General features: G+C 51.7%; 5 long non-coding RNA genes across 6 annotated transcripts in view; 2 read left to right on the forward strand and 3 right to left on the reverse strand.

The window, feature by feature from the left end:
• Positions 1-22,384: 22,384 nt before the first annotated feature.
• On the forward strand, positions 22,385-46,252 carry LOC148664612 (uncharacterized). Its single transcript, XR_015936517.1, has 4 exons — positions 22,385-22,462; positions 24,729-24,802; positions 25,773-25,843; positions 38,735-46,252. It is a non-coding gene; the product is annotated as an uncharacterized LOC148664612 (long non-coding RNA).
• Positions 35,966-38,782, reverse strand: LOC148664613 (uncharacterized). Its single transcript, XR_015936518.1, has 2 exons — positions 38,698-38,782; positions 35,966-36,429 (listed from the first exon to the last, which is right to left on the reverse strand). It is a non-coding gene; the product is annotated as an uncharacterized LOC148664613 (long non-coding RNA).
• Positions 46,253-53,063: 6,811 nt separating the features above from the next.
• LOC148664614 (uncharacterized) lies at positions 53,064-60,770 on the reverse strand. The gene is made up of 4 exons (XR_015936514.1): positions 60,673-60,770; positions 58,352-58,425; positions 57,428-57,498; positions 53,064-53,309 (listed from the first exon to the last, which is right to left on the reverse strand). It is a non-coding gene; the product is annotated as an uncharacterized LOC148664614 (long non-coding RNA).
• On the forward strand, positions 53,368-54,705 carry LOC148664615 (uncharacterized). The gene is made up of 2 exons (XR_015936520.1): positions 53,368-53,704; positions 53,876-54,705. It is a non-coding gene; the product is annotated as an uncharacterized LOC148664615 (long non-coding RNA).
• Positions 60,771-64,667: 3,897 nt separating the features above from the next.
• The window catches only part of LOC148664616 (uncharacterized), a 10,958-nt gene continuing 4,665 nt past the window's right edge, over positions 64,668-70,960 (reverse strand). For both annotated transcript variants that reach the window (XR_015936504.1, XR_015936505.1), the window contains exons 4-6: positions 66,190-66,259; positions 65,322-65,390; positions 64,668-64,755 (exon numbers count right to left, since the gene is read on the reverse strand). This is a non-coding gene — a long non-coding RNA (uncharacterized LOC148664616). The remainder of the gene's footprint in view (positions 64,756-65,321; positions 65,391-66,189; positions 66,260-70,960) is intronic.

The following is a 70,960-nucleotide window of genomic DNA, read 5'->3' on the forward strand; positions in this document are numbered from 1 at the left end:
ACGGGGGACACTGGACTGTAAACAGGCGCCGTCCTTCGGATGAGACGTCAAACCAACTCTCTGTGCTCGTTAACAATCCCGGGGTGTCTCTGGAGAAGAGTAGGGGTGTTACCCCAGTGTCCTGGCCTGATTCCCCCCCTGGTCTTGACCCATCATGGCCTCCTAATCACCCCCCCTCTCTGAACTGGCTCCATCCCTCTGCTCTCCTCCCCACTGAGAGCTGCTGTGTGCTGAGCGGACTGGAGCATCATCCAGGTGGGGGCTGCACACTGGGGGGACTGGAGGGGATCCCCCTGACCTGGGAAGAGCTCTGAGGGGAGGGTCCAGACTTATTAATTATTATTATTATTGGTGCTGCACTGGGCTTCAGTCCTGGCAGTGAGAGGGGGACTCTGTGATCAGGACAGATACTTATGACTGTATAATAACACACGATAGAAATGGAAAACAGGGTAGCGCTGTTGTCTCTTCGAAACGTTTTGAACTGCCAGAAGAAGTTTTCACAACCCGGACTCGTGAAGGTACAGGTCTTCTCCCTTCGTCCGGAGCAAGGTGTATCGTGTCCTGGTGATTTCTCCCGTTTCGAACGGAGTCTAATGTCGCGTTTCTACTTTATTAGAGAGAGGCACTGAACATCCTATGATGGACTGGTGTCCTGTCCAGGGTGTGTGAGTGTGTGTGTGTCCTGTGATGGACTGGTGTTCTATCCAGAGTGTGTGTGTCCTGTGCTGGACTGATGTCCTGTCCAGGGTGTTTGAGTGTGTGTGTGTCCTGTGATGGACTGGTGTCCTGTCCAGGGTGTGTGAGTGTGTGTGTCCTGTGATGGACTGCTGTCCTGTCCAGTGTTTGTATGTGTGTCCTTTGATGGACTGGTGTCCTGTCCAGGGTGTGTGTGTCCTGTGATGGACTGGTGTTCTATCCAGGGTGTGTGTGTCCTGTGATGGACTGGTGTCCTGTCCAGGATGTGTGAGTGTGTGTGTCCTGTGATGGACTGGTGTCCTGTCCAGGGTGTGTGAGTGTGTGTGTGTCCTGTGATGGACTGCTGTCCTGTCCAGGGTTTGTATGTGTGTCCTTTGATGGACTGGTGTTCTGTCTAGGGTGTGTGTGTCCTTTGATGGACTGGTGTTCTGTCCAGGGTGTGTGTGTCCTGTGATGGACTGGTATCCTGTGAAGGACTGGTGTCCTGTCCAGGGTGTGTGTGTACTGTGATGGACTGGTATCCTGTGAAGGACTGGTGTCCTGTCCAGGGTGTGTGTGTGTGTCCTGTGATGGACTGGTGTCCTGTCCAGGGTGTGTGTGTGTCCTGTGATGGACTGGTGTCCTGTCCAGGGTGTGTGTGTGTCCTGTGATGGACTGGTATCCTGTGAAAGACTGGTGTCCTGTCCAGGGTGTGTGTGTGTCCTGTGATGGACTGGTGGATCACAATATTAATTCTCCTCCTTGATTCCCTCCTTCATCGCCAGAGTGAAAGCGGGACACGGCAGTAAAAGCTCAGCCCTGCAGGTGGTGGTCCTCTCGGCCACACGGGGGCACTGTGTCCCCTACGGGGGGGTTATGTTCAAGTCCCGCTTGGAATCGCACCGACGCAGCGGAGTTCGTGAACGTCCCCGACAACAAGAAAACGAGAGAGAGAAAAAAGGTCGTTTTCGGGGTTCAAGAAGCAACCCCGAGATTCAGGGAGTTTCCCCGCTGAGCTTACTCTGCCGAAAACACGCAGGTTTTATTTTTTTCCCGTGTCCCCCCCCCCACACACACAGCCCGTTTCTGTAGCGTGAAGTTGTGTTTTTTTGCGCGGCGGTCGGTGAGGGGCGACATTTTATTTATTTATTTTTTTTCCCACGGTCTGAAACAGAAACGGCCGGGTGGTGTTGTAGAGAGGTCGACGTGCCTGGGTTTCCTCGTCTACCGAAGCCCGTTTTTTTTTGGGGGGGGGTCGTGAGGTCCCACGCAGCGCTCGGAAAAGAAAATGGCGTCTCTTTTCCCCGCAGGACGGGGGGGACCCGTGTTTTTTGGACGTGGCGTGGCCCGAAATCTCCGCCCTTGGGCGCTAGAGGGGGGTGGAGGTTGGTCTTTCTTCGACTTGGGGGTCGGGGGGGTGCTACTTTCACTTAACCCCACCCCACGGAAACCCGTGTTGGACGTGGGGGTGCTGAATGCGCCCTCGACGTGATTTTGTCTTTAAATTCAAGTGCAGCTTTTGTCACCCTTGGGCCGGAAACAGCTGGACCCGTTTCCCCTGCCTGTCCGAGGTGGCGACTACCGGGGTCGTACAGGGACACCCGGCTGGCCGCCGAGAGTTGGAAAAATAAAATGTCCGCCCCCCCAAAAAAAAACAACCGCGAAAAATGGCGGCCATTTTTGTTTCGCGGCCGAGCCGTGAGCGCGTCGGGGGCTGACGTCACGGGGGCGTCACAATGAGCCGCCTGACGTCACAGAGCGGCGGATTCTAGCGGGGGGCGGCGCCGGAGCCCCGTGAGCTCAGAGGAGTGAAGAGAGAGGAGGAGGAAAGAACTATATAGCGCTTAATAAACAGAATCGCTCTTCAGTATCCCCGTGAAATCGGTAAGTCAGTCAAAAGCGCCGCTGGCAAGAACTAACAAAGTAAGTGGAGAAATAAGTTGTTTTTTTTTTACCGTTACTCCACTCTTATGGGTGTGATCGTGCTGTAAAAAGATATTGAGAGGAGGTGCACCTCTACACAGAGGGTGGTGGGGGTGGGGAACAGGCCGCCCAGTCCGTGTGGTTGAAGCCGATACCCTGGCTCCTCTCCAGACACAGCTGGGTGAGCTCCTCCAGTCAGGACAGGGGGCTCTTCTGTACACAGAGGGGGGCGGGGGTGGGGAACAAGCCGCCCAGCGGTGTGGCTCCGCCCCCTCCCCTCCCCTCTGTGACTCTGCTTGTCTCGGCAGGACGATGGACCGACAGAGATGCCGCACGGCCGTGCGCGGTCGCAGCAGGACCCGGGCCCGGCGAGGCGTCGTAAGTCCTCCCCTCCCGCCCGCCGTCCAGCGTCCAGTGTCCAGCCCTCCTCCGACTGGCCTCTCCGCCCCCAGCAGCGCTCGCTGTATTATAATAATAATAATAATAATAAACTTCACTGATAGAGCACCTTTCACACACATAGCAGCGCAAAGCGCTTGACAGACCAGGTCTCACGGTAGCACCTCCAGACGAGGAGAGACACTTCCAGTGGTGATCTTGACTGAGGACACGCCTCGGCTCAAGAGACAGGGTCGCGGGTCCGAGGAACACCAAGCTGCAGGTCCATTATGGCCTTCTGAGAGCACAGATTGCCTCTGGACGTCCCAGACTCTTCCTGGACACACTGGACACACTCACCTGTCCAGACTCTTCCTGGACACACTGTAGAGACTCACCTGTCCAGACTTTCACTGGACACACTGTACACACTCACCTGTCATGACTCTCACTGGACACACTGTACACACTCACCTGTCCAGACTCTCACTGGACACACTGCACACACTCGCCTGTCCAGACTCTTACTGGACACACTGTACACACTCACCTGTCCAGACTCTCACTGGACACACTGGACACACTCACCTGTCCAGACTCTCACTGGACACACTGGACACACTCGCCTGTCCAGACTCTTACTGGACACACTGTACACACTCACCTGTCCAGACTCTCACTGGACACACTCACCTGTCCAGACTCTCACTGGACACACTGGACACACTCACCTGTCCAGACTCTCACTGGACACACTGTAGAGACTCACCTGTCCAGACTCTTACTGGACACACTGGACACACTCGCCTGTCCAGACTCTCACTGGACACACTGGACACACTCACCTGTCCAGACTCTCACTGGACACACTGTAGAGACTCACCTGTCCAGACTCTCACTGGACACACTGTACACACTCACCTGTCCAGACTCTTACTGGACACACTGTAGAGACACACTCATCTGTCCAGACTCTCACTGGACACACTGTACACACTCACCTGTCCACACTCTCACTGGACACACTGTACACACTCACCTGTCCACACTCTCACTGGACACACTGTAGAGACTGCCCAAGGCCCCTAGTCTCGACACGACTGGGCTGGGCTGTGTGGTTAGAGCTGTCTCAGAGATGGGCTGTCTGGCGTCTTCACAGGTCACACCGGTCAGGCCGAACCCGGACTGGCAGCGGGAGAGGTCCCGGCCCAAGTCCCGGTGCTTTTCCGTAAGTCTGACCCGGTCGCCTTCCGCGAGACTGGACCGGCCGCCCTGTGGTGGGCCCGGTGCCCCACATCTACCCTACAGCTCCCCACACTGACCCCTAAACTCCCGATACCCCACAGCTCCCCACACTGACCCCTAAACTCCCGATACCCTACAGCTCCCCACACTGACCCCTAAACTCCCGATACCCTACAGCTCCCCACACTGACCCCTAAACTCCCGATACCCTACAGCTCCCCACTCTGACCCCTAAACTCCCGATACCCTACAGCTCCCCACACTGACCCCTAAACTCCCGATACCCTACAGCTCCCCACTCTGACCCCTAAACTCCCGATACCCTACAGCTCCCCACACTGACCCCTAAACTCCCGATACCCTACAGCTCCCCACACTGACCCCCACAGTCCTGATGGCCGAGAGGTCTCTGCTTGCTGTAGTGATTGAGTGAGCTCTGTGGACCTGACCTCTGTCTTGTGTCCTCGTTTCCAGCGTCTCCTAGTGGTCCGGCATTTCAGCAGGCCTGAAGGTGAGATCTGGGGAGGAGACAGAGCACCCCCTAACACCCCTGAGCTGGGTTACAGGGTAAGACAGCTTCTTACTGTTGGACACACCTGTCCACACTCTTACTGGACACACTGGACACACTCGCCTCTCCAGACTCTTAATGGACACACTGGACACACTCGCCTGTCCAGACTCTTACTGGACACACTGTAGAGACACACCCACCTGTCCAGACTCTTACTGGACACACTGTACACACTCACCTGTCCAGACTCTCACTGGACACACTGTCCACACTCACCTGTCCAGACTCTCACTGGACACACTGTCCACACTCACCTGTCCAGACTCTCACTGGACACACTGTCCACACTCACCTGTCCACACTCTCACTGTCCACACTCACCTGTCCAGGCGTAGTCTCATCCCCCCTGCGTTGTGTCTCCCCCTCTCCCCGCTGGACAGAATCCCGAGGTGTCTTCGTGTCTCCCCGAGCTCGTCCAGAAGCTGGAGAGGGCGGCCGAGCTGCAGCTGGAGCTCCCGGGGTCGCCCGGCTCGTCCCGCTCGGGCTCGCCCGGCTCATTCCGCTCGGTGTCCCCCCCCTCCTCGCCCGAGAGCCCCCTCCGCCCCCCGCCCCCGGCCCCCCCCTCCGTCCCCCTCCGGCCCCTGACCGCCCCGCCCCGCCGCCCCCCCTTCCTCGCCGCCATGCCCCTCGAGCCCCCCCTGCTGCCCGGGGCGGTGCCCCTGCCCCTGCCCCCGCCCGTCCTGCCCCCCATCGCCCGCCCGGCCCCGCCAGGCCCCGCCTGGGGCTCCCCGGTGCGGAGGGCAAGGAGAGAGGCGGAGATGTCTGACGAGGCAAGTGGGGCAGAGTCTGTCCGTCTGTCTGTCTGTCTGTCTGTCCGTCCATCTGTCTGTCCGTTTGTCTGTCTGTCTGTCTGTCCGTCTGTCCGTCTGTCCATCTGTCTGTCTGTCTGTCTGTCTGTCTGTCCATCTGTCTGTCTGTCTGTCCGTCTGTCTGTCTGTCCGTCTGTCTGTCTGTCTGTCTGTCCTTCTGTCCATCTGTCCTGCTGTCCTTTTCTCTGTCCATCTTTCCTTCTGTCCATCTGTCCCTTTCACTGTCCTTCTGTCTTTCTGTTCTTTTCTCTGTCCATCTGTCCTTCTGACTTTCTGTTCTTTTCTCTGTCCATCTGTCCGTCTGTCTTTCTGTTCTTTTCTCTGTCCATCTGTCCGTCTGTCTTTCTGTCTGTCTGTCCTTCTATCCTTCTATCTTTCTATCCATCTGTCCTTCTGTCCTTTTCTCTGTCCATCTTTCCTTCTGTCCATCTGTCCCTTTCACTGTCCTTCTGTCTTTCTGTTCTTTTCTCTTTCCATCTGTCCTTCTGACTTTCTGTTCTTTTCTCTGTCCATCTGTCCTTCTGTCCATCTGTCTTTCTGTCCGTCTGTCCGTCTATCCTTCTATCTTTCTATCCATCTGTCCTTCTGTCCTTTTCTCTGTCCATCTTTCCTTCTGTCCATCTGTCCCTTTCACTGTCCTTCTGTCTTTCTGTTCTTTTCTTTTTCCATCTGTCCTTCTGACTTTCTGTTCTTTTCTCTGTCCATCTGTCTGTCCGTCCATCTGTCTGTCTGTCCATCTGTCCCTCTGTCCTTCTGTCCTTTTCTCTGTCCATCTTTCCTTCTGTCCATCTGTCCCTTTCACTGTCCTTCTGTCTTTCTGTTCTTTTCTCTGTCCATCTGTCCTTCTGACTTTCTGTTCTTTTCTCTGTCCATCTGTCCTTCAGTCCATCTGTCTTTCTGTCCTTTTCTCTCTTTCTGTCCATCAGTCCATCTGTCCTTTTCTCTGTCTTTTTGTCCGTCTGTACTTCTCTCTTTCTGTCTTTCTGTCCTTCTGTCTGAGTCTCTGTGTTTGTCCCTCTCTCCCTGTCTCTCTCCCTGTGTCTCTCCGTGTGTCTCCCTGCTCTCTGTCTGTCCTGCGTTGTCCCAGCTGGGTCTCCCTCCCTGTGTCTCCCTGCTCTCTGTCTGTCCTGCGTTGTCCCAGCTGGGCCTGTCTCCACGGCTCTCTGCCTTCAGCTCTGTTCGCCGATGTCCCGCCAGCCCGTCTCTCTCTCAGCCTGTCTCTTGACTTGCAGGAGGAAGAGGAGGTGGAGACAGCTCCTCCGGCAGGAGAGAGGAAGGAGGTCAGTGCTGGTCCCACCCTGCCCCCTGTCCTGTCTGTGGTGGAGTTTCGCCGTCTTGTCTGTCCCTGGGTCTCAGTGTCTCTCTCTCTTTCAGCCCTGTCTGTCAGTGTCTCTCTCTCGGCCTGCTGTCTGTCTGTCCCTGCCTCTCTGTCTCTCTCTCTTTCAGCCCTGTCTGTCAGTGTCTCTCTCGGCCTGCTGTCTGCCTGTCCCTGCCTCTCTGTCTCTCTCTCTTTCAGCCCTGTCTGTCAGTGTCTCTCTCGGCCTGCTGTCTGCCTGTCCCTGCCTCTCTGTCTCTCTCTCTTTCAGCCCTGTCTGTCAGTGTCTCTCTCCTCCTCCTCTCTGTCCTCAGTGTGTCTCTCTCCTCCTCCTCTCTGTCCTGTGGTGTCCAGGCAGTGTGTCTCTCTCCTCCTCCTCCTCTCTGTCCTGTGGTGTCCAGGCAGTGTGTCTCTCTCCTCCTCCTCCTCTCTGTCCTGTGGTGTCCAGTGGGTCGGTATTAGTGGGCTACACCCAGGCTCACTCCCTGCGAGTGTGATCTCAGCAGAGTCTCTGTACTCTTGGGACACTTGACTCACCTGTCTCTGTCTTTCTCTCCCTGTGCTGTCCCTCTCCTGCCCCCTCTCTCCCTCCTCGGACTCCAGCTGGAGGAGGTCCAATCACCACCTCCTGTGAGACAGAAGAAAAATAAGGTGGGTGATGCTCTGATCCTCTCTTTACTCCTGTCCAGTGTCCAGTGTCTGTATGAACCCTTCTCTCTCTCTCAGTGCAGTGTTCATGTCCTGGAGTGTCCAGTCGGTGTGTCTGTATGAACCCCTCTCTCTCTCAGTGCAGTGTTCATGTCCTGGAGTGTCCAGTCAGTGTGTCTGTATGAACCCCTCTCTCTCTCAGTGCAGTGTTCATGTCCTGGAGTGTCCAGTCAGTGTGTCTGTATGAACCCCTCTCTCTCTCAGTGCAGTGTTCATGTCCTGGAGTGTCCAGTCAGTGTGTCTGTATGAACCCCTCTCTCTCTCTCTCAGTGCAGTGTTCATGTACTGGAGTGTCCAGTCAGTGTGTCTGTATGAACCCCTCTCTCTCTCTCAGTGCAGTGTTCATGTCCTGGAGTGTCCAGTCAGTGTGTGTGTATGAATCCCTCTTTCTCTCAGTGCAGTGTTCATGTACTGGAGTGTCCAGTCAGTGTGTCTGTGTGAACCCCTCTCTCTCTCTCTCAGTGCAGTGTTCATGTACTGGAGTGTCCAGTCAGTGTGTCTGTGTGAACCCCTCTCTCTCTCAGTGCAGTGTTCATGTCCTGGAGTGTCCAGTCAGTGTGTCTGTGTGAACCCCTCTCTCTCTCTCTCAGTGCAGTGTTCATGTACTGGAGTGTCCAGTCAGTGTGTGTGTATGAGCCCCTCTCTCTCTCAGTGCAGTGTTCATGTACTGGAGTGTCCAGTCAGTGTGTCTGTATGAACCCCTCTCTCTCTCAGTGCAGTGTTCATGTACTGGAGTGTCCAGTCAGTCAGTGTGTCTGTGTGAACCCCTCTCTCTCAGTGCAGTGTTCATGTACTGGAGTGTCCAGTCAGTGTGTCTGTATGAACCCCTCTCTCTCTCAGTGCAGTGTTCATGTACTGGAGTGTCCAGTCAGTGTGTCTGTATGAACCCCTCTCTCTCTCTCTCAGTGCAGTGTTCATGTCCTGGAGTGTCCAGTCAGTGTGTCTGTATGAACCCCTCTCAATTCAATTCAATTCAATTCAAGGTGCTTTATTAGCATGACCGATGGGTACAATCAGTGTTGCCAAAGCAAATAAAAATAATAAAATTAACATAGAACAAAACAAAAAATAGAAGTAAAATAAAATCTACAGACATGTTACAGACATTTACAACAAAGACATATTATATAATATTGACATACTGTAGGCAGCTGGAGCATTATTGGGAGACGGACTCCCTGTTCCTCAGGCTGTGACAGGAGATCACATACTGGGCTGCCAGATCAACTGAGTTCCCTCCTCCCTCTCCCAGTAGGATTGGGACCTGTTGTGGTTTTGGCAGGTGTGGGAACTCTGGGATTAGATTTCTGAATTTCGGGAAGAATGTTTCTCTAATCCCAGAGTATCTGTCACAGTGCAGTAGGAAGTGCACCTCTGTCTCTATTTCTCCCTGCTGGCAGTGGGAGCACAGCCTGTCCTCTCTGGGCAGCCAGGTCTGCCTGTGTCGCCCAGTTTCTATGGCCAGGTTGTGGTCACTGAGCCTGTACTTCGTCAGGGTCTGTTTCTGTTTGTTATTTTTTATTTTGGTCAAATATTCAGCTAGTGTGTATTGTCTGTTTAAGGTTCTGTAGCATTCCAGTTTATGTTGTGTTTGTGTGTGTGTGTCCCAGTGTGTGAGATATTGCTGTTTGATCTGTGCTGTGATGTGGTTGAGTCTGGGTTGTGGTGCTCTAGCAGTGCTGTCCTGAGGCTGGTTAGTGTTGGTGTGGCTCAGGTCGGTGAGCCTCAGGACCAGCTGGCTCAGGGGGCTCTGTTTTGGGCTCAGCTCTTGGCTCAGCAGGGCTTTGTGGTGGTAGGAATTTTGGTCGCTGTTTTTTAGGTGTAGCCAATACTTTAATATTCTTTTCTGTATGTTTATCAATAGTGGGTACTGGCCTAATTCGGCCCTGCACCCGTTGTTAGGAGTTTTTCTCTGCACACGGAGGATGATTCTACAGATCTCCATGTGCAGAGTTTCTGTGGGGTGTTTGTTTCATTGGGTGTAATCCTGGTCTGTGAGGGGACCCCAAACTTCACTGCCGTATAGGGCAATGGGTTGGATTACACTTTCAAATATTTGGAGCCAGATTCTTGTTGGTGGGTTGATGTTGAAGAGCCTCCTTCTTATTGCGTAGAAAGCTCTGAGTGCCTTCTCCCTCAGTGCCTTCACTGCCAGGTCAAAACTCCCGGAAGAGCTGATGGTGAGACCGAGATATGTGTAGCTGGATGTGTGCTCCAATGTGTTCTTGTTCAGTGTGAATTTGTACCTGTTTCCCTGAGGTCTGGCTTTCTTCTGGAAAACCATAACTCTGGTCTTGTCCAGATTGACTGTCAGTGCCCAGGTCTGACAGTACTGCTCCAGCAGTGCCAGGTTCTGCTGCAGCCCCTGTTCTGTGGGCGACAGCAGGACCAGGTCATCTGCGTAGAGCAGGAACTTGATTTCTGTGTCGTGTAGTGTAAGACCAGGAGCTGCAGACTGCTCCAACATTCCTGCTAATTCATTGATATAGATATTGAACAGTGTTGGGCTCAGGCTGCAGCCCTGTCTCACCCCGCGGCCTTGGGTGAAGAATTTAGTCCTTTTGTTTCCAATTTTCACTGCACATTTGCTCTCTGAATACATTGATTTAATGATGTCGTACACCCCCTCTCTCTCTCTCAGTGCAGTGTTCATGTCCTGGAGTGTCCAGTCAGTGTGTCTGTGTGAACCCCTCTCTCTCTCTCTGTGCAGTGTTAATGTACTGGAGTGTCCAGTCAGTGTGTCTGTATGAACCCCTCTCTCTCTCAGTGCAGTGTTCATGTCCTGGACTGTCCAGTCAGTGTGTCTGTATGAACCCCTCTCTCTCTCAGTGCAGTGTTCATGTACTGGAGTGTCCAGTCCGACTCTTAACGTGACTCTCCTGTCTCTGCTTCAGAAGCGCTGGTGCGCCCTTCTTAACTCCCTGAGCTGCGTGTCGGTGGAGCCAGAAGACCAGGACGAGCCGATGGAGACCGTAGCTCAGGAGAGGAAGAGCGAGGGAGAGGAGGAGCTGGCTGCCGGGAAGGACAAGAGGAGGAAGAGGAGGTGCAGGTGAGCAGACAGGGGGGCGCCGCCTGGTCGTGTCTGTGATTCAAGGAGGAGTCTCCTCTTGCTGTTTGATGTCATGGTGACGTCTGTGTCTGTGTCCCTCACACCTGCAATAACAATATTCTTTCCAGGTTCCTTTCCTGGTTCTGTGCCGGCTAAGATCTGGACTGGACTGGACTGGACTGGACTGGACTGGACTGGACTGGAGCTGAGGGACACCAGACGGGACTGGACAGGAGCCTAGGGACACCAGACTGGACTGGACCGGAGCTGAGAGACACCAGACTGGACTGGATTGGAGCTGAGGGACCCCAGACTGTGCTGGACCGAAGCTGAGGGACCCCAGTCTGGACTGAAGCTGAGAGACACCAGACTGTGCTGGACCGAAGCTGAGGGACCCCAGTCTGTGCTGGACCGAAGCTGAGGGACCCCAGACTGTGCTGGACCGAAGCTGAGGGACCCCAGTCTGGACCGAAGCTGAGGGACACCAGACTGTGCTGGACCGAAGCTGAGGGACCCCAGTCTGTGCTGGACCGAAGCTGAGGGACCCCAGACTGGACTGGACTGGAGCTGAGGGACACCAGACTGGACTGGACTGGAGCTGAGGGGCCCCAGACTGGACTGGACTGGAGCTGAGGGGCCCCAGACTGGACTGGACTGGAGCTGAGGGACCCCAGACTGTGCTGGACCGAAGCTGAGGGACCCCAGTCTGGACTGCACTGGAGCTGAGGGACACCAGACTGGACTGGAGCTGAGAGACACCAGACTGGACTGGACTGAAGCTTGTAATTTTTATTCTTTTGTTAAGGATCAATAAAAAAAAAATAAAAAAAAATCTGTTTAGCTTTTGGTTTTTTCCCTCCCCCCCCCCCCAAGGCTGCTGCTGGGAGAGGTGTGAGTGGGGCCAGCAGGGGGCGCTCTCACCCTGCGGTCTGTGGGGGTCCTGATGCCCCAGTATAGTGACGGGGGACACTGGACTGTAAACAGGCGCTGTCCTTCGGATGAGACGTCAAACCGAGGTCCTGACTCTCTGTGCTCATTAACAATCCCGGGGTGTCTCTGGAGAAGAGTAGGGGTGTTACCCCAGTGTCCTGGCCTGATTCCCCCCCTGGTCTTGACCCATCATGGCCTCCTAATCACCCCCCCTCTCTGAACTGGCTCCATCCCTCTGCTCTCCTCCCCACTGAGAGCTGCTGTGTGCTGAGCGGACTGGAGCATCATCCAGGTGGGGGCTGCACACTGGGGGGGCTGGAGGGGATCCCCCTGACCTGGGAAGAGCTCTGAGTGGAGGGTCCAGACTTATTAATTATTATTATTATTGGTGCTGCACTGGGCTTCAGTCCTGGCAGTGAGAGGGGGACTCTGTGATCAGGACAGATACTTATGACTGTATAATAACACACGATAGAAATGGAAAACAGGGTAGCGCTGTTGTCTCTTCGAAACGTTTTGAACTGCCAGAAGAAGTTTTCACAACCCGGACTCGTGAAGGTACAGGTCTTCTCCCTTCGTCCGGAGCAAGGTGTATCGTGTCCTGGTGATTTCTCCCGTTTCGAACGGAGTCTAATGTCGCGTTTCTACTTTATTAGAGAGAGGCACTGAACATCCTATGATGGACTGGTGTCCTGTCCAGGGTGTGTGAGTGTGTGTGTGTCCTGTGATGGACTGGTGTTCTATCCAGAGTGTGTGTGTCCTGTGCTGGACTGGTGTCCTGTCCAGGGTGTTTGAGTGTGTGTGTGTCCTGTGATGGACTGGTGTCCTGTCCAGGGTGTGTGAGTGTGTGTGTCCTGTGATGGACTGCTGTCCTGTCCAGTGTTTGTATGTGTGTCCTTTGATGGACTGGTGTCCTGTCCAGGGTGTGTGTGTCCTGTGATGGACTGGTGTTCTATCCAGGGTGTGTGTGTCCTGTGATGGACTGGTGTCCTGTCCAGGATGTGTGAGTGTGTGTGTCCTGTGATGGACTGGTGTCCTGTCCAGGGTGTGTGAGTGTGTGTGTGTCCTGTGATGGACTGCTGTCCTGTCCAGGGTTTGTATGTGTGTCCTTTGATGGACTGGTGTTCTGTCTAGGGTGTGTGTGTCCTTTGATGGACTGGTGTTCTGTCCAGGGTGTGTGTGTCCTGTGATGGACTGGTATCCTGTGAAGGACTGGTGTCCTGTCCAGGGTGTGTGTGTACTGTGATGGACTGGTATCCTGTGAAGGACTGGTGTCCTGTCCAGGGTGTGTGTGTGTGTCCTGTGATGGACTGGTGTCCTGTCCAGGGTGTGTGTGTGTCCTGTGATGGACTGGTGTCCTGTCCAGGGTGTGTGTGTGTCCTGTGATGGACTGGTATCCTGTGAAAGACTGGTGTCCTATCCAGGGTGTGTGTGTGTCCTGTGATGGACTGGTGGATCACAATATTAATTCTCCTCCTTGATTCCCTCCTTCATCGCCAGACTGAAAGCGGGACACGGCAGTAAAAGCTCAGCCCTGCGGGTGGTGGTCCTCTCGGCCACACGGGGGCGCTGTGGCCCCACGGGGGGGGTTATGTTCAAGTCCCGCTGGGAATCGCACTGACGCGGCGGAGTTCGTGAACGTCCCAGACAACAAGAAAACGAGAGAGAGAGAGAGAGAAAAGGTCGTTTTCGGGGTTCAAGAAGCAACCCCGAGATTCAGGGAGTTTCCCCGCTGAGCTTACTCTGCCGAAAACACGCAGGTTTTATTTTTTTCCCGTGTCCCCCCCCCCACACACACAGGCCGTTTCTGTAGCGTGAAGTTGTGTTTTTTTGCGCGGCGGTCGGTGAGGGGCGAAATTTTATTTATTTATTTTTTTCCCACGGTCTGAAACAGAAACGGCCGGGTGGTGTTGTAGAGAGGTCGACGTGCCTGGGTTTCCTCGTCTGCGAAGCCCGTTTTTTTTTGGGGGGGGGGGGTCGTGAGGTCCCACGCAGGGCTCGGAAAAGAAAATGGCGTCTCTTTTCCCCGCAGGACGGGGGGGACCCGTGTTTTTTGGACGTGGCGTGGCCCGAAATGTCCGCCCTTGGGCGCTAGAGGGGGGTGGAGGTTGGTCTTTCTTCGACTTGGGGGTCGGGGGGGGTGCTACTTTCACTGAACCCCACCCCACGGAAACCCGTGTTGGACGTGGGGGTGCTGAATGCGCCCTCGACGTGATTTTGTCTTTAAATTCAAGTGCAGCTTTTGTCACCCTTGGGCCGGAAACAGCTGGACCCGTTTCCCCTGCCTGTCCGAGGTGGCGACTACCGGGGTCGTACAGGGACACCCGGCTGGCCGCCGAGAGTTGGAAAAATAAAATGTCCGCCCCCCCAAAAAAAACAACCGCGAAAAATGGCGGCCATTTTTGTTTCGCGGCCGAGCCGTGAGCGCGTCGGGGGCTGACGTCACGGGGGCGTCACAATGAGCCGCCTGACGTCACAGAGCGGCGGATTCTAGCGGGGGGCGGCGCCGGAGCCCCGTGAGCTCAGAGGAGTGAAGAGAGAGGAGGAGGAAAGAACTATATAGCGCTTAATAAACAGAATCGCTCTTCAGTATCCCCGTGAAATCGGTAAGTCAGTCAAAAGCGCCGCTGGCAAGAACTAACAAAGTAAGTGGAGAAATAAGTTGTTTTTTTTTTACCGTTACTCCACTCTTATGGGTGTGATCGTGCTGTAAAAAGATATTGAGAGGAGGTGCACCTCTACACAGAGGGTGGTGGGGGTGGGGAACAGGCCGCCCAGTCCGTGTGGTTGAAGCCGATACCCTGGCTCCTCTCCAGACACAGCTGGGTGAGCTCCTCCAGTCAGGACAGGTGGCTCTACTGTACACAGAGGGGGGTGGGGGTGGGGAACAAAGCCGATACCCTGGCTTCTCTCCAGACACAGCTGGGTGAGATTCTCCAGTCAGGACAGGAGGCTCTACTGTACACAGAGGGGGGTGGGGGTGGGGAACAAAGCCGATACCCTGGCTCCTCTCCAGACACAGCTGGGTGAGCTCCTCCAGTCAGGACAGGAGGCTCTACTGTACACAGAGGGTGGTGGGGGTGGGGAACAAAGCCGATACCCTGGCTTCTCTCCAGACACAGCTGGGTGAGCTCCTCCAGTCAGGACAGGAGGCTCTTCTGTACACAGAGGGTGGCGGGGGTGGGGAACAAGCTGCCCAGCCCTGTGGTTGAAGCCGATACCTTGGCTTCTCTCCAGCCACAGCTGTGTGAGCTCCTCCAGTCAGGACAGGAGGCTCTACTGTACACAAAGAGTGGCGGGGGTGTGGAACAAAGCTGATACCCCGGCTTCTCTCCAGACACAGCTGGGTGAGGTCCTCCAGTTAGGACAGGAGGCTCTTCTATACACAGAGGGGGGCGGGGGTGGGGAACAAGCCGCCCAGCGGTGTGGCTCCGCCCCCTCCCCTCCGCTCTGTGACTCTGCTTGTCTCGAAAGGGCGATGGACCGACAGAGATGCCGCACGGCCGTGCGCGGTCGCAGCAGGACCCGGGCCCGGCGAGGCGTCGTAAGTCCACCCCTCCCGCCCGCCGTCCAGCGTCCAGCGTCCAGCCCTTCTCCGACTGGCCTCTCCGCCCCCAGCAGCGCTCGCTGTATTATAATAATAATAATAAACTTCACTGATAGAGCACCTTTCACACACATAGCAGCGCAAAGCGCTTGACAGACCAGGTCTCACGGTAACACCTCCAGACGAGGAGAGACACTTCCAGTGGTGATCTTGACTGAGGACACGCCTCGGCTCAAGAGACAGGGTCGCAGGTCCATTATAGCCTTCTGAGAGCACAGATTGCCTCTGAACGTCCCAGACTCTTACTGGACACACTGTACACACTCACCTGTCCAGACTCTCACTGGACACACTGTACACACTCACCTGTCCACACTCTTACTGGACACACTGGACACACTCACCTGTCCAGACTCTCACTGGACACACTGTACACCCTCACCTGTCCACACTCTCACTGGACACACTGTAAACACTCACCTGTCCACACTCTCACTGGACACACTGTAGAGACTGCCCAAGGCCCCTAGTCGCGACACGACTGGGCTGGGCTATGTGGTCAGAGCTGTCTCGGAGATGGGCTGTTTGGCGTCTTCACAGGTCACACCGGTCAGGCCGAACCCGGACTGGCAGCGGGAGAGGTCCCGGCCCAAGTCCCGGTGCTTTTCCGTAAGTCTCACCTGGTCGCCTTCCGCGAGACTGGACCGGCCGCCCTGTGGTGGGCCCGGTGCCCCACATCTACCCTACAGCTCCCCACACTGACCCCTAAACTCCCGATACCCTACAGCTCCCCACACTGACCCCTAAACTCCCGATACCCTACAGCTCCCCACACTGACCCCTAAACTCCCGATACCCTACAGCTCCCCACACTGAACCCTAAACTCCCGATACCCTACAGCTCCCCACACTGACCCCTAAACTCCCGATACCCTACAGCTCCCCACTCTGACCCCCACAGTCCTGATGGCCGAGAGGTCTCTGCTTGTTGTAGTGATTGAGTGAGCTCTGTGGACCTGACCTTTGTCTTGTGTCCTCGTTTCCAGCGTCTCCTAGTGGTCCGGCATTTCACACGACCTGAAGGTGAGATCTGGGGAGGAGACAGAGCACCCCCTAACACCCCTGAGCTGGGTTACAGGGTAAGACAGCTTCTTACTGTTGGACACACCTGTCCACACTCTTACTGGACACACTGGACACACTCGCCTGTCTGGACTCTTACTGGACACACTGGACACACTCACCTGTCCACATTCTCACTGGACACACTGTACATACTCACCTGTCCACACTCTCACTGGACACACTGTACACACTCACCTGTCCACACTCTCAATGGACACAGTGTACACACTCACCTGTCCAGGCGTAGTCTGTGCTCCTCATCCCCCCTGCGTTGTGTCTCCCCCTCTCCCCGCTGGACAGAATCCTGTGGTGTCTTCGTGTCTCCCCGAGCTCGTCCAGAAGCTGGAGAGGGCGGCCGAGCTGCAGCTGGAGCTCCCGGGGTCGCCCGGCTCGTCCCGCTCGGGCTCGCCTGGCTCGTTCCGCTCGGTGTCCCCCCCGTCCTCGCCCGAGAGCCCCCTCCGCTCCCCGCCCCCGGCCCCCCCCTCCGGCCCCCTCAGGCCCCTGACCGCCCCGCCCCGCCGCCCCCCCTTCCTCGCCGCCATGCCCCTCGAGCCCCCCCTGCTGCCCGGGGCGGTGCCCCTGCCCCTGCCCCCGCCCGTCCTGCCCCCCATCGCCCGCCCGGCCCCGCCAGGCCCCTCCTGGGGCTCCCCGGTGCAGAGGGCAAGGAGAGAGGCTGAGATGTCTGACGAGGCAAGTGGGGCAGAGTCTGTCCGTCTGTCCGTCTGTCCGTCCATCTGTCCGTCTGTCCATCTATCCTTCTGTCCATCTGTCCTTTTCTCTGTCCTGTCCTTCTGTCCTTTTCTCTGTCCTTCTGTCTTTCTGTTCTTTTCTGTGTCCATCTGTCTTTCTGTCCTTTTCTGTCTTTCTGTCTTTTTCTGTCTTTCTATCCATCACTCTATCTATCCTTTTCTCTGTCCATCTGTCCTTCTGTCCATCCGTCTTTCTGTCCTTTTCTGTCTTTCTGTCCTTTTCTCTGTCTTTTTGTCCATCTGTACTTCTCTCTTTCTGTCTTTCTGTCCTTCTGTCTGAGTCTCTCTTTTTCTCTGTGTCTGTCCCTCTCTCCCTGTCTCTCTCCCTGTGTCTTTCCATGTCTCCCTGCTCTCTGTCTGTCCTGCGTTGTCCCAGCTGGGTCTGTCTCCCTGTGTCTCTCCGTGTGTCCCCCTGCTCTCTGTCTGTCCTGCGTTGTCCCAGCCGGGTCTCTCTCCCTGTGTCTCTCCGTGTGTCTCCCTGCCTGTCTCTCTGTCTGTCCTGCGTTGTCCCAGCTAGGTCTCCTTCCCTCCTCTCTCTCTCCGTGTGTCTCCCTGCTCTCTGTCTGTCCTGCGTTGTCCCAGCTGGGTCTCTCTCCCTGTGTCTCTCCGTGTGTCTCCCTGCTCTCTGTCTGTCCTGCGTTGTCCCAGCTGGGCCTCTCTCCCTGTGTCTCTCCGTGTGTCTCCCTGCTCTCTGTCTGTCCTGCGTTGTCCCAGCCAGGTCTCTCTCCCTGTGTCTCTCCGTGTGTCTCCCTGCCTGTCTCTCTGTCTGTCCTGCGTTGTCCCAGCTAGGTCTCCCTCCCTCCTCTCTCTCTCCGTGTGTCTCCCTGCTCTCTGTATGTCCTGCGTTGTCCCAGCTGGGTCTCTCTCCTTGTGTCTCTCCGTGTGTCTCCCTGTCTGTCTCTCTGTCTGTCCTGCGTTGTCCCAGCTGGGCCTGTCTCCTCTGCTCTCTGACTTCAGCTCTGTTCGCCGATGTCCCGCCAGCCCGTCTCTCTCTCAGCCTGTCTCTTGACTTGCAGGATGAAGAGGAGGTGGAGACAGCTCTTCCGGCAGGAGAGAGGAAGGAGGTCAGTGCTGGTCCCACCCTGCCCCCTGTCCTGTCTGTGGTGGAGTTTTGCCGTCTTGTCTGTCCCTGGGTCTCAGTGTCTCTCTCTCTTTCAGCCCTGTCTGTCAGTGTCTCTCTCGTCCTGCTGTCTGCCTGTCCCTGCCTCTCTGTCTCTCTCTCTTTCAGCCCTGTCTGTCAGTGTCTCTCTCCTCCTCCTCTCTGTCCTCAGTGTGTCTCTCTCCTCCTCTCTGTCCTGTGGTTTCCAGTGGGTCAGTATTAGTGGGCTACACCCAGGCTCACTCACTGCAAGTGTGATCTCAGCAGAGTCTCTGTGCTCTTGGGACACTTGACTCACCTGTCTCTCTCTTTCTCTCCCTGTGCTGTCCCTCTCCTGCCCCCTCTCTCCCTCTTTGGACTCCAGCTGGAGGAGGTCCAATCACCACCTCCTGTGAGACAGAAGAAAAAGAAGGTGGGTGATGCTCTGATCCTCTCTTTACTCCTGTCTAGTGTCCAGTCAGTGTGTCTGTATGAACCCCTCTCTCTCTCAGTGCAGTGTTCATGTACTGGAGTGTCCAGTCAGTGTGTGTGTATGAACCCCTCTCTCTCTCAGTGCAGTGTTCATGTACTGGAGTGTCCAGTCAGTGTGTCTGTATGAACCCCTCTCTCTCTCAGTGCAGTGTTCATGTCCTAGAGTGTCCAGTCAGTGTGTCTGTATGAACCCCTCTCTCTCTCAGTGCAGTGTTCATGTACTGGAGTGTCCAGTCCGACTCTTAACGTGACTCTCCTGTCTCTGCTTCAGAAGCGCCGATGCGTCTTTTTGATGTCCCTGAGCTGCGTGTCGGTGGAGACAGAAGATCAGGACGAGCCGATGGAGGTGGCGGAGACCGTAGCTCAGGAGAGGAAGAGCGAGGGAGAGGAGGAGCAGGCTGCCGGGAAGGACAAGAAGAGGAAGAGGAGGGGCGGGTGAGCAGACAGGGGGGTGCCGCCCGGTCATGTCTGTGATTCAAGGAGGAGTCTCCTCTTGCTGTTTGATGTCATGGTGACGTCTGTGTCTATGTCCCTCACACCTGCAATAACAATATTCTTTCCAGGTTCCTTTCCTGGTTCTGTGCCTGCTAAGATCTGGACTGGACTGGACTGGACTGGACTGGACTGGACTGGACTGGACTGGACTGGAGCTGAGGGACACCAGACTGGACTGGACCGGAGCTGAGAGGCACTAGACTGGACTGGAGCTGAGGGACACCAGACTGTGCTGGACCGAAGCTGAGGGACCCCAGTCTGGACTGAAGCTGAGGGACCCCAGACTGTGCTGGACCGAAGCTGAGGGACCCCAGTCTGTGCTGGACCGAAGCTGAGGGACCCCAGTCTGTGCTGGACTGAAGCTGAGAGACCCCAGACTGTGCTGGTCTGAAGCTGAGGGACTGCAGACTGGACTGCACTGGAGCTGAGGGACACCAGACTGGACTGGACTGGAGCTGAGGGGCCCCAGACTGCACTGGACTGGAGCTGAGAGGCCCCAGACTGGACTGGACCAAAGCTGAGGGACCTCAGGCTGTGCTGTACCGAAGCTGAGGGACCCCAGACTGTGCTGGACCGAAGCTTAGGGACCCCAGTCTGGACCGAAGCTGAGGGACCCCAGTCTGTGCTGGACCGAAGCTGAGGGACCCCAGACTGGACCGAAGCTGAGGGACCCCAGTCTGTGCTGGACCGATGCTGAGGGACCCCAGTCTGGACTGAAGCTGAGGGACCCCAGACTGCACTGGACTGAAGCTGAGGGGTCCCAGACTGGACTGATGACCTTTTGTTAAGCATCAATAAATTTTTTCAAAAAAATATCTGTTTAGCTTTTGGTTTTTTCCCTGCCCCCCCCCCCCCTAAGATTGCTGCTGGGAGAGGTGTGAGTGGGGCCAGCAGGGGGCGCTCTCACCCTGCGGTCTGTGTGGGTCCTGATGCCCCAGTATAGTGAGGGGGGACACTGGACTGTAAACAGGCGCTGTCCTTCGGATGAGACGTCAAACCGAGGTCCTGACTCTCTGTGCTCATTAACAATCCCGGGGTGTCTCTGGAGAAGAGTAGGGGTGTTACCCCAGTGTCCTGGCCTGATTCCCCCCCTGGTCTTGTCCCATCATGGCCTCCTTATCACCCCCCTCTCTGAACTGGCTCCATCCCTCTGCTCTCCTCCCCACTGAGAGCTGCTGTGTGCTGAGCGGACTGGAGCATCATCCAGGGGGGGCTGGAGGGGATCCCCCTGACCTGGGAGGAGCTCTGAGTGGAGAGTCCAGACTTATTAATTATTAATATAAGAAGTTTTCACAACCCGGACTCGTGAAGGTACAGGCTCCCTTAATCCAAATGGGAATAGGAGTTCTTTTTTTCTTTCTTTTCCGGACGTCAGTTGTATCGTGTCCTGGTGATTTCTCCCGTTTCGAACGGAGTTTAATGTCGCGTTTTTACTTTATTAGAGAGAGGCACTGAACTTTGGGGAACGTGACATCCACCCAGTATTACTAGTACGTTGATAAATATAAATGTTATTTTTCCCCCCGTATTATACCTCGCGAAATATAACGATGGCCAACTCCTTAAGTCGAAATTTAAACCCTTATCAGCTACAAGACAGTCCGTCAACATCGCCGCGGCCCGAAGCGCGACCTTCGGTATGACGTTGGCCGAAGCGGGTAGGGTAAGTACGTCACAGCCGGGGGAAGCCCCTATCACGTGAGAGGGGTGCGGCGGGCGACGAGCCCCCGGGAGCGAAGAGAAGCTGATTTGCGTGGGGTGTGGAAACACTACACGATCGGGCAAGCGAGCCGTTTTTTTTTGTTTGTTTTTTTCCAGAACATCAGAACAACTGCAGAGATGACCATCGATCCACTCCGGACGTTTCCTTTTTTGTCCTCTTTGGCCTCCAAAATAAAAAAAAAAAACTGGGATCCATCGTGGCGTTGCCAAATTAAAACGTCGACCACTTTTCGGGCTTTCGTGGTGTCCATGATGAAACCGTCATGGTTGTGTAAGGATACGTTACGTCACAGACCGGCGGCGCTCGGACGTGAGGAGTGTCGTTACGTTTTTGAAACCCAAACCTGTAAGATTCAATTTCAATTCAGTTTTTTTTATATAGCGCCTTTCACAACAAGAATGCCCCAAGGCCCCGAACAAAGGAGTTGTTCCACACCCCCGCCACCCTCTGTGTACAGTAGAGCCCCCTGTCCTGACTGGAGGAGCTCACCCAGCTGTGTCTGGAGAGAAGCCAGGGTATCGGCTTCAACCACAGGGCTGGGCGGCTTGTTCCCCACCCCCACCCCCTTCTGTGTACAGAAGAGCCTCCTGTCCTGACTGGAGTGACAGTAGAGACGGGGTTCATGGGTTATCTGGAGGGGGACTTCGCTCCAACAAAACGCCCAGCCCTGCTGCTCCTACCTCGGACGGAAGACACTTTCTCCAGCTGCTTCATCGTCTTCTCCCTGCGGGAGACCGGCCGCCTGCCGGATCGGGGGGCGCTGTCGCCGGGGCGGGCCGCGGCCCCCACGTCGAGGGGCTTTCGGGGGGGGGGGCTCCCCGCTCGTCGTCGGCACCGGCGCCGCGTTCTCTGCCGCCGCCACCACCGCCACCACCGGCGTCGGGCTGCGGGCCTCACCTGGAGACAACACACCGGCTTCTTTTAACAGATCACCTCGGGAATCGGGAACAACAGAGCTGTGTGCGGCCGTCTGTACGGAGGGGTTCAGCGCGGGGGGGCTCCGTGCTCGGGTCTTGACCCGGGGGGGGGGGTGGGGACTGTCTGTGTGGAGTCTGCATGTTCTCCCTGTGTTCTCCGGGTCCAAAGACAGGCTTTTGGGCTGATTGGCTTCTGGGAAAACTGGCCCTGGTGTGTGTGTGTCCTGTGATGGACTGCTGTCCTGTCCAGGGTGTGTGTGTGTGTGTGTGTGTGTGTGTGTGTGTGTGTGTGTGTGTGTGTGTGTGTCCTGTGAGTAACTGGTGTCCTGTCCAGGGTGTGTGAGTGTGTGTGTGTCCTGTGATGGACTGGTGTCCTGTCCAGGATGTGTGAGTGAGTGTGTGTGTGTCCTGTGATGGACTGGTGTCCTGTCCAGGGTGTGTGAGTGTGTGTGTCTGTGTGTCCTGTGATAGACAGATGGTACCCAGCCTGGACACCCATGAGACACTGGCTTCCTCAGAAGACTCTCACGGAGGGCACACTGTCCCTAACCCGGGTCCAGAAGAAACTACAGTGATCTATAATTCCTGCGCCTCGGAAGGGGTTATGACGTCTATGTCCGGCGCCCGCGCCCGCGGACCGGCGGTTTGGCGTCGCGCTCCGCAGCTCGAGCTTCGGTGCGAGGCAGGGCGGGAGGGAGTCGATGTGGCCTCGGCGCCATCTTTGCTGGTGAGTCAATTGTGACCGTTGCGGTACAATAAACCATCAATAAACCTTTTCCCACCCCGACCAGTATTTCTGTCGCGGCCCACGTCCCTTACAATCGACAAACTATAAAAAAACAGTAGCCCTTCGGAACATTACACGCCATTTTTTTATTTTAAACGTCCGTTAGATACGCAGGTGGCTCGATACCTGTCTTAACCTCGCCGGCGTCTTTATACCGGCAAGTGAATTTTATTTGGGGTCCCTCAGAATTGTGACAGAAATGTCAGTGAACCACAATAAAAAACGAAACTTTTTTTTTAAAGGCGGTGAATAGATTTTATGAGTAAGCGTGTAGCAACTAACGTAAGGAAAAAAAAGTTGTCTTTCCCTACGAAGACGTTTTGGTACAGGACTTTCTTTAAATATCAGTTGTGCATAGCGTTTTACAAAAAGTTGAGGATGATCTTGGAGATAATTGCAAAGGAAAATTGAGATAACTACCAAAACATTACGTGTGAAACGACAGGACAGAACTTTGAACCCACAAAGAACCAAAGGTATGAAATATTGCCTCGTCATGGGGGGTTGATAATTGTAATAAGTGTTCCTAATTTTCGTAAAGAAATGTATTTTATGGGAGTCACACGTGAGATTTAGTGTATATACGTTTCATATTGTGCATATATACGGGGTTAAAAAGTGGAATGAGTATGATTATAAACTTGTGTGTCCTATAATCAGATAATTTTTGAACAAGCTTTGATTAGACAGGTGAAAAACAACATCAGATCCTTGTTTTTAATATATTCTCACGTCTGAATATCAGCTTCTCCCCTCTGGCCAACATTTCAGGGCTCCCAGATGTAGATCACAAATTGAAACAAATATTCATTTGTTACCCTTATTAAAACAGTTAATAGAAGTGAGTGACCAGGGTAAATAAAGGTGGGTCAGTGTAAACTGTTTATTCTGGACCAGACTTTGTCATGTGTGATATGTCATGACTTCTTATATCAAGTTTTATCTTTATATTTAGCTATACATGTGTAATAGATGCGATATGTGTCCATAAAAAGGTTTCTCCAGGGGAAAATCAAGTTGGTTTTAAAACCGTGTTTCCTTTTTAGGGTACGTTTGCATTCCAAGTGTGGGGTTTTTGCCTTTTTATCATATACCACGGATTCACATCCGAAATTTTTGCCGAGACAAGTTGCCTTTCTTATACGCGGAGGGATCTGCTCGTGAGATGTCTGCTCGGTCCATTTCTGAGCTCAGTATAAGGTGTAGAAAGCATGACTGTCATCATAACCCGCCTCTCACCCTGGCCCGAGCCTGAAGCACGCCCCCTAGTGCAGGGTTAGAAGTGTGGAATAATGTTGTGACTATTGCTTCATCAATAACATGCTGATTGCATGTTTCTAGATGGGTATAACAGAGATCTCAACTACTGAGGGGCTTTATTAATAATTGCTTACACTTATATAGCGCTTTTCTGGACACTCCACTCAAAGCGCTGCACAGGGAATGGGGAATCCCACTACCGCCACCAATGTACAGCCACCACCTGGATGATGCGACGGCAGCCATAGTGCGCCAGAACGCTCCCCACACAGCAACTCTCAGTGGGGAGAAGAGCAGAGGGATGAAGCCAGTTCAGAGAAGGGGGTTATAAGGAGGCCATGATTGGTAAGGGCCAATTGGAAATTTGGCCAGGACGCCTGGGTTACACCCCTACTCTTTTCGAGAGACGCCCTGGGATTTTTAATGACCACAGAGAGTCAGGACCTCGGTTTTACGTCTCATCCGAAGGACGGCGCCTGTTTACAGTATAGTGTCCCCCGTCACTATACTGGGGTATCAGACTGCAGGGTGAGCGCCCCCCTGCTGTCCCACTAACACCTCTTCCACCTCTTATTAGCCAGTGAAAAATGGTAGCTTCCTCAGAGACACCGCAGGAAGACAGGAGTTTGTGATGAAAGTTCGAGAGGGATGGCCACACCCTAGTTCGGTCAGACTCGGCTGTCGATATTTTAGCAATCACTCCTGACTCCTCTCCTGAAACACTGTCAATACTGCACGTGATCCCCCTCTCTCCCTCGCGTCCCGCTCCCACCCCGTCTCCACCTGTGTAGCCCCCCCCCCTGGTCACTCCTCCTCGCTGTGCAGGGGGGGTCCCAGCCTCCTCGTCCTCTGGCCAGGAGCCCTCAGCCAAGCGGGTTCAGCCAGATCATCACTCCATGATCCTTTCAGTATGCTAAATTCCTGGTGTTGTTTTTTTTCTCCCCAGAAAACTGACTGTCCGCCCCACCTCTGCGCTAAGTGGACGATGAAGTCAGGTTCCAGTGTGCCTGGTGTTTACAGGTAATACTTCAGACTGGTTGGCCTCACCTCAGGGTGTCTGGGCGTTTGATATTATACAGTTGCAATGCTGATGCCTGTGACTGTGATGCTGTAAGGCTACAGGATTCTCTCTGGAGATCCTGAGTGATTTCCGGCGTTCGTGCGGAAACACAGCCCCACCCTCCCGCAGTGTCCAGTCCGCAGAATTTCCTGGAGACGTGGTCTCGCCGATGGGCGACCCCGCCAGCGAGAGACTAGCTGAGGCAGGATATTCTGTAAGGTTCAGTTAATTAGACGCGTACAGATGTTGAGCTCATTGTCCTTTTAATTGTGCCATCTATGCTAACTGTAGCAGAGATCGAACTATCAAGGTGACAGATCAATAATTTTAAATTAAATAGATGCATGATATTGCTAGCGCTGATGCAAGAGGCAAGTCAGAGGAACTGAACACAGAATGGATAGGAGTCGCAGTGAGTGAGAGAGGAATGAGATAAATTATTTAAGAGGATTAAAACACTGAAGAACAGGAGACACAGTGAGAGAGAGGAGATCACAGGAAATACCTCAGTAACAAACATACTTACACACAGGACAGGAGACACAGTGAGAGAGAGAGGAGATCACAGAGAATCCCTCAGCAACAAACACACAGGACAGGAGACACAGCGAAAGAGAGGAGATCACAGAGAATCCCTCAGTAACAAACCCACAGGACAGGAGACACAGCGAGAGAGAGGAGATCACAGAGAATCCCTCAGTAACAAACCCACAGGACAGGAGACACAGCGAGAGAGAGGAGATCACAGGAAATACCTCAGTTTTAAGTGCAGACAACCGGACAGGAGACAGAGTGAGGAAGAGTAAATGAATCACAGTAGTATTGATAAGAGACGGGTTATGAAGAGATGGGACACACAGAGATGGAGAGAAGGGAGGCAACAGTTGAACTCGCTGGCTGAGTTAATTGACGCTGCTGTTTCTTTGGCAGATGAAGTCGGGGTCCAGAGTTTCGCTGACGTGGCAGAACCGTCCCAGCTCGGTCTCCTCCCATTCCTGCAGGTCAGTGCCCCTTCAGTCAGACCCTGTGTTCGGGGAGGCACACAGGGAAGTCGCACACTGTGACAAAAGGCTCCAGAGACATCGCTGAACCACAGAATAGCTCCAGAGCATTTGTGCACCTTTTGGAATTCTTCACGTATAGTGAAAGGTGAAAATAAAACCAAGAATGGGTGACGCGTCTTTACACAGAGGCGGGTGGGGAACAAGCTGCCCAGCCTTGTTGTTGATGCCGATACCCTGGCTTCTCTCCAGATACAGGTGGATTAAATCATGGGTCCAATTAATCACTAACTACCAGACAGGCTTGAAAAACCGAATGGCGTTCTCTCGTTTTTAACCTTTCTTCAGTTCTTAGAAAACCTGCACACAGAAAAAAAATAATTTGCATTTTTTTACAACTTCCAACGGTCAGGTCTGTGGGTATTTAAATCTGACTAGAATGTGTATTGTTCAAAATCTCTTGTTCACTATCAGTGTTGTTGTTTTTAGTGTCATTCTCATTACTCCTGTGGTAAAGAGTTACTTTGTGCGGCTCGGGGTTTGTTGACTGTGGAGTATTCAACAGCAGTATCTGTCTGTGTTAATTCTGCCAAGAATAAAACACGTGTTCTCAACCGTTAACACTGTGCAGAGCAAGAGGGAAGTCAATGAGTTAACACTGTACAGAACCGGACTCACTGTTCACACTTGTATTGACACTATACTGAACAACAGGACTCACTGTTCACACTTATATTAATACTTTTTTGATTAACAGGACTCAGTGTTCACAGTCCTGTCGACACTGTTCGCACTCGTATTGACACTGTACTGACCAACAGGACTCGTGTCGACACCTTTCACACTCGAATCGACGCTGCTCACACTCATGTCGACACTTGACACTCGTATCCAGTACTGATTGCCCAACCCACCACTTAGCAGAGCTCCCGGTGGTGGGGCTGTGGTCCAGGGGCTCTGCCCCGACTTCACCTCGCACTGACCTAGCAAGCCCGCGCACCACAGGCGTCTCGCCGCCCCCCGCTGCTGCCGTTTGAGCCCTGCGAGCCCTTACACGCGAGAAGGCAAAACCTACTTCCGCCCGCGGGCCCGGGATCCTGGATCACGGAGTAATGGCATTCCTGCGGTGCCGCGGTTCCTGAAAGAGAGAGATAACGGTCAGGGAAGCGTCGCTGAAGACGCGCGGAAGGTAGGGATAACGGTCAGGGAGGGGGCCGTGTCGGCCACCCGCAGGCCGCAGAGGCAGCAGGTACGGGATCGTTCCACGCGGCCGAGAGAGAGGGGAAAGAGACGCGACATTTCGACTGTGGTCTTTTCCGGCTTCACGCGCCCGAAGGAGGCTCTGCGGCCGAAACGCCGCGTCTCTTTTCCTGTCCTTTCAGCGCAGGGATAAACCTTGACCTGCTCCGCTGCGGGTGAAGACAAAGTCGGCGTCGCTGGGTTTTTAAAAAAACCCGCAGAGCCACTTCATACTTCTGAAGACGATGGAATGGGAATATTTACAAGTCCTGTTCTAAAAGGTCTTCGGATCTCACCGTGACCGGCTGGGAGTGGGGTTTGCGCTAGGCAGTAGTCGGAGTCCGTTTTCTCCACCCCTTTGCTAACTGAACCAGGCTTGCCCAGGCCGGATCCATTAAAACCCACAAACTTCATGAATACAGGCGACCAGCTTTGACTTTGCTGGACCTTTTATTGACCATCATATCGGACTGCTCCAGTGAGAACTCCGCATTACAGATCTCTCAAGGTCAAACTCACAGAAGAGCCACAGACAGACAGAGACCGGATCAGAGACACAGGGGAGAGTCAGGACGGTGAAGGAGTCCTCATGGAGGATATCAGATACAGATGCAGCCATTCAAAATGCGCGGTAAAAACCCGCGGTACACTAACCTACCCACAAGCCACTGCGGGGCACCGGAGGGCACCGCAGGGCAAGTGATTGGCTGGCCAAAATGACCGACAGGGGCACTCGTGGTGCATTGGTTGGTAGTGCAAAGATTTAATCATTTAATGTCTTTACTGTGCACATTTTAATCCGCTTAGTTTTGAATATTTATATGGATTTTACCACTAAAGGGAAATTTTAGTAGCTGAGCATAAAAAGAAGAGGAGCATAACGCATCTGAAGGTCATAAACGATATTAATTTAGGAACATAAATATTACTGTATGTATGTAAACTGTACTGTGTATGGCTGGTCTTGGTAGTTTAAAGAAAAAATACACACCAGTCTTCCATTTCTCCCTAAACATTTTAAGCATGAAAGTTTTATGAAACGGTACCCAAATATGCGATTGCTGTATAGAATGAATTTTAATTAAAAAAAATTATTTAACACGAACATTAAGCTGTTTACATCTTCCGCCTGAGAACAGTCACCCGTTGCTACCCAACGCAGGACACAGCCACTAACTAGCAAAGAGAGGACATTAGCTACCCAATATGATAAAGAAATAAATGATTATTTTGTTTATTTCTTTTGCACATTTATTTGAACATTTCCATCGATTGTACAAGCACTTGGAAACTGTCCAATCCCTAGTTCATCAAGCATTTACCGGTCTGGCGCCGATCTGTGTCTTCCAGGATATAATGCCAGCGAACTCTTGTTTTTATGTCCACTATAACAGACAATCTCCTTTGCTTTTAACCGAGCGTTTAATAATTTCCTAAAATGAAAATGATTTACTTTATTTCCCTCACGGGATCAATAAAAGTATCTATCATCTGTCTAAACTATGGGACACAATTCTGGGGTCTCCCCATACCAGAGATTATGGTAGGGCTTCAGAATGGTGATTGGCTGACACCATCTGACACCCCTCTGATTGGAGAAAAAAGACGTGCTGGTTTGCTATACATACTGTACCAGGAAGAGGATTTCTTTCTATTCAAAACGTGTATTTTAAAAGTTTAAGAAGTAAAAACCTTACAGCGTACACAGATTTCTAAACTGATCAGGATCGTTATCTTTGTCTTATGCATAATAATGTTCACCGCTCTGTCCAGCAAATTAATAATAAACTTTATTTTATATAGCGTTTTAAACGAATAAGTAATTAGATTGCTCATAAACCTAATCACTTGCTTTTTCTTTTTATTTAGGCTCAGATTTCAACTATAGATCGTATTATTAATAACCATAATAACAACCAACCAACAAAAACAACCATATAAACATAATACCAACCAAAAACATAGATAACAACCACAATACAAAATCAAATAATCAAACCATTTTACTCTCGCAAAGTCCTCCAATTATCATAATCCCGCCCTTTATGCAAAACCAAACCTTCCTCCCATCCCAGTTTATCCTGTTTCTCATAAACAAAATCCACCTCAATTTTCAACATAAAGCATTACACAAAATCAATACCTCAACACTCCATACTCAACAACGATAATTCACAAACAGCCAGAACATGTAACTACACATTCCCAAACAGACCTAATTTCCATAGCCCCGCCCCTTATGCAAAACCAACATCCCTCCCCTGTTCTCTCTCTCCCCTGGCGGTTGTAATTGTTTTTATTTTCAAATAAATTTTAGCAAAGTCATGTATTTTAAAAATCTTAAGATTTTTATATTTATGTCTTTATTTAGTGGTTTCATTAGTGACAAAGGCTAAACTTTCTTGGAAAAATGTCTTTTATGTAAACCATGTTTGCTATTAATTCATTCAGGGCTAAAATATGTTCATTGTCTTCTAATGAAAGAAGGGTTCCTTTCACCGTAGTCGGGAGCCTAGCCTTTAACTAGTAAGTACTGTACTTACTGGGTTTTTGAGGGGGGGAGGTGTCTTTCGCTGGAAATCTCGCCTCCTACCCGTGAAACCGGTTCAATTCGTCACAGCCAGCACTCCTGCAGAGAGGGGGGTTGTACTTGCAGTGTATACAGTACACGCGTTATGCTCTTCGTTAATGTCTGTGAAGTTTTATTTAATCTCTGGGCCATACTGATTCTTCTGGAAGCCAGTTTCCGCCAGGGAGTAAAAAAAAACACACTATGGTATTCTCTCCAATGCAGTGCAGTTAAAAACATACCTCTGATGCTGCTCCTAAATGAATATCGTTTATGACCATCAGAAGCTTTATGCTCCTTTTCTTTTTTCCAGTGGATTGAACAGGGAGAGGCATTTCATGATGTACTTTTCACTGATGAAACAACAGTGGCTCTGGAACAGTTTTCAACCAAGTCGTTTTATAAAAAGGGTAGATATGTACACGTTACTGAAGCTAAAAGTTTAGCCTTTGTCACTAATGTAACCACTAAATAAAGACATATAGAAATCCCTACGTTACAGACTGTATATGGCTGGTATTGGTAGTTTAAAGAAAAAATACACACCAGTATTCCACTTTCTCCCTAAACATTTTAAGCATCAGAGTCTTACATGTGGTTATTTCGGAAACGTTTGTACGTGCTCCTTCTGACCATGTTACTGTTTACTGTTACTGACCATATTAAGTTTAAGTGCCTGTGGGCACTTTTGCTGTCCGTGGGGGGTGGACCGTCTTTCATTAGAAGATTAGTCTGTTCTACTCTGAGAATGTAGAGGGGGTGGAAAGTGCCCGCGGTCATTTAATTAGTATTAAAATTCACACTGATTCCCTTGCGAAGATACGGACATAGGAATATTCGTGCGTGGTCAAAAAATGGCATAAAAACGACAAAGTGAAGGCTGTGAAAACATTCACAATGTACTTTATACACAAAGCAAATATACCCCCCCCCTCTCAATTTAATTCAAGCTGCTTTATTAGCATGACAGATGGGTACAATCAGTGTTGGGTATTTACTTTGCTTTGAGATGCCACTTTTAAAGGTGATATATAAAATCAAGGCTTTATTTTGCTTTAACTCCGCAAGTCTGAGTTCTTGTGTCTGTCCTATCCGAACCCGAAAGTATTACAATATGTATCTTTATAGCAGGTGGTGTACAGCTTTTTAGTATAGATTACACTTTTCTAAAATGTATTTAAAAAATAAAAACGATTACAATCTAATCTTTCCACTTTTGATCCCAAAATAAATCTAAACGGGGAGAAAGCTATGCTGAAAGTTTATTAAGATACTTAGAAGACAAAGATATCAATTTATGTGGCATTTGTCTGATTGTGAATCAAAAAACACATATATTTAAACCCGCATTTGCGATTTAAATCAAAACGTTATTTAAATCAATATAAATGTTTATATTGTAATGCCTAGGTGACTATTCATTGTTATTAAAATGACTTAAATCCGATCATGTTGTGATATTTAGAAATATAAATTTGTTTGGTGCGAGTGAGGTTTTATTTAATCTCTGACTCAGTGATGGCCTGGCATGGTGAGGTGCGCTGGCAGCTATGTGGTGTTACGCAGTGGTGGCCTGACACGGTGAGGTGCCCTGGCAGCTGTATGATGCAGTGGTGGCCTGGCACAGTGAGGTGCGCTTGCAGCTGTGTGACGCAGTGGTGGTCGGGTATGTAGAGGTGCACTGGCAGCTGTGTGTTGTGACGCTGTGGTGGCCTGGCACGGTGAGGTGCGCTGGCAGCTGTGTGATGCAGTGGTGGTCGGGTGTGTAGAGGTGCACTGGCAGCTGTGTGTTGTGACGCAGTGGTGGCCTGGCACGGTGAGGTGCGCTGGCAGCTGTGTGATGCAGTGGTGGCCTGGCACGGTGAGGTGCGCTTGCAGCTATGTGACGCAGTAGTGGCCTGGCACGGTGAGGTGCGCTGGCATATAATGAATATATTCATGTGCATCCAACACACAGTTCAGCTAGCAACTACACAAAATCTAAAATATGAGCTCTACTTGCCACTTACAATACCAACAGTACCAGCTAACTTCAGTAGTGACATTTTCATGGATCTTTTTAACAATAAAATTTACAACATCAGACTTCAGACACAATTAAACAGGCCTCAAAAAAGTCTGGTACAAACATTTTCAGCATGGTGAAACATGGTGAACATTTCCACCACTGCGTCACACCACACAGCTGCCAGCGCACCTCACCGTGCCAGGCCACCACTGCATCACACAGCTGCCAGCGCACCTCACCGTGCCAGGTCACCACTGCATCACACAGCTGCCAGCGCACCTCACCGTGCCATGCCACCAGCTGCGTCAAACCACACAGCTGCCAGCGCAACTCACCGTGCCCAGCCACCACTGCATCACACAGCTGCCAGCGCACCTCACCGTGCCAGACCACCACTGCGTCACAACACACAGCTGCCAGCGCACTTCACCGTGCCAGGCCACCACTGCGTCACACCACACAGCTGCCAGCGCACCTCACCGTGCCAGGCCACCACTGCATCACACAGCTGCCAGCGCACCTCACCGTGCCAGGCCACCACTGCATCACACAGCTGCCAGCGCACCTCACTGTGCCAGGCCACCACTGCATCATACAGCTGCCAGGGCACCTCACCGTGTCAGGCCACCACTGTGTCACACATATTTCAGCGCCATATATTTCATGGATATTATGGAATATAATGGATGGATATCTTGGTTATCTTTCTAGTTCACAGGTTTGCATGCATAATTTAATTTTGAAAGCCACTGAGACATCAGGTACTACTGTTGTATTTATGAAAAAGAAACAAAACAAAAAACATACTAACAACTGTGCCATCCTACTCCTTAGTTAATACATTTTATTATTCATAAACAGTTAACATTGTTAGCAAAATATTTTGAATTATATTTAACCCTATTTTTTCTTTAGTTTTGTATTTAACTTATTATATGATAGTCAGACTTAATGTATATTTGAACAATGAAAATATATTTTTACAAGATTTTACATTAAGCACTTAAAATTAATATGGTTAATAATAGTAAACTGTAACATGCTGTAACAAGATCGGTTAAACTGCGAAGAAAATGCTTTCAGAGAAAATGTTTCAGGTGTGAAGAACATAGATCTCCAATGCAAATTCAACCAAACCTGTTCCCACACACCCTGCCCCCACTACCATTAGAATATACACAAACATTTTAGCGTTTCATTCTGAGCAGAAGACCCTCACACCTAAAGAGTGCTGGCTGTGACGAATTAAACCGGTTTTACAGGTTTCAATCACAGACCATGTGACATGGGACTCGGTAAACTACAGTAACACCGTATTTGATAACGCTATAAAAACGCTATAAAATAATGTGACTTAGCACAGAACAAGTTTACAGCACAGTACAAAAATAAATGCTGACCATGACTTTAGAAGCATAAATTGCCTTACACTCAATTTAAACACAAGCTGTCTTTAGCCCTCTAAGCTGGTTCATACAGAAATGTAGAGATCCAGGCTCAGAACACACAGCTTCATTAGCGAATACATATGCAGGACAACTAGAGAAGACGTTTTACGGAGGATGGATTTTTAGAAACATCCCATCAGACATCCCATCATATTCACAACGTGAAATCTAGAAAATAATATTACGTAACCAAAATCCGCAATATGGAAACATAACCTGTGTAATTGTTGATAGATGATGTACTCGTAACATTTTTTCAAGACAAACTACAACATTTAAAAAATGACTTGTATGTACTTGATATCTCTAATCAATCCACGGGTCCCAGCACAAAACGAAACGAAAACGCATATCGTTTCGCGGTTCTTATTAGTTGCTCAAAAGTAATTTGACCGTATGAAATGCATAATATAAACCTTGAAACATATACGTGAGCAGTACTTAAGCACTGTAGTATCGGTGTTAAGACATACCTCTCAAATACTGTAAATCAAGTTAAAAATATCTCAAGACCGATTCTGCTCATAATGAAACCATGTTTCGTGTATGTTTTCTTTAAAGTACCGAGACCAGCCATATACTGTATGTTTATGTTCCAAAATTAATACCGTTTATGGCCTTCACACGCGTTACAGTATGCTCCTATTTTTTTATGCTCAGCTACTAAGATTTCCCTTCAGTGGTAAAATTAGATATGAATATTCAATACTTAAACGGGCACAGTTAAGACATTAAATATACATATACATACTGTATACAGTACAGTTTGCATACGGTAATATGTTTATGTTATGCGATTAAAAAATAAATAAATAAAAATGAAAAGTCCAGCACCAGCTGGATTCAAACACACAACCTGCCAGTTGGTAGTCACGCACATAGACCAGTAGGCTACAAGACAGCTCGCATGAACAGGCAGGGGAAACAGCCCTACACAGCCCTGCCGCAGTACACGGATATAATCATACCGTTATTAAATTCTTGAGATACGCGATTCCATATTATATTCCCTTTTAATCAAATTCTAAAAGTATGCTTGTTGACTCCGGTATCACGTTAGTTAAAGACTTCGAAGCTTACAATGTTTAGGGAGAAATGGATTACTGGTGTGTATTTTTTTCTTTAAAGTGCCGATTCCTGGAACACCCCTCTGAAGTGGTTCCATAAGAAAAGAAAGCGTTGATAAATACAAGTGTCTTTTAATACACTCTTTGCTGTGCTCTTGAGGATCCTTGTGATATTTTAAGCTCTAGTTGAATGATAAGTGTCGCATTTTAAATCATTTTCGTAGTTAGAAATTATGAAACGCCCTGTTAAAAGCAAGGAAGGTTTTATGCCCGTTGAAGTAAAACAAAATGCCTGACAAAGTATGGCTTGGACAGATTCCAAGTGCTTGTACAAATGTGCTAAAGAAATTATACTTTGAGTATACAGCTTGTCCAAAGTCATCCATTATTAATACTATTAGTAATATCTTCAGTAAAGGCTTTGATGCATAAATATTTCTGATAAAGGTAGGTTGTGTACTTTTGTCCAACTGAGCAATCTAGCTTTCATAAAATATACCAACATTTTAATGACTGATGATTAACATGCTGTAATACACAGTTCAAAATTAAAGGCTCAAATGCTGTACATGAGAGGTTAAGCTCCCCCTGGCGGTTTTACAAGGCGACGCCGGATAGTTAGTCACGTGACACACGTGAACCGCGTGATACCCCGGTGGGCGTGTCGCGGTATGCCGCGAAATACCTCACCCATTTTGAATGGCTGCATCTGTACACCGATACCTAGTGTTCTCGGTGCACTCCCAGTGTTCAGAGGATACCCAGTGTTCCCAGTGCACACCCAGTGTTCAGAGGATACCCAGTGTTCCCAGTGCACACCCAGTGTTCAGAGGATACCCAGTGTTCCCAGTGCACACCTAGTGTTCAGAGAATACCCAGTGTTCCCAGTGCACACCCAGTGTTCAGAGGATACCCAGTGTTCCCAGTTCACACCCAGTGTTCAGAGGATACCCAGTGTTCCCAGTGCACACCCAGTGTTCCCAGTGCACACCCAGTGTTCAGAGGATACCCAGTGTTCCCAGTGCACACCTAGTGTTCAGAGGATACCCAGTGTTCTCAGTGCACACCCAGTGTTCAGAGGATACCCAGTGTTCCCAGTGCACGCCTAGTGTTCAGTGGATACCCAGTGTTCCCAGTGCACGCCTAGTGTTCAGAGGATACCCAGTGTTCCCAGTGCACGCCTAGTGTTCAGAGGATACCCAGTGTTCCCAGTGCACGCCCAGTGTTCAGAGGATACCCAGTGTTCCCAGTGCACGCCCAGTGTTCAGAGGATACCCAGTGTTCCCAGTGTTTGAGTTCTGCTTCCCCGGTGTTTCCTCTAAAGCAGCTTTCCTCCCCCGGAAATGCAGTCGGCCTTTCTTACCCAGAGGGGAAAGCATTCCTTCTCTGATCTAGGGTGTTTTTTTTTGTCTGTCTTCTATATCTGTTACCTTGTTTAACAATCGCTAGCTACCGTCATTAACCATTTTTAATAAAGGTCGTACTTTTGGGTCATTGCAGTTTGCACAGGCCTGCTTCCTGTCGAAGAGGACATCTTGAGCAAGAGTTTGACCTGCCCAGTGTAGACTTCAGAAACCCTTAATAGGTCTCCACCAACATATCCTGCGTTTTTCTGAAGGAAATACAAATGTAATGTAATATGAGCGTTATGTAACACAAGCATGATGTAGTATTGTGAGTATCACTTAGGGATAATTGTGTCTGGGCTCTGCCCACGACATCAGGGAACAACAAAGGCATCCTTTCTGTCCCCTTTAACCAATGTGCAAACAACGTATCTTTTATTCCTCATTTATGTAGAGGCTGGAGACCCTTAATGAAGTTATATACTTTTTCACCTGAACAATCAGTGCAACATGCATCACAATCTGAAAGAGAAACAGAGTTTGATGACGCCCTGCACAGCCATCCTGTCTACTTCAGCCCCCGCTGTCCCCTTTAAACAGCATATAATTTATTTTTAATTCATATAGAGGTCGGAGACCCTTAATGAAGTTATATACTTTCTCACCTGAACAATTAGCGCTGCTTTTATTAAAGTCTGAAAGAGAAACAGAGTTTGATTAGGTACAGCAAAGCCATCCTGGCCCAGTGTTCCCTAGTGCCTAGTGTTCAGTGGATACCCAGTGTTCCCAGTGCACGCCCAGTGTTCAGAGGATACCCAGTGTTCCCAGTGCACACCCTTGAAGTGGTGTTCCAGCCATACTCACTGTGACTTGTGGGAGCAGGAGTGGTGGTGCTGGATGTTGTTAAGTCTGGGAATGAATGAAAGACGTTAGTTCAGCACCAGCTCCAGAAACCAGTGGGAGAGCTGACTTTGGTTTTGCAGGGAGAGCTTTTAAAAAATCATTTGACAGCCCAGACTGATTAATTGATCATTGACTAACTCAACTAACTTGTTCATTAACTAACTCGATTTTTGACTGATCTAATTGCTTGCTGGGTTGTCAGAGGGTTGGCTGATCTGACAGATCGATTCACTGATTTATCCCAGGCAGTTCCTGGTCCAGTCAGTCCGGGGGTCTGTGACTCTGATCCAGTCAGTCCATGGGGTCTGTGTCCCCGGTCCAGTCAGTCCATGGGGTCTGTGTCCCCGGTCCAGTCAGTCCAGAGGTCTGTGTCCCCGGTCCAGTCAGTCCATGGGGTCTGTGTCCCCGGTCCAGTTCTGGACACTCCACTCATAGCTCTTCCCAGGTCAGGGGGATCCCCTCCAGACCCCCCAGTGTGCAGCCCCACCTGGATGATGCTCCAGTCCGCTCAGCACACAGCAGCTCTCAGTGGGGAGGAGAGCAGAGGGATGGAGCCAGTTCAGAGAGGGGGGGTGATTAGGAGGCCATCATGGGACAAGACCAGGGGGGGAATCAGGCCAGGACACTGGGGTAACACCCCTACTCTTCTCCAGAAACACCCCGGGATTGTAAATGAGCACAGAGAGTCAGGACCTCGGTTTGACGTCTCATCCGAAGGATGGCGCCTGTTTACAGTCCAGTGTCCCCCGTCACTATACTGGGGCATCAGGACCCACACAGACCGCAGGGTGAGAGCGCCCCCTGCTGGCCCTACTAACACCTCTCCCAGCAGCAATATTAGTTTTTCCCAGGAGTCTCCCCTCCAGGTACTGACCAGGCTCCCACCTGCTGGGCTCCAGTGGGGAGGGGGCTGCCAGCTGGGAGCTGCAGGGTGAGATGGCTGCTGGGCAAACGATGGCTAAAGAGCTTCCTAGGACACCCTGGACTTCGTGGTCGACTTCCTTCTCTTCAGACGGAGGTGGCTTGAAATCTGTCTCGTTTCAAGGAGTATTGGACACGATGCCCCCCCTGCTATATCCCCGCCAACTGGTGGCACGCCGACGACGAGGGCTCTCGGCCTCAATCCATCAACCACAAACTCTCCGGGATGAAAGAGAAGGACAGACTCTGTTCGTTGTTCCGGGGGGGGGGGGAGGGAAAAAAACAAAAGCTAAACAGATTTTTTTTTAAAAATTTTTATTGATGCTTAACAAAAGAACAAAAATTACAATACAGATCAATGTCAAGGGTTTATTTAGTGACCCCCCCCCCCCATCTTACGATCATCACAGGACCTTAAAATAATACTTAATAATACAAGGTCATGCAGACGGTCTGAGGACTCAGGTGGAGATAATGTGAAAGTTTTCCACAGTCCAGTCTGGGGTCCCTCAGCATCAGTCCAGACTGGGGTCTGGGGTCCCTCAGTTTCAGTCCAGTCCGGTCTGGGGCCCCGCAGCTTCAGTCCAGTCTGGGGCCCCTCAGCTTCAGTCCAGTCCAGAATGTGGCCCCTCAGCTTCAGTCCAGTCCAGACTGGGGTCCCTCAGCTTCGGTCCAGCACAGACTGGGGTCCCTCAGCTCCGGTCCAGTCCAGTCTGGGGCCCCTCAGCTCCGGTCCAGTCCAGTCTGGGGCCCCTCAGCTCCAGTGCAGTCCAGTCTGGGGCCCCTCAGCTCCAGTGCAGTCCAGTCTGGGGCCCCTCAGCTCCAGTCCAGTCCAGTCTGGTGTCCCTCAGCTCCAGTGCAGTCCAGTCTGGGGCCCCTCAGCTCCAGTCCAGTCCAGTCTGGTGTCCCTCAGCTCCAGTGCAGCCCAGTCTAGGGTCCCTCAGCTTCGGTCCAGCCCAGTCTAGGGTCCCTCAGCTCCGGTCCAGCGCAGTCTGGTGTCCCTCAGCTCCGGTCCAGCGCAGTCTGGTGTCCCTCAGCTCCGGTCCAGCGCAGTCTGGGGTCCCTCAGCTCCGGTCCAGCGCAGTCTGGGGTCCCTCAGCTCCGGTCCAGTCTAGTCCAGTCCAGATCTTAGCTGGACTGTCCAGTCCAGTCGTCTGGTGTCCCTCAGCTCCGAACCAGTCCAATCCAGTCCAGATCTTAGCAGGCACAGAACCAGGAAAGGAACCTGGAAAGAATATTGTTATTGCAGGTGTGAGGGACACAGACACAGACGTCACCATGACATCAAACAGCAAGAGGAGACTCCTCCTTGAATCACAGACACGACAGGGCGGCGCCTCCCTGTCTGCTCACCTGCACCTCCTCTTCTTCTTCTTGTCCTTCCCGGCAGCCTGGTCCTCCTCTCCCTCGCTCTTCCTCTCCTGACCCACGGTCTCCACCGCCTCCATCGGCTCATCCTGATCATCTGTCTCCACCGACACGCAGCTCAGGGAGTTTAAAAAGACCAACCAGCGCTTCTGAAGCAGAGACAGGAGAGTCACGTTAAGAGTCGGACTGGACACTCCAGTACATGAACACTGCACTGAGAGAGAGAGACGGGTTCATACACACACACTGACTGGACACTCCAGTACATGAACACTGCACTGAGAGAGAGAGGGGTTCATACAGACACACTAACTGGACACTCCAGTACATGAACACTGCACTGAGAGAGAGAGGGGGGTTCATACAGACACACTGACTGGACACTCCAGTACATGAACACTGCACTGAGAGAGAGGGGTACATACAGACACACTGACTGGACACTGGACAGGAGTAAAAAGAGGATCAGAGCATTACCCACCTTCTTTTTCTTCTGTCTCACAGGAGGTGGTGATTGGACCTCCTCCAGCTGGAGTCCGAGGAGGGAGAGAGGGGGCAGGAGAGGGACAGCACAGGGAGAGAAAGAGAGAGACAGCTGAGTAAAGTGTCCCAAGAGCACAGAGACTCTGCTGAGATCACACTCGCAGTGAGTGACCTGGGTGTAGCCCACTAATACTGACCCACTGGACACCACAGGACAGAGAGGAGGAGGAGAGAGACACACTGCCTGGACACCACAGGACAGAGAGGAGGAGGAGAGAGACACACTGCCTGGACACCACAGGACAGAGAGAGACAGGAAGGAGAGAGAGAGACAAAGATGATGGCACAGAAAGACAGCAGGCAAAGAGAAAGATTGAGTTTGAGGGACAAACAAACCAAGAGAGAGAGAGGAAAGAGAGAGAGAGAGACAGACTGACAGACGGGGCTGAAAGAGTGAGACAGAGAGGCAGGGACAGACAGACAGCAGGCCGAGAGAGAGACACTGAGATCAAAGGGACAGACAGGGCTGAAAGAGAGAGAGACAGAGAGGCAGGGACAGGCAGACAGCAGGCCGAGAGAGAGAGACTGAGATCGAGGGACAGACAGACTGACAGACGGGGCTGAAAGAGAGAGAGACACTGAGACCCAGGGACAGACAGGACAGGAGGCAGGGTGGGACCAGCACTGACCTCCTTCCTCTCTCCTGCCGGAGGAGCTGTCTCCACCTCCTCTTCCTCCTGCAAGTCAAGAGACAGGCTGAGAGAGAGACGGGCTAGCGGGACATCGGGGAACAGAGCTGAAGGCAGAGAGCAGAGGAGACAGGCCCAGCTGGGACAATGCAGGACAGACAAAGAAACAGACAGGGAGATACACTGAGAGACACAGGGAGAGAGACCCAGCTGGGACAACGGAGGACAGACAGAGAGCAGGGAGACATGGAAAGACACAGGGAGAGAGACAGGGAGAGAAGGACAGACACAGAGAAAAAGAGAGACTCAGACAGAAGGACAGAAAGACACAAAGAGAGAAGTACAGACGGACAAAAAGACAGAGAAAAGGACAGATGGACTGATGGACAGAAGGACAGAGAAAAGAACAGAAGGACAGAAAAACAGAAGGACAGATGGACAGAAGGACAGGACAGAGAAAAAGAAAGAAAGACAGAAGGACAGAGGGACAGAGAAAAGGACAGATGGACAGAGAAAAGGACAGAAGGATAGATGGATAGAAGGACAGACGGACAGACTCTGCCTCACTGGCCTTGTCAGACATCTCAGCCTCTTTCCTTGCCCTCCGCACCGGGGAGCCCCAGGTGGGGCCTGGCGGGGCCGGGCGGGCGATGGAGGGCAGGACGGGTGGGGGCAGGGGCAGAGGCACCGCCCCCGGGCATCGGGGGGGCTCGAGGGGCATGGCGGGGAGGAAGGGGGGGCGGCGAGGCGGGGCGGGCAGGGGCCTGAGAGGGCCGGTTGGGGGGGCCGGGGGCGGGGAGCGGAGGGGGCTCGAGGGCGCGGAGGGGGGGGACACCGAGCGGGACGAGCCGGGTGACCCCGGGAGCTCCAGCTGCAGCTCGGCCGCCCTCTCCAGCTTCTGGACGAGCTCGGGGAGACACGAAGACACCACAGGATTCTGTCCAGCGGGGAGAGGGGGAGACACAACGCAGGGGGGATGAGGAGCAGAGACTACGCCTGGACAGGTGAGTTTGTCCAGTAAGAGTCCGGACAGGTGAGTCTCTACAGTGTGTCCAGTGAGAGTGCGGACAGGTGTGTGTGTACAGTGTGTCCAGTGAGAGTGTGGACAGGTGAGTGTGTACAGTGTGTCCGGTAAGAGTCTGGACAGGCGAGTGTGTACAGTGTGTCCAGTAAGAGTCCAGACAGGCGAGTGTGTCCAGTAAGAGTGTGGACAGGTGTCTCCAACAGTAAGAAGCTGTCTAACCCTTTAACCCAGCTCAGGAAAGTTAGTGGGTGCTCTGTCTCCTCCCCAGATCTCACCTTCAGGTCTGGCTCCACAGAGCTCACTCAATCACTACAGCAAGCTGAGACCTCTCGGCCATCAGGACTGTGGGGGTCAGTGTGGGGAGCTGTAGGGTATCGGGAGTTTAGGGGTCAGTGTGGGGAGCTGTAGGGTATCGGGAGTTTAGGGGTCAGTGTATGGAGCTGTAGGGTATCGGGAGTTTAGGGGTCAGTGTGGGGAGCTGTAGGGTATCGGGAGTTTAGGGGTCAGTGTAGGGAGCTATAGGGTATTGGGAGTTTAGGGGTCAGTGTGGGGAGCTGTAGGGTATCGGGGGTTTAGGGGTCAGAGTGTGGAGCTTTATTATTATTATTATAATACAGCGAGCGCTGCTGGGGGCGGAGAGGTCAGTCGGTGGAGGGCTGGACACTGGACGCTGGCGGGCGGGAGGGGTGGACTTACGACGCCTCGCCGGGCCCGGGTCCTGCTGCGACCGCGCACGGCCGTGCGGCATCTCTGTTGGTGCATCGTCCTGCCGAGACAAGCAGAGTCACAGTGGGGTGGGGAGGGGACGCAGCCACACAGCTGGGCGGCTTGTTCCCCACCCCCGCCCCCCTCTGTGTACAGTAGAGCCTCCTGTCCTGACTGGAGGACCTCACCCAGCTGTGTCTGGAGAGAAGCCGGGGTATCGGCTTCAACCACAGGGCTGGGCAGCTTGTTCCCCACCCCCACCACCCTCTGTGTACAGTAGAGCCTCCTGTCCTGACTGGAGGAGCTCACCCAGCTGTGTCTGGAGAGAAGCCAGGGTATCGGCTTTGTTCCACACCCCCGCCACTCTCTGTGTAGAGGTGCACCTCCTCTCAATATCTTTTTACAGCACGATCACACCAATAAGAGTGGAGTAATGTTAAAAAAAACAACTTATTTCTCAACTTATTTTGTTATTTCTCGCCAGCGACGCTTTTGAGCGACTTACCAATTTCACGGGGATACTTCAGAGTGAATCTGAAGCTGAAACTGTGATTTGATCGAAGTCGAAGTAACCCGCGAATCTTTTTTTGAAGAAACACGTGTTTATTAAGCGCTATATAGTCCTTTCCTCCTCCTCTCTCTTCACTCCTCTGAGCTCACGGGGCTCCGGCACCGCCCCCCGCTAGAATCCGCCGCTCTGTGACGTCAGGCTGCTCACTGTGACGCCTCCGTGACGTCGCACCCAGCCGGGTGTCCCTGTACGACCCCGGTAGTCGCCACCTCGGACAGGCAGGGGAAACGGGTCCAGCTGTTTCCGGCCCAAGGGTTACAAAAGCTGCACTTGAATTTAAAGACAAAATCACGTCGAGGGCGCATTCAGCACCCCCACGTCCAACACGGGTTTCCGTGGGGTTTGGTTCAGTGAAATTAGCATCCCCCCCGAACCCCAAATCAAAGAAAGACCAAACTCCACCCCCCTCTAGCGGCCAAGGGCGGAAATTTCGGGCCACGCCACGTCCAAAAAACACGGGTTCCCCCCCCCCGTCTTGCGGGGAAAAGAGACGCCATTTTCTTTTCCGAGCGCTGCGTGGGACCTCACGACCCCCCCAAAAAAAACGGGCTTCGGAGACAAGGAAAACCAGGCACGTCGACCTCTCTACAACACCACCCGGCCGTTTCAGACCGTGGGAAAAAAATAAATACAATTTCGCCCCTCACCGACCGCCACGCAAAAAAACACAACTTCACGCTACAGAAACGGCCTGTGTGTGTGGGGGGGGGGGCACGGGAAAAAAATAAAACCTGCGTGTTTTCGGCAGAGTAAGCTCAGCGGGGAAACTCTGAATCTCGGGGTTGCTTCTTGAACCTCGAAAACGACCTTTTTTCTCTCTCTCGTTTTTTTGGTGTCTGGGACGTTCACGAACTCCGCCGCGTTGGTGCGATTCCCAGCGGGACTTGAACATAACCCCCCCGTGGGGCCACAGCGCCCCCGTGTGGCCGAGAGGACCACTACCCGCAGGGCTGAGCTTTTACTGCCGTGTCCCGCTTTCACTCTGGCGATGAAGGAGGGAATCAAGGAGGAGAATTAATATTGTGATCCACCAGTCCATCACAGGACACACACACACCCTGGAAAGGACAGCAGTCCATCACAGGACACACACAGACTCACACACCCTGGACAGGACAGTAGTCTATCACAGGATGTTCAGTGCCTCTCTCTAATAAAGTAGAAACGTGACATTAAACTCCGTTCAAAACGGGAGAAATCACCAGGACACGATACACCTTGCTCCGGACGATGGGAGAAGACCTGTACCTTCACGTGTCCGGGTTGTGAAAACGTCTTCTGGCAGTTCAAAACGTTTCGAAGAGACTACAGCGCTATCCTGTGTTCCATTTCTATCGTGTATTATTATACAGTCATAAGTATCTGTACTGATCACAGAGTCCCCCTCTCACTGCCAGGACTGAAGCCCAGTGCAGCACGAATAATAATAATAATAATAATAATAAGTCTGGACCCTCCACTCAGAGCTCTTCCCAGGTCAGGGGGATCCCCTCCAGCCCCCCCAGTGTGCAGCCCCCACCTGGATGACAATCCAGTCCGGTCAGCACACAGCAGCTCTCAGTGGGGAGGAGAGCAGAGGGATGGAGCCAGTTCAGAGAGGGGGGTGATTAGGAGGCCACGATGGGTCAAGACCAGGGGGGGAATCAGGCCAGGACACTGGGGTAACACCTCTACTCTTCTCCAGAGACACCCCGGGATTGTTAATGAGCACAGAGAGTCAGGACCTCGGTTTGACGTCTCATCCGAAGGACAGCGCCTGTTTACAGTCCAGTGTCCCCCGTCACTATACTGGGGCATCAGGACTCACACAGACCACAGGGTGAGCGCCCCCTGCTGGCCCTACTAACACCTCTCCCAGCAGCAACCTCAGTTTTTCCCAGGAGTCTCCCCTCCACGTACTGACCAGGCTCCCACCTGCTGGGCTCCAGTGGGGAGGGGGCTGCCAGCTGGGAGCTGCAGGGTGAGATGGCTGCTGGGCAAACGATGGCTAAAGAGTTTCCTAGGACACCCTGGACTTCGTGGTCGACTTCCTTCTCTTCAGACGGAGGTGGCTTGAAATCTGTCTCGTTTCAAGGAGTATTGGACACGATGCCCCCCCTGCTATATCCCCGCCAACTGGTGGCACGCCGACGACGAGGGCTCTCGGCCTCAATCCATCAACCACAAACTCTCCGGGATGAAAGAGAAGGACAGACTCTGTTCGTTCGTTTTGGTGGGGGGGGAGGGAAAAAACCAAAAGCTAAACAGATTTTTTTTTAAACCATTTTAATGATGCTTAACAAAAGAACAAAAATTACAATACAGATTAAGTCCAGTCTGGGGACCCTCAGCTTAGGTCCAGTCCAGTCTAGGACCCCTCAGCTTCGGTCCAGCACAGTCTGGGGCCCCTCAGCTCCGGTCCGGTCCAGTCCAGTCTGGGGCCCCTCAGCTCCAGTGCAGCCCAGTCTGGTGTCCCTCAGCTCCAGTCCAGCCCAGTCTGGTGTCCCTCAGCTTCGGTCCAGCACAGACTGGGGTCCCTCAGCTCCTGTCCAGTCCAGTCTGGTGTCTCTCAGCTCCGGTCCAGTCCAAGCTGGTGTCCCTAGGCTCCAGTCCAGTCGTCTGGTGTCCCTCAGCTCCGAACCAGTCCAGTCCAGTCCAGTCCAGTCCAGATCTTAGCAGGCACAGAACCAGGAAAGGAACCTGGAAAGAATATTGTTATTGCAGGTGTGAGGGACACAGACACAGACGTCACCATGACATCAAACAGCAAGAGGAGACTCCTCATTGAATCACAGACACGACCGGGCGGCGCCCCCCTGTCTGCTCACCTGCACCTCCTCTTCCTCTTCTTGTCCTTCCCGGCAGCCTGCTCCTCTTCTCCCTCGCTCTTCCTCTCCTGAGCTACGGTCTCCGCCACCTCCATCGGCTTGTCCTGATCTTCTGTCTCCACCGACATGCAGCTCAGGGACTTCAAAAAGATGCACCAGCGCTTCTGAAGCAGAGAGAGGAGAGTCACGTTAAGAGTCGGAGTGGACACTCCAGGACATGAACACTGCACTTAGAGAGAGAGAGGGGTTCATACAGACACACTGACTGGACACTCCAGTACATGAACACTGCACTGAGAGAGAGAGGGGTTCATACAGACACACGACTGGACAGTCCAGTACATGAACACTGCCCTGCTCTCGGCCTCAATCCGTCAACCACAAAAGAGAAAGAGAGAGATAGGTGAGTCAAGTGTCCCTAGAGCACAGAGACACTGCTGAGATCACACTCGCAGGGAGTGAGCCTGGGTGTAGCCCACTAATACTGACCCACTGGACACCACAGGACAGAGAGGAGGAGGAAGAGAGAGACACACTGCCTGGACACCACAGGACAAAGAGGAGGAGGAGAGAGACACACTGCCTGGACACCACAGGACAGAGAGGAGGAGAGAGACACACTGAGGACAGAGAGGAGGAGGAGAGAGACACTGACAGACAGGGCTGAAAGAGAGAGAAACACTGAGAACCAGGGACAGACAAGATGGCGAAACTCCACCACAGACAGTACAGGAGGCAGGGTGGGACCAGCACTGACCTCCTTCCTCTCTCCTGCCGGAGGAGCTGTCTCCACCTCCTCTTCCTCCTGCAAGTCAAGAGACAGGCTGAGAGAGAGACGGGCTGGCGGGACATCGGCGAACAGAGCTGAAGGCAGAGAGCCGGGGAGACAGGCCCAGCTGGGACAACGCAGGACAGACAGAGAGACAGACAGGGAGACACACGAAGAGACACAGGGAGAGAGACCCAGCTGGGACAACGGAGGACAGACAGAGAGCAGGGAGACATGGAAAGACACAGGGAGAGAGACAGGGAGAGAGGGACAGACACAGAGAAAAAGAGACTCAGACAGAAGGACAGAAAGAGAGAAGTACAGACGGACAAAAAGACAGAGAAAAGGACAGATGGACTGATGATCAGAAAGAGAGAAAAGGACAGAAGGACAGATGGACAGAGAAACGAACAGAAGGACAGATGGACAGAGAAACGAACAGAAGGACAGTGAAAATGACAGATGGACAGAAGAAAAGACGGACAGAGAAAAGGACAGAAGGACAGACAGACAGACAGACAGATGGACAGACGGACAGACTGCCCCACTTGCCTCGTCAGACATCTCAGCCTCTCTCCTTACCCTCCCCACCGGGGAGCACCAGGCGGGGCCTGGCGGGGCCGGGCGGGCGATGGGGGGCAGGACGGGCGGGGGCAGTGGCAGGGGCACCGCCCCGGGCAGCAGGGGGGGCTCGAGGGGCATGGCGGGGAGGAAGGGGGGGCGGCGGGGCGGGGCGGGCAGGGGCCTGAGGGGGCCGGAGGGGGGGGCCGGGGGCGGGGAGTGGAGGGGGCTCTCGGGCGCGGAGGGGGGGGACACTGAGCGGGACGAGCCGGGCGACCCCGGGAGCTCCAGCTGCAGCTCGGCCGCCCTCTCCAGCTTCTGGACGAGCTCGGGGAGACACGAAGACACCACAGGATTCTGTCCAGCGGGAAGAGGGGGAAACACAACGCAGGGGGGATGAGGAGCAGAGACTACGCCTGGACAGGTGAGTGTGTACAGTGTGTCCAGTGAGAATGTGGACAGGTGAGTGTGTCCAGTGTGTCCAGTCAGAGTGTGGACAGGTGAGTGTGGAGTGTGTCCAGTGAGAGTCTGGACAGGTGAGTGTGTCCAGTGAGAGTCTGGACAGGTGAGTGTGGACAGTGTGTCCAGTAAGAGTCTGGACAGGTGAGTCTCTACAGTGTGTCCAGTGAGAGTCTGGACAGGTGAGTGTGGACAGTGTGTCCAGTAAGAGTCTGGACAGGTGAGTGTGGACAGTAAAAGTCTGGACAGGTGAGTGTGTCCAGTGTGTCCAGTAAGAGTCTGGACAGGTGAGTGTGTACAGTGTGTCCAGTAAGAGTCCGGACAGGCGAGTGTGTCCAGTAAGAGTGTAGACAGGTGTGTCCAAGAGTATGAAGCTGTCTTACCCTGTAACCCAGCTCAGGGGTGTTAGGGGGTGCTCTGTCTCCTCCCCAGATCTCACCTTCATGTCTGGTGAAATGCCGGACCACTAGGAGATGCTGGAAACGAGGACACAAGACAGAGGTCAGGTCCACAGAGCTCACTCAATCACTACAGCAAGCAGAGACCTCTCGGACATCAGGACTGTGGGGCTCAGTGTGGGGAGCTGTAGGGTATCGGGAGTTTAGGGGTCAGTGTGGGGAGCTGTAGGGTATCGGGAGTTTAGGGGTTAGTGTGGGGAGCTATAGGGTATCGGGAGTTTAGGGGTCAGTGTGGGGAGCTGTAGGGTATCGGGAGTTTAGGGGTCAGTGGGGGGAGCTGTAGGGTAGATGTGGGGCACCGGGCCCACCACAGGGCGGCCGGTCCAGTTTCGCGGAAGGCGACCGGGTCAGACTTACGGAAAAGCACCGGGACTTGGGCCGGGACCTCTCCCGCTGCCAGTCCGGGTTCGGCCTGACCGGTGTGACCTGTGAAAACGCCAAAAAGCCCATCTCTGAGACAGCTCTAACCAAATAGCCAAGCCCAGTCGTGTCGAGACTAGGGGCCTTGGGCAGTCTCTACAGTGTGTCCAGTGAGAGTGTGGACAGGTGAGTGTGTACAGTGTGTCCAGTGAGAGTCTGGACAGGTGAGTCTCTACAGTGTGTCCAGTAAGAGTCCGGACAGGTGAGTGTGTACAGTGTGTCCAGTGAGAGTCTGGGCAGGTGAGTCTTTACAGTGTGTCCAGTGAGAGTGTGGACAGGTAAGTCTCTACAGTGTGTCCAGTGAGAGTGTGGACAGGTGAGTGTGTATAGTGTGTCCAGTGAGAGTCTGGACAGGTGAGTCTGACCAGTGTGTCCAGTAAGAGTCTGGACAGGTGAGTGTGTACAGTGTGTCCAGTAAGAGTCTGGACAGGTGAGTCTCTACAGTGTGTCCAGTGAGAGTCTGGAAAGGTGAGTGTGTACAGTGTGTCCAGTGGGAGTCTGGAAAGTTGAGTGTGTACAGTGTGTCCAGTGAGAGTCCGGACAGGTGAATGTATCTAGTGTGTCCAGTGAAAGTCTGGACAGGTGAGTGTGTCCAGGAAGAGTCTGGACAGGTGAGTCTCTACAGTGGGTCCAGTAAGAGTCTGGACAGGTGAGTGTGTACAGTGTGTCCAGTAAGAGTCCGGACAGGTGAGTGTATCCAGTGTGTCCAGTGAATGTCTGGACTGGTGAGTGTGTCCAGTGTGTCCAGGAAGAGTCTGGATAGGTGAGTGTGTACAGTGTGTCCAGTAAGAGTCTGGACAGGTGAGTCTCTACAGTGTGTCCAGGAAGAGTCTGGACAGGTGAGTGTGTACAGTGGGTCCAGGAAGAGTCTGGACAGGTGAGTCTCTACAGTGGGTCCAGGAAGAGTGTGGGACATCCAGAGGCAATCTGTGCTCTCAGAAGGCCATAATGGACCTGCAGCTTGGTTTTCCTCGGACCCGCGACCCTGTCTCTTGAGCCGAGGCGTGTCCTCAGTCAAGATCACCACTGGAAGTGTCTCTCCTCGTCTAGAGGTGTTACCGTGAGACCTGGTCTGTCAAGCGCTTTGCGCTGCTATGTGTGTGAAAGGTGCTCTATCAGTGAAGTTTATTATTATTATTATTATTATTATTATTATTATAATACAGCGAGCGCTGCTGGGGGCGGAGAGGCCAGTCGGAGGAGGGCTGGACGCTGGACGCTGGATGGTGGGCGGGAGGGGTGGACTTACGACGCCTCGCCGGGCCCGGGTCCTGCTGCGACCGCGCACGGCCGTGAGGCATCTCTGTCGGTCCATCGTCCTGCCGAGACAAGCAGAGTCACAGAGCGGAGGGGAGGGGGCGGAGCCACACAGCCACACACCTCCTCTCAATATCTTTTTACAGCACGATCACACCCATAAGAGTGGAGTAACGGTAAAAAAAAAACAACTTATTTCTCCACTTACTTTGTTAGTTCTTGCCAGCGGCGCTTTTGACTGACTTACCGATTTCACGGGGATACTGAAGAGCGATTCTGTTTATTAAGCGCTATATAGTTCTTTCCTCCTCCTCTCTCTTCACTCCTCTGAGCTCACGGGGCTCCGGCGCCGCCCCCCGCTAGAATCCGCCGCTCTGTGACGTCAGGCGGCTCATTGTGACGCCTCCGTGACGTCGCACCCAGCCGGGTGTCCCTGTACGACCCCGGTAGTCGCCACCTCGGACAGGCAGGGGAAACGGGTCCAGCTGTTTCCGGCCCAAGGGTTACAAAAGCTGCACTTGAATGTAAAGACAAAATCACGTCAAGGGCGCATTCAGCACCCCCACGTCCAACACGGGTTTCCGTGGGGTTTGGTTCAGTGAAATTAGCATCCCCCCCGAACCCCAAATCAAAGAAAGACCAACCTCCACTCCCCTCTAGCGCCCAAGGGCGGAAATTTCGGGCCACGCCACGTCCTGCGGGGAAAAGAAACGCCATGATGTGGGACCTCACGACCCCCCCCCCCCCCAAAAAAACCGGGCTTCGCAGACGAGGAAAACCAGGCACGTCGACCTCTCTACAATACCACCCGGCTGTTTCTGTTTCAAACCGTGGGGAAAAAAATACCGAGAGGACCACCACCCGCAGGGCTGAGCTTTTACTGCCGTGTCCCGCTTTCACTCTGGCGATGAAGGAGGGAATCAAGGAGGAGAATTAATATTGTGATCCACCAGTCCATCACAGGACACACACACACCCTGGACAGGACAGCAGTCCTTCACAGGATATAAGTCCATTACAGTACACTCACATACCCTGGACAGGACACCAGCCCATCACAGGACACACACAGACTCATACACCCTGGACAGGACAGCAGTCCATCACAGGACACACACACTCACACACCCTGGACAGGACACCAGTCCATCACAGGATGTTCAGTGCCTCTCTCTAATAAAGTAGAAACGCAACATTAAACTCCGTTCAAAACGGGAGCAATCACCAGGACACCATACACCTTGCTCCGGCCGAAGGGAGAAGACCTGTACCTTCATGAGTCCGGGTTGTGAAAACTTCTTCTGGCAGTTCAAAACGTTTCGAAGAGACTACAGCGCTACCCTGTTTCCATTTCTATCGTGTATTATTATACAGTCATAAGTATCTGTCCTGATCACAGAGTCCCCCTCTCACTGCCAGGACTGAAGCCCAGTGCAGCACAAATAATAATAATAATTAATAAGTCTGGACCCTCCCCTCAGAGCTCTTCCCAGGTCAGGGGGATCCCCTCCAGTCCCCCCAGTGTGCAACCCCCACCTGGATGATGCTCCAGTCCGCTCAGCACACAGCAGCTCTCAGTGGGGAGGAGAGCAGAGGGATGGAGCCAGTTCAGAGACGGGGGTGATTAGGAGGCCATGATGGGTCAAGACCAGGGGGGGAATCAGGCCAGGACACTGGGGTAACACCCCTACTCTTCTCCAGAAACAGCCCGGGATTGTTAATGACCACAGAGAGTCAGGACCTCGGTTTGACGTCTCATCTGAAGGATGGCGCCTGTTTACAGTCCAGTGTCCCCGTCACTATACTGGGGCATCAGGACCCACACAGACCGCAGGGTGAGCGCCCCCTGCTGGCCCTACTAACACCTCTCCCAGCAGCAACCTCAGTTTTTCCCAGGAGTCTCCCCTCCACGTACTGACCAGGCTCCCACCTGCTGGGCTCCAGTGGGGAGGGGGCTGCCAGCTGGGAGCTGCAGGGTGAGATGGCTGCTGGGCAAACGATGGCTAAAGAGTTTCCTAGGACACCCTGGACTTCGTGGTCGACTTCCTTCTCTTCAGACGGAGGTGGCTTGAAATCTGTCTCGTTACAAGGAGTATTGGACACGATGCCCCCCCTGCTATATCCCCGCCAACTGGTGGCACGCTGACGACGAGGGCTCTCAGCCTCAATCCGTCAACCACAAACTCTCCGGGATGAAAGAGAAGGACAGACTCTGTTCGTTCGTTTCAGGGAGGGGGAGGGAAAAAAACAAAAGCTAAACAGATTTTTTTTAAAACCATTTTAATGATGCTTAACAAAAGAACAAAAATTACAATACAGATTAAGTCCAGTCTGGGGACCCTCAGGTTAGGTCCAGTCCAGTCTAGGGCCCCTCAGCTTCGGTCCAGCACAGTCTGGGGCCCCTCAGCTCCGGTCCAGCACAGTCCAGTCCAGATCTTAGCAGGCACAGAACCAGGAAAGGAACCTGGAAAGAATATTGTTATTGCAGGTGTGAGGGACACAGACACAGACGTCACCATGACATCAAACAGCAAGAGGAGACTCCTCCTTGAATCACAGACACGACCGGGCGGCGCCCCCGTCTGCTCACCTGCACCTCCTCTTCCTCTTCTTGTCCTTCCCAGCAGCCTGCTCCTCCTCTCCCTCGCTCTTCCTCTCCTGAGATACGGTCTCCGCCACTTCCATTGGCTCGTCCTGATCTTCTGTCTCCACCGACATGCAGCTCAGGGACTTCAAAAAGATGCACCAGCGCTTCTGAAGCAGAGACAGGAGAGTCACGTTAAGAGTCGGACTGGACACTCCAGGACATGAACACTGCACTGAGAGAGAGAGGGGTTCATACAGACACATGACTGGACACTCCAGTACATGAACACTGCACTGAGAGAGAGAGGGGTTCATACAGACACACTGACTGGACACTGGACAGGAGTAAAGAGAGGATCAGAGCATTACCCACCTTCTTTTTCTTCTGTCTCACAGGAGGTGGTGATTGGACCTCCTCCAGCTGGAGTCCTTGGAGGGAGAGAGGGGGCAGGAGAGGGACAGCACAGGGAGAGAAAGAGAGAGACAGGTGAGTCAAGTGTCCCAAGAGCACAGAGACTCTGCTGAGATCACACTCGCAGTGAGTGAGCCTGGGTGTAGCCCACTAATACTGACCCACAGGACACCACAGGACAGAGAGGAGGAGGAGGAGAGAGACACACTGAGGACAGAGAGGAGGAGGAGAGAGACACTGACAGACAGGGCTGAAAGAGAGAGAGACACTGAGACCCAGGGACAGACAAGACGGCGAAACTCCACCACAGACAGGACAGGAGGCAGGGTGGGACCAGCACTGACCTCCTTCCTCTCTCCTGCCGGAGGAGCTGTCTCCACCTTCTCTTCCTCCTGCAAGTCAAGAGACAGGCTGAGAGAGAGACGGGCTGGTGGGACATCGGCGAACAGAGCTGAAGGCAGAGAGCCGGGGAGACAGGCCCAGCTGGGACAACGCAGGACAGACAGAGTGACAGACAGAAAGGAAGGAGAGAGAGAGACAAAGATGAAGGCACAGAAAGACAACGGGCAAAGAGAAAGATTGAGATTGAGGGACAAACAAACCGAGAGAGAGAGAGGAAGGTGAGAGAGAGAGACAGAGATCGAGGGACAGACAGACTGACAGATGGGGCTGAAAGAGAGAGACAGAGAGGCAGGGACAGACAGACAGCAGGGTGAGAGAGAGACAGAGATCGAGGGACAATAATTTGGTTTCGAAATTTATTCTGAAAATATACAATCATTCACTCCTGAAAAATATCGAGTTCAAATTATACATTATGTACAATATTATAATCAACATATGGCTAATCATCAAAAATAAAAAAAACTGTACTGGGGGAAACAGCTGGCTGTGCTGTTCTGGACAGAACACACTGAGGTCCAGTTTCCACCTCCTGCAGGATCAAACAGCACCCCCACTGGCTCTCCAGTGAACAGAAGGACAGACAGAGAGGCTTCAGGCTGCAGGGTGACAGTGTCTCTGTGAGCTGAAAGACAATCAGGACAGAGGATGATAGAAGAACACACTCTGTCAAGAATATAGAGCCCTCTAGTGACCCTACTGTAGACCTGCTCACTGCCCACAGTGACGATCACAGTGCTGATACTGCTTCCCTTAAGGTCCCTCACTGTGTAGTTGCCCTGATCAGCTGGAGTGAGGGAGCGGAGTGTCAGAGAGCTGTTCTGTACTGACACCCACTGTTCGTACCTGGGGCCAGGGAGCCCTGCGCTGCTCAGTAAGACTATACAAGACTGGACAGATCCTGCAGGATCAAACAGCACCTCCACTGGACCAGCAGTGTGGAGGGGGAGAGACAAAGAGGCACCAGGCTGCAGGCTGTGGACTTCTGAGTGAGCTGAAAAGGGACAGGTAGAAACATGTTGAATATTTAGTTTTACAACAATACCTTGAGTTTGGACTGCGATCAGCTTCATTTTGTATTTCAGCTGTGAAAATGCAATTTCAAAAATGCACGCCCCAGTCATGTTAGGTTCAAGTTACAGTTGCATCACAACTCAATACATTTGCAATTCACTTCAAATGTTGTTTTTGTTTGATCCAGTCTGTCCTCACCTAAAGGAGATATGGACTCAGTCTTTGGAATTTGTATATATATATTTCAGTGATCCCTCAGCCATTCCTTCTGTTTTGTAATTCAATTTCTCTTTTAAAATTCCTTCCCCACTTCTAGGACCTGCAGTTGCTGAACTCCACAATGGCTTCTATTGGAAAGTCTGTGACTGAGACCAAGTAAGTGTTCACTTTTTTATAAAACCATTATTTATTTTGGAGCAATGAGCAATTCTTATATAAATACAATAAAATCATTATGCTCAAACTATGAGAGAGAAAATTAAGGATAATTTAAGAAATCAGTCTTAGCTTGTTTCTATACACAGATGGTTTTATTTATTTTCAAAGGAAACCCACGAGGATTCCCCTGGTGTGCAAGATGTGCCTGAATACTTTTGATCAGCTTCCTGCTCACTTGAAGAGGGCGTGTATGAAGCACGCCACGGCAGAAGAGATCAGGATGGCCTCTCAACAGGCGAGGAAGGACATGATAAATCACCTGAAGAACATCGTGGATTACAACAGAATAGAGATCGTGTCTGGCGAGGCAAACAGGGCAGTGGTTGTAAGACTGCTGGAGTCCTTGGCATTAGGGACTAAATATACTAAACGCATGATGCTAAAATGTTATTTTCACATATATTAATGTAATAAATGATTGCTTATGCTTTATGCACTACTTCACTGCTTCACTGCTCTATGCTGTCTGGAAATAAATCCTCAGACTGCTTACTGCCCTGGGCATGTACCAATAAATCCGAATGCACATCTGAATCCCAAACAGAATCTCTAGTAAAATACGATCATTTGTGAAACAGGCAAATGACTGTCTCAGGGGCCCATTCCTCATTCTCAAGACACATGTATGTAGTACGTACACTATGCATTGAGCAATAGGGACTGAAGACACCACAGGTAAGGTTAGAAGTCATTCTGAGGTGCCACATGTGAGGGATACAGCTAGGCATCTGAAATGCAGGGTTTGAGAGCCTTCAGGAGCACTGCATCCTTTGAGACAGACCCGTGCGTGTTAAACAAATGATCATTTCTTTCAGCATTAGGGACTAAATATACTAAACGTATGATGCTAAAATGTTATTTTCACATATATTAATGTAATAAATCATTGCTTATGCTTTAACAACAAATCTAATTAAAATAAAAGCTTAAGTTTTGTATTTATCTTGTACCATAGAACATGATTTTCTTTGTATTTCATGCCCACAAAGTGTCCAAATGTTCTATGATCATTTCTTTCAGCATTGGGGACTAAATATACTAAACGTATGATGCTAAAATCCTGAAAAAAGGATGTGCTCCATCTCGTCAGTAGATTGGATTCCAAAACTGATTTGGGTCAATATACATTACCTTTGAAGATAAGGTACAGTCTACTGTAGGGAACCATCAACGTAGAAAGCATTGGCCTTCCCTGGGGGGCAGGTAGGTGCAAAAGATAAACCTTTATCCTATCTTTATCCTAAGATAAGTGGCCAAGCTCATCATGTTGCCATAGTAGACAAAGTTCTATAAAATGTTAAATAACTTTTAAAAAAAGCATTTTGGTCTTTCAGTACTGTACAAGGTGAATTAAACTGTCCCTGGTAATGCAAAGTAATTAGAAGCATCCCAGAAACTTTATCTCTAGAGACATTAGCTGTTTTATATCACGTAATTTAGTGTGATGTTGTCAGAATTCAAGGACATTATCACACACAGAAATTGATTCAGTTAAATCTAAAAAACACAGCTAAACATGGGTTTAAATGTAAAATAGAAGTCTTACCTCTTGTCAAAAGATTTAATTCAAGAAGTGAACCTCAGATCCTTCTTTGAAAAAAGTAAGTTCAAATGAAAATGATTGTTAAAAACTGGGCTTTCAATAAATGACAAATTTAATCTAATACTGCTCTGATCATGGTAGCAGGAAGGTGTGAAAATTACTCTGTACCTAGGAGTATTTTGATCCCGAGTTCTGAATCGCAAACAGAATCTCTAGTAAAATAGGAGGCACTGGACTATAAATACCCATCCATGTTATAACACACTCACCAAGGGTTTTTTAGTTTAACTCTGAGCTTTGGGAGATTTAATACCTATGGTACCCATATTCATCCTTTATTTAAGGGAAGTACACATCCTAGACACACAGGAAACCCTCTTGCCCCATGGGAAGACCGATACTTTGGATGGTAATGATTGAACCTGGCTTACAACAGACATCTTTTGAAATGGTAATTCTTTCAGGTGGCTTGGCAAACTTCCTGCCCCAGCTAAGACAGGTACTTTGGATGTTAATGCTTGAGACTAGACATCTTTGGAAATGGTAATTCTTTGCGAGGGCTTGGGAAACTCTATTTCTTTGAATGCACCTGCACTGTTGAATATACTTTAAATCCATGCTTAGCCATGTTTTTAAAATTAAATTATAACGATTTCTGTGTTTGATAATGGTAGCAAAGGCTTACTGGATACGAGTGTCAAGTGTCGACACGAGTGTGAGCAGCGTCGATTCGAGTGTGAACGGTGTCAACACGAGTCCTGTTGTTCAGTACAGTGTCAATACGAGTGTGAACAGTGAGTCCTGTTGGTCAGTACAGTGTCAATACGAGTGTGAACAGTGTCGACACGAGTGTGAACAGTGAGTCCCGTTGATCAAAAAAGTATCAATATAAGTGTGAACGGTGAGTCCTGTTGTTCAGTATAGTGTCAATACGAGTGTGAACAGCGAGTCCTGTTGTTCAGTACAGTGTCAATATGAGTGTGAACAGTGAGTCCTGTTGTTCAGTACAGTGTCAATACGAGTGTGAACAGTGAGTCCGGTTCTGTACAGTGTCAATACGAGTGTGAACAGTGAGTCCGGTTCTGTACAGTGTTAACTCATTGAATTCCCTCTTGCTCTACACAGTGTTACAGGTGAGAACACATGTTTTATTCTTTGCAGAATTAACACAGATACTGCTGTTGAATACTCCACAGTCAACAAACCCCGAGCCGCACAAAGTGAGGATCTTTTACTTCTATCTATTAAACTAGCAGAAATAAAACATCATGATAACTTCTTGCTGCTCTGTCCAGTTTTAACACAAGTGTGAACATTTGTAATAATAGTGAGTCCTGCTGTTGTGTACAGCGAGAATACAAGCGTGAACAGTGAGTCCTGTCGTCTGAACAGTGTCAATACGCGTGTGAACAGTGAGCCCTGTTGTTCAGTATGGTGTTAATGTAAGTCTTATCCTGTATAGTATAAGTTAACATAAGTATTGACCCGTATCCTGTTCTCTACAGACATCACACTACCCAACAGTGATGTGGAGTACGCCACCGTTAACAAACCAAGAGCAGCACAAAGTGAGGACTTTTTTAACTCTCTACCACAGTATAAAACCCACAGGAGTAATGAGAATGACACTGAAAACAACAACACTGATAGTGAACAAGAGATTTTGAACAATACACATTCTAGTCAGATTTAAATACCCACAGACCTGACCGTTGGAAGTAGTAAAAAAATGCAAATTATTTTTTTTCTGCGTGCAGGTTTTCTAAGAATTGAAGAAAGGTTAAAAACGAGAGAACGCCATTTGGTTTTTCAAGCCTGTCTGGTAGTTAGTGATTAATTGGACCCATGATTTAATCCACCTGTATCTGGAGAGAAGCCAGGGTATCGGCATCAACAACAAGGCTGGGCAGCTTGTTCCCCATCCGCCTCTGTGTAAAGACGCGTCACCCATTCTTGGTTTTATTTTCACCTTTCACTATACGTGAAGAATTCCAAAAGGTGCACAAATGCTCTGGAGCTATTCTGTGGTTCAGCGATGTCTCTGGAGCATTTTTTCACAGTGTGCGACTTCCCTGTGTGTCTCCCCGAACACAGGGTCTGACTGAAGGGGCACTGACCTGCAGGAATGGGAGGAGACCGAGCTGGGACGGTTCTGCCACGTCAGCGAAACTCTGGACCCCGACTTCATCTGCCAAAGAAACAGCAGCGTCAATTAACTCAGCCAGCGAGTTCAGCGAGATGGGACACATCTCTTTATGAAGAGATGTGTCCCATCTCTTCATAACCCGTCTCCTATCAATCCTACTGTGTTTCATTTACTCTTCCTCACTCTGTCTCCTGTCCGGTTGTCTGCACTTAAAACTGAGGTATTTCCTGCGATCTCCTCTCTCTCGCTGTGTCTCCTGTCCTGTGGGTTTGTTACTGAGGGATTCTCTGTGATCTCCTCTCTCTCTCACTGTGTCTCCTGTCCTGTGTGTTAGTATGTTTGTTACTGAGGTATTTCCTGTGATCTCCTCTCTCTCACTGTGTCTCCTGTTCTTCAGTGGTTTAATTCTCTTAAATAATTTAGCTCATTCCTCTCTCACTCACTGCGACTCCTATCCATTCTGTGTTCAGTTCCTCTGACTTGCCTCTTGCATCAGCGCTAGCAATATCATGCATCTATTTAATTTAAAATTATTGATCTGTCACCTTGATAGTTCGATCTCGGCTACAGTTAGCATAGATGGCACAATTAAAAGGACGATGAGCTCAACATCTGTGCGCGTCTAATTAACTGAACCTTACAGAATATCCTGCCTCAGCTAGTCTCTCGCTGGCGGGGTCGCCCATCGGCGAGACCACGTCTCCAGGAAATTCTGCGGACTGGACACCGCGGGAGGGTGGGGCTGTGTTTCCGCACGAACGCCGGAAATCACTCAGGATCTCCAGAGAGACTCCTGTAGCCTTACAGCATCACAGTCACAGGCCTCAGCATTGCAACTGTATAATATCAAACGCCCAGACACCCCGAGGTGAGGCCGACCAGTCTGAAGTATTACCTGTAAACACCAGGCACACTGGAACCTGACTTCATCGTCCACTTAGCGCAGAGGTGGGGCGGACAGTCAGTTTTCTGGGGTGAAAAAAAACAACACCAGGAATTTAGCATACTGAAAGGATTATGGAGTGATGATCTGGCTGAACCCGCTTGGCTGAGGGCTCCTGGCCAGAGGACGAGGAGGCTGGGACCCCCCCTGCACAGCGAGGAGGAGTGACCAGGGGGGGCAGCTACACAGGTGGAGACGGGGTGGGAGAGGGACGCGAGGGAGAGAGGGGGATCACGTGCAGTATTGACAGTGTTTCAGGAGAGGAGTCAGGAGTGATTGCTAAAATATCGACAGCCGAGTCTGACCGAACTAGGGTGTGGCCATCCCTCATGAACTTTCATCACAAACTCCTGTCTTCCTGCGGTGTCTCTGAGGAAGCTACCATTTTTCATTGGCTAATAAGAGGTGGAAGAGGTGTTAGTGGGACAGCAGGGGGGCGCTCACCCTGCGGTCTGACACCCCAGTATAGTGACAGGGGACACCATACTGTAAACAGGCGCCGTCCTTCGGATGAGACGTAAAACCGAGGTCCTGACTCTCTGTGGTCATTAGAAATCCCAGGGCGTCTCTCGAAAAGAGTAGGGGTGTAACCCAGGCGTCCTGGCCAAATTTCCCATTGGCCCTTACCAATCATGGCCTCCTAATAACCCCCCTCTCTGAACTGGCTTCATCCCTCTGCTCTTCTCCCCACTGAGAGCTGGTGTGTGGGGAGCGTTCTGGCGCACTATGGCTGCCGTCGCATCATCCAGGTGGGGGCTGTACATTGGTGGCGGTAGAGGGATACCCCATTCCCTGTGCAGCGCTTTGAGTGGAGTGTCCAGAAAAGCGCTATATAAGTGTAAGCAATTATTAATAAGGCCCCTCAGTAGTTGAGATCTCTGTTATACCCATCTAGAAACATGCAATCAGCATGTTATTGATGAAGCAATAGTCACAACATTATTCCACACCTCTAACCCTGCACTAAGGGGCGTGCTTCAGGCTCGGGCCAGGGTGAGAGGCGGGTTATGATGACAGTCATGCTTTCTACACCTTATACTGAGCTCAGAAATGGACCGAGCGGACATCTCACGAGCAGATCCCTCCGCGTATAAGAAAGGCAACTTGTCTCGGCAAAAATACCACGGATTCACATCCAAAATATGATAAAAAGGCAAAAACCCCAGACTTGGAATGCAAACGTACCCTACAAAGGAAACACGGTTTTAAAACCAACTTGATTTTCCCCTGGAGAAACCTTTTTATGGACACACATCGCATCTATTACACATGTAGAACTAAATATAAAGATAAAACTTAATATAAGAAGTCATGACACATCACACATGACAAAGTCTGGTCCAGAATAAACAGTTTACACTGACCCACCTTTATTTACCCTGGTCACTTCTATTAACTGTTTAACTGGGTAACAAATGAATATTTGTTTCAATTTCGGATCTACACCTGGGAGCCCTGAAATGTTGGCCAGAGGGGAGAAGCTGATATTCAGACGTGAGAATATATTATAATGTTGTTTTTCACCTGTCTAATCAAAGCTTGTTCAAAAATTATCTGATTATAGGACACACGAGTTTATAATCATACTCATTCCACTTTTTAACCCCGTATATATGCACAATATGAAACGTATATACACTAAATCTCACGTGTGACTCCCATAATATACATTTCTTTACGAAAATTAGGAACACTTATTACAATTATCAACCCCCCATGACGAGGCAATATTTCATACCTTTGTTTCTTTGTGGGTTCAAAGTTCTGTCCTGTCGTTTCACACGTAATGTTTTGGTAGTTATCTCAATTTTCCTTTGCAATTATCTCCAAGATCATCATCAACTTTTTGTAAAACGCTATGCACAACTGATATTTAAAGAAAGTCCTGTACCAAAAGGTCTTCGTAGGGAAAGACAACCTTTTTTTTCCTTACGTCAGTCGCTACACGGTTACTCTTCAAATCCATTCATCGCCTTTAAAAAAAAGTTTCGTTTTTTATTGTGTTTCACTGACATTTCTGTCACAATTCTGAGGGACCCCAAATAAAATTCACTTGCAGGTATAAAGACGCCGGCGAGGTTAAGACAGGTATCGAGCCACCTGCGTATCTAACGGACGTTTAAAATAAAAAAAATGGCGTGTAATGTTGCGAAGGGCTACTGTTTTTTATAGTTTGTCGATTGTAAGGGACGTGGGCCGCAACAGAAATACTGGCCGGGTGGGAAAAGGTTTATTGATGGTTTATTGTACCGCAACGGTCACAATTGACTCACCAGCAAAGATGGCGCCGAGGCCACATCGACTCCCTCCCGCCCTGCCTCGCACCGAAGCTCGAGCTGCGGAGCGCGACGCCGAACCGCCGGGCCGCGGGCGCGGGCGCCGGACATAGACGTCATAACCCCTTCCGAGGCGCAGGAATTATAGATCACTGTAGTTTCTTCTGGACCCGGGTTAGGGACAGTGTGCCCTCCGTGAGAGTCTTCTGAGGAAGACAGTGTCTCATGGGTGTCCAGGCTGTCCATCACAGGACACACACAGACTCACTCACACACCCTGGACAGGACACCAGTCCATCACAGGACACACACAGACTCACTCACACATCCTGGACAGGACACCAGTCCATCACAGGACACACACACACTCACACACCCTGGACAGGACACCAGTCACTCACAGGACACACACACACACACACACACTCACACTCACACTCACACACCCTGGACAGGACACCAGTCCCTCACAGGACACACACACACACAACCTGGATAGGACACCAGTCCCTCACAGGACACACAGACACACACACTCACACACCCTTGACAGGACACCAGTCCATCACATGACACACACAGACTCACTCACACACCCTGGACAGGACACCAGTCACTCACAGGACACACACACACCAGGGCCAGTTTTCCCAGAAGCCAATTAGCCCAAAAACCTGTCTTTGGACCCGGAGAACATGCAGACTCCACACAAACAGTTCCGAAAGCCCGAAAAGTGGTTGACGTTTTAATTTGGCAACGCCACGATGGATCCCAGTTTTTTTTTATTTTGGAGGCCAAAGAGGGCAAAAAAGGAAACGTCCGGAGTCTTGTAGCGTGAAAAGGGTTTAAATTTCGACTTAAGGAGTTGGCCATCGTTATATTTCGCGAGGTATATAATACAGGGGGAAAAAGAACATTTACATTTATCAACCTACTAGTAATACTGGGTGGATGTCACGTTCCCCAAAGTTCAGTGTCTCTCTCTAATAAAGTAGAAACGCGACATTAAACTCCGTTCGAAACGGGAGAAATCACCAGGACACGATACAGCTGACGTCCGGAAAAGAAAAAAAGAACTCCTATTCCCATTTGTAATGACCCTGTCGTGTTTTTCCCGGTGTACGCTTCTCTTTCGGAGACCGTTTCTCTCTGGTGTTGTTTTGCTGTTGGAATAAATGCCGAGGTGACCCTTCTGTGTGGAGTCTGCGTGTTCTCTCCAGCGGGTCGTTTCCTCCACCGCAGGGGCTGGTCGAACCGGGGTCTCCCAATCGTCACAGAAGTGTGTGTCGTTTTGGGTGGTGGGGGGGGGTGCATCGGGGATACTGCGCCCCGAGGGGATGGCCTCTCACCTTGCTCCGGACGATGGGAGAAGACCTGTACCTTCACGAGTCCGGGTTGTGAAAACTTCTTCTGGCAGTTCAAAACCTTTCGAAGAGACTACAGCGCTACCCTGTGTTCCATTTCTATCGTGTATTATTATATAGTCATAAGTATCTGTCCTGATCAGAGAGTCCCCCTCTCACTGCCAGGACTGAAGCCCAGTGCAGCACGAATAATAATAATAATTAATAAGTCTGGACTCTCCACTCAGAGCTCTTCCCAGGTCAGGGGGATCCCCTCCAGCCCCCCCAGTGTGCAGCCCCCACCTGGATGATGCTCCAGTCCGCTCAGCACACAGCAGCTCTCAGTGGGGAGGAGAACAGAGGGATGGAGCCAGTTCAGAGAGGGGGGGTGATAAGGAGGCCATGATGGGTCAAGACCAGGGGGGGGAATCAGGCCAGGACACTGGGGTAACACCCCTACTCTTCTCCAGAGACACCCCGGGATTGTTAATGAGCACAGAGAGTCAGGACCTCGGTTTGACGTCTCATCCGAAGGACGGCGCCTGTTTACAGTCCAGTGTCCCCGTCACTATACTGGGGCATCAGGACCCACACAGACCGCAGGGTGAGCGCCCCCTGCCGGCCCCACTAACACCTCTCCCAGCAGCAACCTCAGTTTTTCCCAGGAGTCTCCCCTCCAGGTACTGACCAGGCTCCCACCTGCTGGGCTCCAGTGGGGAGGGGGCTGCCAGCTGGGAGCTGCAGGGTGAGATGGCTGCTGGGCAAACGAGGGCTAAAGAGTTTCCTAGGACACCCTGGACTTCGTGGTCGACTTCCTTCTCTTCAGACGGAGGTGGCTTGAAATCTGTCTCGTTTCAAGGAGTATTGGACACGATGCCCCCCCCGCTATATCCCCGCCAACTGGTGGCACGCCGATGACGAGGGCTCTCGGCCTCAATCCGTCAACCACAAAAGAGAAAGAGAGAGACAGGTGAGTCAAGTGTCCCTAGAGCACAGAGACTCTGCTGAGATCACACTCGCAGGGAGTGAGCCTGGGTGTAGCCCACTAATACTGACCCACTGGACACCACAGGACAGAGAGGAGGAGGAGGAGAGAGACACACTGCCTGGACACCACAGGACAGAGAGGAGGAGGAGGAGAGAGACACACTGAGGACAGAGAGGAGGAGGAGAGAGACACTGACAGACAGGGCTGAAAGAGAGAGAGATAGAGAGGCAGGGACAGGCAGACAGCAGGCTGAGAGAGACACTGACAGACAGGGCTGAAAGAGAGAGAGACACTGAGACCCAGGGACAGACAAGATGGCAAAACTCAACCACAGACAGGACTGGAGGCAGGGTGGGACCAGCACTGACCTTCTTCCTCTCTCCTGCCGGAGGAGCTGTCTCCACCTCCTCTTCCTCCTGCAAGTCAAGAGACAGGCTGAGAGAGAGACGGGCTGGCGGGACATCGGCGAACAGAGCTGAAGGCAGAGAGCCGGGGAGACAGGCCCAGCTGGAACAACGCAGGACAGACAGAGAAGCAGACAGGGAGACACACGGAGAGACACAGGGAGAGGGACCCAGCTGTGACAACACAGGACAGACAGAGAGCAGGGAGACACACGGAGAGACACAGGGAGAGAGACAGGGAGAGAGGGACAGACACAGAGAAAAAGAGAGACTCAGATAGAAGGACAGAAAGACAGAAATAGAGAGGTACAGACGGACAAAAAAACAGAGAAAATTACAGATGGACTGATGTACAGAAAGACAGAGAAAAGGACAGAAAGACAGATGGAGAGAAGGACAAATGGACAGAGAAAAGAACAGAAAGTCAGAAGGACAGAGAAAAGGACAGACGGACAGACGGACAGACGGACAGACGGACAGACGGACAGACGGACAGACGGACAGACGGACAGACGGACTCTGCCCCACTTGTCTCGTCAGACATCTCAGCCTCTCTCCTTGCCCTCTGCACCGGGGAGCCCCAGGCGGGGCCTGGCGGGGCCGGGCGGGCGATGGGGGGCAGGAAGGGCGGGGGCAGGGGCAGGGGCACCGCCCCAGGCAGCAGGGGGGGCTCGAGGGGCATGGCGGGGAGGAAGGGGGGGCGGCGGGGCGGGGCGGGCAGGGGCCGGAGGGGAGGGGGCCGGGGGCGGGGAGCGGATTGGGCTCTCGGGCGAGGAGGGGGGGGACACCGAGCGGGACAAGCTGGGCGACCCCGGGAGCTCCAGCTGCAGCTCGGCCGCCCTCTCCAGCTTCTGGACGAGCTCGGGGAAGCACGAAGACACCACAGGATTCTGTCCAGCGGGGAGAGGGGGAGACACAACGCAGGGGGGATGAGGAGCAGAGATTACGCCTGGACAGGTGAGTGTGTCCAGTTTGTCCAGTGAGAGTGTGGACAGGTGAGTGTGTACAGTGTGTCCAGTGAGAGTGTGGACAGGTGAGTGTGTACAGTGCGTCCAGTAAGAGTGTGGACAGGCGAGTGTGTACAGTGTGTCCAGTAAGAGTGTGGACAGGCGAGTCTCTACAGTGTGTCCAGTAAGAGTCTGGACAGGTGAGTGTGTACAGTGTGTCCAGTAAGAGTCCGGACAGGCGAGTGTGTCCAGTGTGTCCAGTAAGAGTGTGGACAGGTGTGTCCAACAGTAAGAAGCTGTCTTACCCTGTAACCCAGCTCAGGGGTGTTAGGGGGTGCTCTGTCTCCTCCTCAGATCTCACCTTCAGGTCTGGTGAAGTGACAGACCACAAGGAGACGCTGGAAACGAGGACAGAAGACAGAGGTCAGGTCCACAGAGCTCACTCAATCACTACAGCAAGCAGAGACCTCTCGGCCATCAGGACTGTGGGGGTCAGAGTGGGGAGCTGTAGGGTATCGGGAGTTTAGGGGTCAGTGTGGGGAGCTGTAGGGTATCGGGAGTTTAGGGGTCAGAGTGTGGAGCTGTAGGGTATCGGGAGTTTAGGGGTCAGAGTGGGGAGCTGTAGGGTATCGGGAGTTTAGGGGTCAGAGTGGGGAGCTGTAGGGTATCGGGAGTTTAGGGGTCAGTGGGGGAGCTGTAGGGTATCGGGAGTTTAGGGGTCAGTGTGGGGAGCTGTAGGGTATCGGGAGTTTAGGGGTCAGAGTGTGGAGCTGTAGGGTATCGGGAGTTTAGGGGTCAGTGTGGGGAGCTGTAGGGTATCGGGAGTTTAGGGGTCAGAGTGGGGAGCTGTAGGGTATCGGGAGTTTAGGGGTCAGTGGGGGGAGCTGTAGGGTAGATGTGGGGCACCGGGCCCACCACAGGGCGGCCGGTCCAGTCTCGCGGAAGGCGAACGGGTCAGACTTACGGAAAAGCACCGGGACTTGGGCCGGGATCTCTCCCACTGCCAGTCCGGGTTCTGCCTGACCGGTGTGACCTGTGAAGACGCCAAACAGCCCATCTCCGAGACAGCTCTGACCAAATAGCCCAGCCCAGTCGTGTCGAGACTAGAGGCCTTGGGCAGTCTCTACAGTGTGTCCAGTGAGAGTGTGGACAGGTGAGTGTGTACAGTGTGTCCAGTGAGAGTGTGGACAGTGTGTCCAGTGAAAGTCTGGAAAGGTGAGTGTGTACAGTGTGTCCAGTAAGAGTCTGGACAGGTGAGTCTGACCAGTGTGTCCAGTGAGAGTCTGGACAGGTGAGTCTGACCAGTGTGTCCAGTGAGAGTCTGGACAGGTGAGTGTGTACAGTGTGTCCAGCAAGAGTCCGGACAGGTGAGTGTGTACAGTGTGTCCAGTAAGAGTCTGGACAGGTGAGTCTGACCAGTGTGTCCAGTAAGAGTCTGGACAGGTGAGTCTCTACAGTGTGTCCAGTAAGAGTCTGGACAGGTGAGTCTGTACAGTGTGTCCAGGAAGGGTCTGGGACGTCCAGAGGCAATCTGTACTCTCAGAAGGGCCATAATGGACCCGCGACCCTGTCTCTTGAGCCGAGGCGCGTCCTCAGTCAAGATCACCACTGGAAGTGTCTCTCCTCGTCTGGAGGTGTTACCGTGAGACCTGGTCTGTCAAGCGCTTTGCGCTGCTATGTGTATGAAAGGTGCTCTATCAGTCAAGTTTATTATTATTATTATTATTATTATTATAATACAGCGAGCGCTGCTGGGGGTGGAGAGGTCAGTCGGAGGAGGGCTGGACGCTGGACGCTGGATGCTGGACGGCGGGCGGGAGGGGTGGACTTACGACGCCTCGCTGGGCCCAGGTCCTGCTGCGACCGCGCACGGCCGTGCGGCATCTCTGTTGGTGCATCGTCCTGCCGAGACAAGCAGAGTCACAGAGGGGAGGGGAGGGGGCGGAGCCACACAGCTGGGCGGCTTGTTCCCCACCCCCACCCCCCTCTGTGTACAGTAGAGCCTCCTGTCCTGACTGGAGGAGCTCAACCAGCTGTGTCCTGAGAGAAGCCAGGGTATCGGCTTCAACCACACGGGCTGGGCGGCTTGTTCCCCACCCCCACCCCCCTCTGTGTACAGTAGAGCCTCCTGTCCTGACTGGAGGAGCTCAACCAGCTGTGTCCTGAGAGAAGCCAGGGTATCGGCTTCACCCACAGGGCTAGGCGGCTTGTTCCACACCCCTGCCACCCTCTGTGTAGAGGTGCACCTCCTCTCAATATCTTTTTACAGCACGATCACACCAATAAGAGTGGAGTAACGGTAAAAAAAAAAACTTTTTCTCAACTTATTTTGTTATTTCTCACCAGCGGCGCTTTTGAGCGACTTACCGATTTCACGGGGATACTGAAGAGCGATTCTGAAGCTGAAACTAACGATCGAAGTCGAAGTAACTTTATTGGAAGAAACACGTGTTTAGAAAGGACTCTATAGTCCTTTCCTCCTCCTCTCTCTTCACTCCTCTGAGCTCATGGGGCTCCGGCGCCGCCCCCCGCTAGAATCCGCCGCTCTGTGACGTCAGGCGGCTCATTGTGACGCCCCCGTGACGTCGCACCCAGCCGGGTGTCCCTGTACGACCCCGGTAGTCGCCACCTCGGACAGGCAGGGGAAACGGGTCCAGGTGTTACAAGGGTTACAAAAGCTGCACTTGAATTTAAAGACAAAATCACGTCGAGGGCGCATTCAGCACCCCTACGTCCAACACGGGTTTCCGTGGGGTGGGGATCAGTAAAATAGACACCCCCCCTACCCCCAAGTCAAAGAAAGACGGACCTCCACCCCCCTCTAGCAGCCAAGGGCGGAAATTTCGGGCCACGCCACGTCCAAAAAACACGAGTCCCCCCCAACGTCCTGTGGGGAAAAGAGACGCCATTTTCTTTTCCAAGCGCTGCGTGGGACCTCACGACCCCCCCAAAAAAATGGGTTTCGCAGACGAGGAAAACCAGATACATCGACCTCTCTACAACACCACCCGGCTGTTTTTGTTTCAGACCGTGGGAAAAAAATAAATAAAATTTTGCCCCTCACCGACCGCCGCGCAAAAAAACACAACTTCACGCTACAGAAACGGGCTGTGTGAGGGGGGGCATGGGAAAAAAATAAAACCTGCGTGTTTTCGGCAGAGTAAGCTCAACGGGGAAACTCCCTGAATCTCGGGGTTGCTCCTTGAACCCCGAAAACGAACTTTTTTCTCTCGTTTTCTTGGTGTCTGGGACGTTCACGAACCCCGCCGCGTCGGTGCGATTCCCAGCGGGACTTGAACATAGCCCCCCCCCGTGGGGACACAGTGCCCCCGTGTGGCCAAGAGGACCACCACCTGCAGGGCTGAGCTTTTACTGCCGTGTCCCGCTTTCACTCTGGCGATGAAGGAGGGAATCAAGGAGGAGAATTAATATTGTGATCCACCAGTCCATCACAGGACACACACACACCCTGGACAGGACAGCATTCCTTCACAGGATACCAGTCCATCACAGTACACACACACACCCTGGACAGGACAGCAGTCCATCACAGGACACACACACACTCACACACCCTGGACAGGACAGCAGTCCATCACAGGACACACACACTCACACACCCTGGACAGGACACCAGTCCATCATAGGACACACACACTCATACACCCTGGACAGGACACCAGTCCATCACAGGACACACACACTCACACACCCTGGACAGGACAGCAGTCCATCACAGGACACACACACTCACACACCCTGGACAGGACACCAGTCCATCACAGGACACACACACTCATACACCCTGGACAGGACACCAGTCCATCACAGGACACACACACTCACACACCCTGGACAGGACAGCAGTCCATCACAGGACACACACACAGTCACACCCTGGACAGTACACCAGTCCATCACAGGATGTTCAGTGCCTCTCTCTAATAAAGTAGAAATGCGACATTAAACTCCGTTCGAAACGGGAGAAATCACCAGGACACGATACACCTTGCTCCGGACGATGGGAGAAGACCTGTACCTTCACGAGTCCGGGTTGTGAAAACTTCTTCTGGCAGTTCAAAACGTTTCGAAGAGACTACAGCGCTACCCTGTGTTCCATTTCTATCATGTATTATTATACAGTCATAAGTATCTGTACTGATCACAGAGTCCCCCTCTCACTGCCAGGACAGGAGCCCAGTGCAGCACGAATAATAATAATAATTAATAAGTCTGGACTCTCCACTCAGAGCTCTTCCCAGGTCAGGGGGATCCCCTCCAGCCCCCCCAGTGTGCAGCCCCCACCTGGATGATGCTCCAGTCCGCTCAGCACACAGCAGCTCTCAGTGGGGAGGAGAGCAGAAGGATGGAGCCAGTTCAGAGAGGGGGGTGATTAGGAGGCCATGATGGGTCAAGACCAGGGGGGGAATCAGGCCAGGACACTGGGGTAACACCCCTACTTTTCTCCAGAAACACCCCGGGATTGTTAATGAGCACAGAGAGTCAGGACCTCGGTTTGACGTCTCATCCGAAGGACGGCGCCTGTTTACAGTCCAGTGTCCTCTGTCACTATACTGGGGCATCAGGACCCACACAGACCGCAGGGTGAGAGAACCCCCTGCCGGCCCCACTAACACCTCTCCCAGCAGCAAACTTAGTTCTTATTGTCAAGAAGGAAAGAATATTAGGAACATGAAAAGGCTGAATGTCTTAAATGCATTTTTTTATACTGAAACAGAGGAGCACACACACGTCATTACAAACGCACACCCGCACAGAGACGTTCTCAAGTGCCTTGTTCATATTTATGGGCTCCAACAGGAACAAAAAACGCCAGCCTGACAACTCGAGCATTCAAACCAAGAACCCAACACGTACTCACGTTGGCAGCCTGTGCATCCAGAACGTATCATTTCTTGAAAGGGATTGCTGTCCGCATGCACATCTGAATCCCAAACAGAATCTCTAGTAAAATACGATCATTTGTGAAATAGGCAAATGACTGTCTCAGGGGCCCATTCCTCATTCTCAAGATACATGTATGCAGTACGTACACCATGCATTGAGCAATAGGGACTGAAGACACCACAGGTAAGGTTAGAAGTCATTCTGAGGTGCCACATGTGAGGGATACAGCTAGGCATCTGAAATGCAGGGTTTGAGAGCCCCTCCAGGAGCACTGCATCCTTTGAGACAGACCCGTGCATATTAAACAAATGATTATTTCTTTCAGCATTAGGGACTAAATATACTAAACGTATGATGGTAAAATGTTATTTTCACATATATTAATGTAATAAATGATTGCTTATGCTTAATAAACAAATCTAATTAAAATAAAAGCTTAAGTTTTGTATTTATCTTGTACCATAGAACATGATTTTCTTTGTATTTCAAGCCCACAAAGTGTCCAAATGACACACTACATGATATAAGGAAGATTATCACATGCATATCGGTATTATCTTTCTTATGAAAATGCATTCCTTTCATTACCTTTTACTTTTTAAAATGAACTCAAATTGTGTATAATGTAATAATTTAAGTAGAGGACGCCTTCACTGTCCTGACTCTCCGCTGTGTCTCTGATCCTATCTCTGTCTGTGGCTCTTCTCTCAGTGTATCTGATCTCCTCCATGAGGACTCCTTCACTGTCCTGACTCTCCGCTGTGTCTCTGATCCTGTCTCTGTCTGTGGCTCTTCTCTCAGTGTATCTGATCTCCTCCATGAGGACGCCTTCACTGTCCTGACTCTCCACTGTGTCTCTGATCCTGTCTCTGTCTGTGGCTCTTCTCTCAGTGTATCTGATCTCCTCGATGAGGACGCCTTCACTGTCCTGACTCTCTCCTGTGTCTCTGATCCTGTCTCTGTCTGTCTGTGGCTTTTCTGTGAGTTTGACCTTGAGAGATCTGTAATGCTGAGTTCTCACTGGAGCAGTCCGATATGATGGTCAATAAAAGGTCCAGCAAAGTCAAAGCTGGTCGCTCCCAGAACAGGACAACGCAAGCTCAAGTATCAATTCATGAAGTTTGTGGGTTTTAATGGATCCGGCCTGAGCAAGCCTGGTTCAGTTAGCAAACGGGCGGCCCACGATCGGCTTTCAACTCATTTCACAACTGCGGTCTCTCATCCTGTGTTTTGGGTTGTTTCAGAACGCCTGGAGAAAACGGACTCCGACTACTGTCTGGCGCAAACCCCACTCCCAGCTGGTAACGGTGAGATCCGAAGACCTTTTAGAACAGGACTTGTAAATATTCCCATTCCATCGTCGTCAGAAGTATGAAGTGGCTCTGCGGGTTTTTTTTAAAAACCCAGCGACACCGACTTTGTCTTCACCCGCAGCGGAGCAGGTCAAGGTTTATCCCTGCGCTGGAAGGACAGGAAAAGAGACGCGGCGTTTCGGCTGCGGAGCCTCCTTCGGGCGCGTGAAGCCGGAAAAGACCACAGTCGAAATGTTGCGTCTCTTTCCCCTCTCTCTCGGCCGCGTGGAATGATCCCGTACCTGCTGCCTCTGCGGCCTGCGGGTGGCCGACACGGCCCCCTCCCTGACCGTTATCCCTACCTGCCGCGCGTCTTCAGCGACGCTTCCCTGACCGTTATCTC

This window comes from Lepisosteus platostomus, chromosome 5 (assembly GCF_059453375.1).
Source record: "Lepisosteus platostomus isolate fLepPlt1 chromosome 5, fLepPlt1.hap1, whole genome shotgun sequence".
Taxonomy (NCBI): Eukaryota; Metazoa; Chordata; class Actinopteri; order Semionotiformes; family Lepisosteidae; genus Lepisosteus; species Lepisosteus platostomus.